This window comes from Spinacia oleracea, chromosome 3 (assembly GCF_020520425.1).
Source record: "Spinacia oleracea cultivar Varoflay chromosome 3, BTI_SOV_V1, whole genome shotgun sequence".
Taxonomy (NCBI): domain Eukaryota; kingdom Viridiplantae; phylum Streptophyta; class Magnoliopsida; order Caryophyllales; family Amaranthaceae; genus Spinacia; species Spinacia oleracea.
In genome coordinates, this window is record NC_079489.1 from 108,355,218 (window position 1) to 108,427,306 (window position 72,089).

Consider the following 72,089-nt stretch of genomic DNA (forward strand, 5'->3'; position numbering starts at 1 on the left):
AAGAAAATCAAACAAAGAAAAACTAGCTTTAAATTATGTTTTCTTGAAAAATGTTTTCTATATAAAACCATTTTCCACTGAAAGCGTTTACGCCAAACCAAATAGAGCCTAAAAGAAGATGAGATATAAAGGTTAAATTATTATATAACAATCAATATGACATATTATTGAAAAAAAGCTTAAAGATTGAATTATTAGCATCAATTTTTCTGAAAAATTATAATACGTTTGGGAAAGTAAAATTTAAATGAGTACGGAGTAGTTTTTTTTTCTAGGGAAGAGTACAGAGTAGTTTGCACCATAAGTCTAGACATATTCTCAAATTTGGACAAAATAAGTTAGGTCAAACTACGATAAAAATGACACATCTTTAATTATAAGACTTCTTTTTGAGGGAATCTTTAATTATTTATTAACACTAGATTGGATTCCATGCATGAATGAATATTTTAAAATTATTATTTGACAATTTTTGGTAAAATATCTAACTGAAATATTTCTCCTCCTAAATCTAATGCATAATTAATAAATCTTGAACGAACAAATTTAATATCTAATACGAAGTATGCATTTTCCGTTCTACTATGTAGTACAAATATTATATGCTAATTTGACTAATATATATGATATGCTTGATATGATAATTTAACTTAAATTCTAAGTAATTTTTTTTTCCTATCATTGATACACCAATACGACCCAAATATTACAAAAATTATTTTATCAATTTATTATTACCTTGTATCTATTAATTGACATATTTTTTATAATCCAATATTTATTCCATATATATATATATATATATATATATATATATATATATATAATCGGGATCTGGTGAGAACCATCCCTTAAGATGAGAACTGAGAACTAATCCTAGCCGTCTATCAATTCAATTCTACGGCTCGCGTTTCACCCGCTCAATTCAATCATTAAGGGTATTTTCGTAATTTTAGCTACTGAATGACCTTTCAACTTCCTGAGATTTTCCCTCTCCTCCCGTATTTTTTTCCTGGACTTTCTCTCTCCCCTTTTCTCATCTCTTGCGCTTTCCTTCCTGAAGTTCATCTGCTTTTGCTCGTTGATCTTCGATTCTCGTTGTCGCAAAATTTGTTCGTGTAAGTGAATTTGATTCTAATTTCTTGTCATTTTCTTTAAATAGGTTTTAAATTGAACTTTTTGCCATTTTAATTTTCGTTCTGATTTACTAGAATTAGGGATTTGCTTTTGATTTCCTTGATTTGCAATTTTGGAGATTCAATCTTCGTGGTTCTTGCAATTGCGTTCTCGTAGGTGATCCGATTCTAATGCTAATTGTTGATTTAATTTAATTAGGGTTTGTGTGCGTTTTACTTGATTTTCATTCTTATTTGCTTGAATGAGGGTTTTGCAATAGATTTCCTCGAATTGGAAAAATTTATTCGAGCTGAGTTGATTTCATTGAATCAGGTGTTGAGGTTGGTTACAATAGTGAATCTTGCTATTTCTAGATTTAAAAATCCTCGAAATAATATAAACTCCAGTAGTTTTTCTTCTGGTTCTTTATGTTCCTGGTTTGATGCTATGTTGATTGTATTTTGAGTACTAACAATGTCTGTTTGAAATTTGGGATCAAGAGGCTTGACTATTTTAGTATTAACAATGTCGTTTTTAGAGGAAAGGATATTGTGAATGGAGATGAAAGCCTGCCTTATATGCCCCTAGATGACTACAATGATCCATATTGTCGACACTCGTACAATATCCGAGCTTGTAGAATAACCACCATCTGATGTCTCTACTGCAAAATATCCATCGCCCTTTCAGTTTATCACAGGAGAGCATGGCAGATTGGCAGCCACGATGTAGATAGAAAGAGGAGAAATCTAGATCAATAAATTTATGCTATGGCAAGAGTTGATTTGCGTTGACTTCATTAAACTAGGTGTTTTTTGTTCCTGTTAGGCTTGCAGTTTATTTCTAGTCTGATGCTGTTACTTTTGCTTGACTTCTCAATTATATGGTCTGATTTGCTTACGTTTGGTGCTACTGGCCTGCTTCGTTATATTGGGTATTACAGTATTGTTCAGATTCTCATCTGCTGTTGTTGTTAAAGGTTTGATAGGCTTTAGGGTTATTGTTTAGTATATCAGTCTAGTAATAAGGTAAGTCTGCAACCCGTTTGCTACTGTTATTTATTCTATTGTTGCGTTATGTTGTTGCGTTGTTGGTCCTGCAATTCTGCTGGACATTTCAAGCAGGATATTGCTGATCAACACCCTAATGCTCAGGAGTAACATGACCATAAGTACATGTAACATTATTGATTATATCCAGAAAATGTCATGTGATGCACCTATATCGATCTTGTTACTAATTTTAAGCTGAAACACAGTTGCGGATATCATAATTCGTAAGCCATAGTGTTTTGCATTGATATAAGCCTGAATTACATCGGTGGTTTGATAATTTGTTATTTATGGGAATATGATCGATCTGTTGATGAATTCATAGGGAAACATAAGTAGTTTTGACAGGGTGGTGTCCGGAGTTGGGGAAGGAGGAACTCGGTCATAACATTAGCATAGATGGGAAGTTAGCGTTTGCTTGTCTGTTCTCAAAAGCCAACGCACCTTAAAGAATAATGTTGTGTCGCAGGGCTCAGAACGTGAAAGGTGTTGGTCTTTTATCTGTAAATACACACCAGTTGTTCTGTTCAATTTGGTTGCTGCTTTATATTCTGCAGTTAGTTGTTCTGGTTCCTTCAGTCCTCTACTCGATGATTACTTACTTTCGAATTAATTCTGTTTACTTAAACAAGTTATATATTTACATTTTAAATTGAACAAAATGCAAAGTGTATGATAGTGTTCTAACTATTCCTATTGTATGGTAAGATACCAAGATACCACTAGCCTACTAGCTCAATTGGTAGAGCATTGTCAAAATGCACAAAAGATGTGGGTTCGAATCCCACGTAGGTTTATCTTTACTTTTTGTATTCTTTTATTTACTTTTAATGTGAAAACCTTTACTTTGAATTATTTCGATTTACTTTTTTTGGTTTTTACTTTACTTTATTCAACTAGCCTACTAGCTCAAGTGGTAGAGCATCAAAAGATGTGAGTTTGAATCCCACGTAAGTTCGTGTTTACTTTTTGTATTATTTTATTTACTTTTAATTGAAAAACCCTAACTTTAACCCATATAATCCAATAACCGGTGTTTTCTAGTTTTTTATTTACATTTACTTTTTGTATTGTTTTATTTACTTTTAAGTTGAAAACCTTTACTTTGACATCCGACTATATATTTCTTTCTAATAGTTTGTTTCATATTGTAGAGAGATGGAAGTCAATGACTCTTTGCTCGATCCTTTGCCACTTTGAACTATTTGATTGTAACAAGTTTTTCAGATTTTCTGATTTACTTCAAAGATTGACAGGCAAATTGAAGAAATAGATGCTTCTTCCTTGTAAAGACAGATGGGGGGGAGGCTTCAAAGAAATCATTATTACACCACTCTATTCAATTTCTATGTTGATCATGAAACACCTTGAGCGGAAGGATGTTAGATCTAATAATCGAAGTTAGAACTTTGATTAGTCTGTTTCTAGGAGTCATTGAAAAAGTTTGCCTGTTTTGTGATGAATTTCTCTTACATGTTTATTTATGAAAACTATGCAGATGGATTGCTTCTGATATTGTTGTCTTATCACAGGAATACTTCCTTACACATGTTGATCAGTTGATGTATCCCATGTTAAGTCAGAGCTGCTATAACGAGAAGAGTTTTTTATGATTACCAGCATTGTGTACTTGTGAATACTCCAATGTAATGTTTGTGTCTGACATACTGATTTCCCAGCAACTAAAATTTCTGGGGTTATTCACAAATTTCAACCCTGAAAAAATGAGCTATGCACAATTGACAGGGTTGGATTACTATCGGACGTCACTCCAATTTTACATAAGAACAAGCTCCGTCATCCAAACAGTAATCACAACAAGAAGAAGCTCGCGGCATGGAAGTCACAGAAAGGAACAGACTCAAGGGCTAGGCCTGCTCGAATGTCAGTTGACTGTAGGATAACTACTGGTGGACACTGTAGACACCTACTTTTGTCCCCATTCCCGAAAGGGAAAGGTTCGATGATGAAAGCATAAATCTTCACTTGACAACGCATCTCCTATAAAAATAACGAATCTCAATTCCCCTTCTCGTTTCACCCGAAACCTGTTATTTATAGAAACCTGCTATTTATGGAAACCTGCTAAAAATAGTAACTGCCGTAATGGGCAGCTGTTAAAAGTGGCAAGTCATAAAAGATAGAAACCTGTCAGAATTAGGTGTTGCACTCCAACATAAATCCTAAATGAGATAGAAAACTGCGAGAATCCTATTCCTAATATGATTCGGAAATAAGAGTTACGTATTAATTAAAATCCTAACGAGCTTAGAGTTCGTAACGGGCCCAGACGCATTCCGTCATGAAATTGATGCGCACTAAAAGACTCGATTAAGTCTCAAACACTACGGATTTCAGGAATCCGAATCTGACTAAGAAAACAGCCCATACCCTATTTTCAACGCTTGGCTCTAGGCGCCGAAATCTTCGGCGCCCAGGCCTGGGCGCTGGAATTACCTGGGTACGTGTTTTTTCCTAATTCTTCGTGGATTAGAACTCTGGAATTCTATCTTTCCACAAACTCTTTCCTATAAATAGACCCTTAAGTTCGACGTGAAGGGGAACACACAACACACAATTCATATTCTGAGTATTGACTCCAACCCTTAGCCTAAGCCTCTCGCTGCGAAATTGTTCACGCGTTCTGTCGCAATCGATCCATAAATCGAACATAACGTATCCTGTCCCATAATTTGAGATTCGTTAAATAAAAAGGAGAAATAGCAAAGTCAAAGTGGTTAGTTTTCTGAGAACCGTGACGCACCTCTCAAGGGTGCGTCGTAATGTGTCCCTTTTCGATGATTTAATTGCTTTCCTCGCCCTTTTTATGAACTGTTAAACCAACTAAATCTGATTGTTCTATCACGCTTAACAAATATAATATTTTTGGGAAATTGGATTATCATGCTAGGTCCCTTAATGCTATTTAAACCAGATAATCGCGATCGATCTAGTATTATATGTTGCATATTACTAAAATCAACTCAGATTAGTTTAATAGTTAACGCATGTCCCTTTAATTATTTATGCTGAGCTAGTAAGGATATCCTACCTCTGGAGTTATCGACGAGCGAGTACTCCTCTCGGTAGTTACAGTCCCCCGAACCTTCAATCTCTACCTTGCGGGTGTATGTTGAGAGATCCCCACACCAGGGATCACAAGGGAACCTACGGTCGTCGTGGTCAAACATAATTGCACTCCCTTTATGTCACGATAACCGGGTTTTGTCAGTTTTTCTCATTGTCGTTAAAAACTGAATGGCGACTCCTATATTACTAGTCAATTGGGTGTAAACTCACAGGAAATCCAATTACACTTGATTGAATAAAAAGAATCGTCACACCCACGAAGGACGAGGTCACGCATTAGCCTCGTGCTTTTTCGACCCCCTCACAGTGGCGACTCCACTGGGGATAGTGAAGGAAATACTCGTGCTTGTAGGTAATCAAAATAGCCGAAGGGTGAAACGATCCTACCCCCCGTTTATTTCCCCATCAAGTTGGGATGACTTGAAAATCAGCATATTAATGTGAACGGGCAGAACAGCATAACGAATCTCGGCTCCCTCGGGAGTTGGGACTAAGGATACCTTTTTTCGCCAATAGGGGGGTGCATACGCCGCGCATGTTGCCCACTCGGTACTTGTGTAGGTAGTACACCTATCCCGAACCCAATCGCTCGCCCATTAGGTCCCTCTCGCCTGCATTCCCCCTTGGCTTGCACTTGCGGGTTGGCCTCTTGAGCGAAATTCGTCTGTTGAAGACACTACCTCGACCGGGGCATGTGTTGGATCTACGATAGAAGCGGTACCAAGCCAGGCGCAAATAACTACCCATAGAAGCCTATCATAAACTACATGACATGTTATTATCGCCTCATGATGAATGTTAGTTATGTGTAGCGAAATATGTGATTGTGTGTGACAAACTATCCTAGAAAACCAACGACCTTAAAAATTGCCCAAACATTCATAGACTAATTTGCCAAAGAGTTATACCGAAATACGTGTTCCGCAAACCCGAATGATCGCCACAAAAATAAGCGACGCTCGGGATGGCCTGTAACGAATCCCACAAACGCTGCAACGCGTAAAGGACGTTATTAGGCAAGCACGCAAATCGAAGTCGCATAAACAAAAGTAGACGCAAACAGAAAACGAGAACCAGCCAGGGACGCATTTTCAACGCCCCTGACTGGGCGCCAGAATTTCTCACGCCCGACGCTGGGCGCTGAAGTTGCTGCTTGGCCTTCTGGTCAGGCGCAACAGCCTCGGTGCCCGCGCGAAAGGAAAATACGTAGCACAAAAAATGTTCGTAAAAAGAATTGCTACGAGGGCGTAAGAAAAGCACTCGATTTCAAAAGCGACTCGTGAAAAAAATTAATAACTCTTTGCGTCGTCGTTAGGCCTCCTACGACGACAATGCTCGGCACTAAAAATCGAACCACTAGTAGAAAAAACCCTTATTGCAGCGGGCTTTTAGACCCCTGTTGCAGCGTACATCGTATGCTGCAACTGGGGGGCCTGCAACAAGTCTGAACTTGTTGCAGCGTACAATGTTCGCTGCAAAAAGTGATTTGTTGCAGCGGGCTTTTAGATGTACGCTGCAACAAGTGCCAAAAAATTGGCAAAATTTTAGACTTGTTGCAGCGGGCTTTTAGATGTACGCTGCAACAAGTGCCAAAAAATTGGCAAAATTTTGGACTTGTTGCAGCGTACATATATATGTACGCTGCAAAAGACTCAACTTTTTGCAGCGTACATTTATTTGTACGCTGCAACAAGTCTGAATTACTCAATTTTTTGCAGCGTACATTTATTTGTACGCTGCAACAAGTCTGAATTTTTGCCAAATTTTTTTCCCTTGTTGCAGCGTACAACATATATGTACGCTGCAAAAAAGCACTTTTGGCGGGAAAATTCTAATTTTGTTTAGGGATACCTAGAGTGCCTTGCACCAAATATAGATCGAAACCTGTCAAAACAATAATAGAATAACGCAACCTGTATAACAAATATAAAAACAACAACTGGAGTTTTGTATACTATATATCCCAAAACCAAAGTGCACATATTACATTTAAATATATGTTCCAATTTCAACATAAACATACATTTTAATATAAAATTTATTCTATAACAACTAAACCAACTCGATCAAGCGCGCTAAAGCCAATAATAAATACTTGTTGGTAAAAAACTTAGCCCATTGCTCACGAACCACATCAAATTCCTCGCATAAGGCGCAATCCTCGGAGTGTAGACCTTTACAAAAACAGAAATTTAAATTAAACATTAGATTAAATACAAATTAAATATCACATTTTAACATTCAAGAAACTAATGACAATGTCCTAATAGTCTAAAATGAGTCCTTAGGTTCTTTAGTTCAAAGTTGGGAGCGAAAATGTCATTTTAGCCTAAATATGACCTATAACGACCCAATGAGCCTATAGGTGCATAAATAGATTGGAACGAGTCTTAGATCGTTAAAATTATGCATATTAAACATGTAATAAGTTTTAAATGAGTCCTTAGGTTCTTTATTTTAAAGTTGGGAGCGAAAATGCCTTATTTTAGCCTAGATATGACCTATAACGATCAAACAAGCATTAAATGGGTATAAGTAGATTAGAATAAGTTCTAGAAACTCAAAACTAAGCTTATTAATCATATAATAATTTAAAAATGAGTCCTTCGGTTCTTAAGTTCAAAGTTGGGAGCGAAAATGTCATTTTAGCCTAAATATGACCTAAAACGACACAATGAGCCTTAAATATGCATAAATGGATTGGAACGAGTCTTATAAAGTTAAAATTATGCATATTAAACATGTATTAAGTTTAAAATGCGTGCTTAGGTTCTTTATTTTAAAGTTAGGAGCGAAAATGCCTCATTTTAGCCTAAATATGACCTATAACTATCAAACAAGCATTAAATGTGCATAAACAGATTAGAATAAGTCTTAGAAACTTAAACTAAGCATATTTATCATATAATAAGTTTAAAATGAGTCATTAGGTTCTTAAGTTCAAAGTTGGGAGCGAAAATGTCATTTTGGCCTAAATATGACCTATAACGACACAATGAGCCTTAAATGTGCATAAATGGATTGGAATAAGTCCTAGAAAGTTAAAACTAGAATATAAAACATTTAGTAGGTTTAAAATGAGTCCTTAGGTTCTTTAGTTCATAGTTGGGAGCGAAAATGTCATTTTAGCCTAAATATGACCTACAACGACCTAATGAGCCTTAAAGGTGCATAAATAGATTGGAACGAGTCTTATAAAGTTAAAATTATGCATATTAAACATGTATTAAGTTTAAAATGAGTGCTTAGGTTCTTTATTTTAAAGTTAGGAGCGAAAATGCCTCATTTTAGCCTAAATATGACCTATAACTATCAAACAAGCATTAAATGGGTATAAGTAGATTAGAATAAGTCTTAGAAACTTAAAACTAAGCATATTTATCATATAATAAGTTTAAAACGAGTCATTAGGTTCTTAAGTTCAAAGTTGGGAGCGAAAATGTCATTTTAGCCTAAATATGACCTATAACGACACAATGAGCCTTAAATGTGCATAAATGGATTGAAATGAGTCCTAGAAAGTTAAAAATAAGCATATAAAACATTTAGTAAGTTTAAAATGAGTCCTTAGGTTCTTTAGTTCAAAGTTGGGAGCGAAAATGTCATTTTAGCCTAAATATGACCTATAACGACCCAATGAGCCTATAGGTGCATAAATAGATTGGAACGAGTCTTAGATCGTTAAAATTATGCATATTAAACATGTAATAAGTTTTAAATGAGTCCTTAGGTTCTTTATTTTAAAGTTGGGGGCGAAAATGCCTTATTTTAGCCTAGATATGACCTATAACGATCAAACAATCATTAAATGGGTATAAGTAGATTAGAATAAGTCCTAGAAACTCAAAACTAAGCTTATTAATCATATAATAATTTAAAAATGAGTCCTTAGGTTCTTAAGTTCAAAGTTGGGAGCGAAAATGTCATTTTAGCCTAAATATGACCTAAAACGACACAATGAGCCTTAAATGGGCATAAATGGATTGGAATGAGTCCTAGAAAGATAAAACTAGAATATAAAACATTTAGTAGGTTTAAAATGAGTCCTTAGGTTCTTTAGTTCATAGTTGGGAGCGAAAATGTCATTTTAGCCTAAATTTGACCTACAACGACCTAATGAGCCTTAAAGGTGCATAAATAGATTGGAACGAGTCTTATAAAGTTAAAATTATGCATATTAAACATGTATTAAGTTTAAAATGAGTGCTTAGGTTCTTTATTTTAAAGTTAGGAGCGAAAATGCCTCATTTTAGCCTAAATATGACCTATAACTATCAAACAAGCATTAAATGTGCATAAATAGATTAGAATAAGTCTTAGAAACTTAAAACTAAGCATATTAATCATATAATAAGTTTAAAATGAGTCATTAGGTTCTTAAGTTCAAAGTTGGGAGCGAAAATGGCATTTTAGCCTAAATATGACCTATAACGACACAATGAGCCTTAAATATGCATAAATGGATTGGAATGAGTTCTAGAAAGTCAAAACTAAGCATATAAAACATTTAGTAAGTTTAAAATGAGTCCTTAGGTTCTTTAGTTCATAGTTTGGAGCGAAAATGTCATTTTAGCCTAAATATGTCCTATAACGACCAAACAAGCCTTAAATGTGTATAAGTAGTTAGAATAAGTCTTAGAAACTTAAAACTAAGCATATTAATCATGTAATAAGTTTAAAATAAGTCCTTAGGTTCTTTATTTTAAAGTTGGGATCGAAAATGCCTTATTTTATCCTAAATATGACCTATAACGATAAAACAAGCATTAAATGTGCATAAATAGATTAGAATAAGTCTTAGAAACTTAAAACTAAGCATATTTATCATATAATAAGTTTAAAATGAGTTATTAGGTTCTTAAGTTCAAAGTTGGGAGCGAAAATGTCATTTTAGCCTAAATATGACCTATAACGATAAAACAAGCATTAAATGTGCATAAATAGATTAGAATAAGTCTTAGAAACTTAAAACTAAGCATATTTATCATATAATAAGTTTAAAATGAGTCATTAGGTTCTTAAGTTCAAAGTTGGGAGCGAAAATGTCATTTTAGCCTAAATATGACCTATAACGACACAATGAGCCGTAAATGTGCATAAATGGATTGGAATGAGTCCTAGAAAGTTAAAAATAAGCATATAAAACATTTAGTAAGTTTAAAATGAGTCCTTAGGTTCTTTGGTTCATAGTTGGGAGCGAAAATGTCATTTTAGCCTAAATATGTCCTATAACGACCAAACAAGCCTTAAATGTGTATAAGTAGATTGGAATAAGTCTTGGAAACTTAAAACTAAACATACTAATCATGTAATAAGTTTAAAATAAGTCCTTAAGTTCTTTAGTTCAAAGTTGGGAGCGAAAATGTCATTTTATGCTAAATATGACCTATAACGACCCAATGAGCTTCAAATGTGCATAAATAGATTGGTATGAGTCTTAGAAAGTCAAAACTAAGCATATAAAACACTTAGTAAGTTTAAAATGAGTCCGTAGGTTTTTTTTTCAAAATTTGGGAGCGAAAATGCTCATTTTAGCCTAAATATGACCTATAACGACCAAACAAGCCTTAAATGTGCATAAGTAGATTGAAATGAGTTTTCGAAACTTCAAACTAAGCATATTAACCATGTAATAAGAATAAAATGAGTACTTAGGTTCTTTAGTTCAAAGTTGGGGAGCGGAAATGTCATTTTAGCTCTAAATATGACCTATAACGACCCAATTATCCTTAAATGTGCTTACATAGATTGGAATGAGTTTTAGAATGTTAAAACTATGCACATTAATCATGTAATAAGAATAAAATGAGTCCTTAGGATCTTTAGTTCAAAGTTGGGAGCGAAAATGTCGTTTTAGCTCTAAATATGATCTATAACGATCCAATGAGCCTTAAATGTGCATAAATAGATTCAAATGAGTTTTAGAAAGTTAAAGCTATGCATATTAATCATGTAATAAGAATCAAATAGTCCTTAGGTTCTTTAGTTAAAAGTAAATACGACCTATAACGAATCAATGAGAATAAAATGAGTCCTATAACGAGGATACCTTTTTTGTACTGGGGGTATTGCTGTCATTCTCTCCCTTGACCCTGTCCACGTGAGTTGTCTCGGAAATCTGATTCGTTTTGGGCTGCTTGCTCTCCCGGTCTAAAGTAGGAATTTCTGGTGGTTCGGCTCTAGGGGTTACAGAACGGCCGGATGCTATAGTAGTAGTTGGGAATGCCTTTTCAGGAGGGACAACTGGAGTATAATTAGACGGTAGAAGATCATCCCAGTTTTCAAGCAGCTCTTTATAGACTTTTCTGAGTGTGACCTCAGTGAGACCTGTTACCTTACAAATTTCTGCCTGCGTCTTGCGTCTATCTTCTAGTTGACAGGCCAGATAAATAGCAGCAGCTGATATACTTATAGGGTTCCTACGCGTACAGAAACATTTGTTTATCACAACTTCTCCAATGTGAGTTGCAAGTTCCTACTCCATAACAAACTAGTAAGTCATATGATGTAGAAATGAGTCAAAACTAGGGAAATAAATTTCTCTGGAATGAAAACTTAATAATGTGATGGTTCTCAATCACATAGCCACCAAATAAATGACGAAAATGCAACAGAGGAGCACAATTCAAGGCAATTTTGACAAGCAACAAGCTTTCCCCATTTCTGATTATAATGCAACAGCCATGAGCCAACAGATGATTTAACAGCATTAAATATTGAAATAATGAAATGTGTTACTCAAGTCCATTGAACTAGCAAGATCAATGTTGAAAATCCTTCAATTATAAGAAGCAAAAGCAGGAAAGGAGCAAATATTACAATGTAAAGATGGTATCTCAGAAGTTTTATGATTCTTCATAATTTACTCTTATTAGCATATCAGCTGGGTGAAATGCCTACCAGTTTCCAAAAGTATACATATTATATCAGCCACCGATGCGTATTAGCAAATATCAGCAGGAGTTTTCAAGTACCAGAGCGGATTTATTAAGCTGGAGAAGGTTGCAAAATCTAGGCATATGTACAGCTATAGAATTGCTATTAATTGGTTGACTGAGTTGTAGAGCTTCACCCAGGATCTTGATATACTTTCCAATCTCTTTCTGAGGGAGGTTCGCCGCTATTGAGATTTCCTGTTACATGAAATAAGATACCCATTTACAGATGCCCTTAAAATCAAGTGTTCTTTTCTATCGCATATGCAACTTATCTTAAACCAATTCCCACTCAATTACTAGCAAATACAATGAGCATTTTCAGTTTTCAAAGAGTTCAAACTCGGAAATTGTTTAATTTTGCAATTTGCACTAGTAGTTTAGGCATAAAGATGAAGCAAAGGTGGTTACGGATGAGAAAAAAGCGCAATTTGCAAATGGCTTAGCATTCGGGACACAATCTAAGCAGAACAAGAACCCCAAAAGGAACAACATACTGTTAAGAAAAAAGTCAGCGTATCGTATTCAGTTTTAGAACTCGTAGGATTTCCATTTTCATTACTAGTTTCACAGGGAGAGGTGTGAAGTTGATTAGGAAAATAAATATGGATAACATGTGCAATTTCGCAAAGACAACCGCAATCAGAAATTCATAAATGGATCGTCTTTCAGAACTTAATTAATGGAGAACAAGAACAGAAAAGGCAATTGCAAAATGTTCACTATAGTTTTATACCAAGACAAACACTTCCAAGTCCCAACCAACCCCCAACATATCACATTAATTGAAGAACTGAACTCAGAATGTAACATAACATATTTCTCCAATGAGCCCCTTATAATAATCAGTGTAATACTGACGACTCCTCAGGTAAATTAAAACAAAATTCCAGTTATCAGGGACAAGAGATAAACCTGAAGGGTACGGGGCTCCTGGGCCTCACGAATAGCCTGAACAAGGCAAGCAGTAGCAAGAGCTTCAACACTACGATTCCTCAAACAAGTAGCAGAAGAACAATCCCTAAACAACTGGAAAGCATGATCAGAAATATCACGGTCCAACCCCAAAATAGAAGCCACATCAACAATCTGAAGATTCAAACTCAAATTCAGATTCATCAATCAATTAAACAAAGAAATTAACTACATGAACCATATGCATAAGTAAATCAACTAATTAAATTTATTACAAACCACATTTACCATAATATTTAAACAAAAAATCCAACAAAGTTTTCAATAATTGCATAAATTTAACAAATCAAACAAGATTATACCTCATTTGCGCTTGTTCTTTCCTCAAAATCAATCAATGAATTTCTTTTGCAGCAGATGGGAACCCCAACTCCAATCTTCTGAAACCTCCTTGACCTGCTAACTTTGGAACGAATTTGTCAGAATATTGAGCAATTGAAACACGGGAACATCCCCATGACTTCTAGGGTTTTATTTTCCGGTATAGGTGAGAGGAGAGAGAAAAAGAAGTGTGCGTGGTCGTCTGGGTATGCCCTCACGTCCGCCGCTGAGTGTGGTGTTTGCCGGTCCGTAGAGGAGATCTGAGGGAAGAAGAAGAAGAAGGGGGAAGGTCAATTTGAGCAAGCTTTGAAAATTTTCAGATTGAAATAATTCTAAGTTCAGCTCTAGGGCGACTGACGAGGAGGCGAGAAAAGAGGACCCACCGGCGACTGGCGAGGAGGCGAGAACCACCGACGAGGAAGTTACATTGATTGCGACGCAGTAAAGCTGAGGGAAGAAGAAGGGAGTTGAGAGGTGGGAGTATGAAATTTTAGATCTAGAGTTTTTTTAATTAATTTGGTCTAAATTGAACTAAACCTGGTTGGGTTGTAGCGAAAGACTTTTACAATGTGTTATTGCAGGGGGCTTTAGGACGTACGCTGCAACAGTAACGGGCTATTGCAGGGGGCTTTTACAACGTACGCTGCAACAAACGTTTTTGCAGGGAACAATTAATTTGTACGCTGCAACAACCCTTTAAAGGGTTTGACCCGCGTTGACCAACTGCTTGTTGAAGCGTATTAATACATGTACGCTGCAACAAGGGGGCTGCAACAGGGGTTTTTTCTACTAGTGAACATGCAAACAATTATGAATGTCACACGGGCAAGTGTTTCGAAAATCCAAAGAATGACCAAAAGAAAAAAAAACTAAAAAGTGTACCAACAAAAGAAAGAGTGAAAAACCAATAGAGAGAGTTGAAGTCTAGACTAAGTAATGCTTGAAACTTTGGGAACCTAAACTTTAGCTTATCTTATGCCTAGGACTGGTCCTGCCACTTGGTGCCGATCAGGGAATCAACGGTTAGTGCGTCTCGAAGATACACCGCCAACATCAGGTTTAGTGACTCCAAGCTCCGTCCGTCGTCCCTCATTTCAAGGATCTCCGCTTCCCCAACCTCGATTCGCACCTTCAAACATGTCCATCGAAGATTTGCGAGACCAGATGGTCCAAATGACCCAACTTATGGGCCAATTGAAAATGGAAAATGAAGCTTTAGCGGCTGCGCAAGCCAAAAATGACCTCGATAACGAGAAGAGGATTGAAAAAATGGTCCTACAGCAAACCATGGGGAGCAAATACTTCTCCCTCGATCCTGAACCTTTTCCTGGCAAACTACCAGAAAAGTTCAGTTCATCTGACTTACCAAAGTTCAAGGCCACGGACAACCCCCGTGATCATCTACTGAGCTTTGTGAATGCCATGAACTTGAAAAGCGTGGACAAGTCCATGTATTTACCTGCCTTTCCTTTGTCCTTGGAACCTGTGCCACTCAAATGGTACTATCACCAGGACCCTAAGCTCTTCCCCACTTGGGAAGACTTTGTCAATGTCTTCATCAAGCAATACTCGTCGAACATGGATTTCCAAGTCACCATGCGCGAGCTGGAAGTTCTCTTCCAAAAGAAAAATGAGGGTTTCACGACCTACTTTGCTAGATGGAGGGACCAGGCGGCCCAGCTAATCAATAGGCCTCCCGAAACAGAATTGGTCCAAAAATTCATTGACAACCTGGACCCGGCTTATAGACAACACCTTAGGTACCTGGGACTTGACACTTTCAAAAGAGTTTATGATGTGGGAATAAAGATCGGGGACGACCTCGCCAAAACCATACAAAGCAAACGCACATATAAAAACAACACCTATAATCGGGGTAACACATCCCAAGCCCAAGAAGTCCATGCTGTAGAAGAGACTCCCGCCCGAAGAAGCCCTGGAAGATGGGTCCGAGACCAAAAGTTTGCCCCACTCGGGTCGACTTTGGTACAAGCCTTTGAAAGATTAACCAATCAAGGAAAGTTGAGACCTATAGGCCCCACCCGTGACCCTCCTGTCAAAAGAAAATATTGGGTCGAAGGTACTTACTGCAAATTCCATCAAGGAAATGGGCATGACACTGAAAACTGCTGGAACCTAAAGAATACCATCCAGGACATGATAGAGGATGAAGTGATACCTCTCCCTAACGTTGGCAAACCCAACAACAACAAGAGCCCACTCGGCTCTTGTCACATCTCTCTCGACCAACCAGAAAATGAGAACTTCGACCCTACGGTGTACATTACACCTCAAGGTGTACCACTCGTTGTGGTCCCTATGGATCGAATCGAGAGAGAAGTGTGCGGTGTGTGGGATGATGATGCTGAAGATATCTACCTATCTCAAGTGTCGGGCCAGGACCCCTTTACTGAAACTTGGCCCGGGTATGCTCTCATTGACACCACCACTCAAGAACCCGAAGTTGATAACCTCACCAGATCAGGAAGAATATACCAGCCTGACATTCGCCCACCTCCTATGGACGATATCCCAGTCAGACAAGCTCCTGAGAATGGACGGCACACCACCGTCGCAGAAGTCATTGAAAATCCTCTTTTGAAACAATTGAAAAGAACCAAGGCTGAAATTACCATCTGGGATCTCATGTGTACCTCAAAAGAACATCGCGAAAAGCTTATTCGCTCACTTGACCTCATCTCAGTGCCTACAGATATCACACCTGACTCATTGGTTAACCACGTCACGAGAGATGCTGGAGAAAAGGCCATAGTTTTCACTGACAAAGATTTACTCAGGGAGGGGGGTGCCCATAACAAAGCCCTCTATCTAGTAGTTGGATGCAAAGGGCAAAACATCCCCCTAGCGCTCGTAGATAACGGTTCGGCGGTTAACGTTTGCCCGTTGCGAACCGCCCATTGCCTGGGACTAGGAAGCGATGACTTCCAAACCTCCACACAAGGGGTACGAGCCTATGATAACTCTCGAAGGCCTGTGTTGGGAAAAATCAACCTTACCATATAAACCGGGCCTGTGGCACGCACCACGGAGTTTCAAATAATCGACATCAAGCCCACTTTCAACCTCCTATTGGGGCGACCTTGGCTCCATGACTTAGGAGGTGTGGCTTCTACCCTGCACCAAATGGTCAAACTTAACCATAACGAGGTGATACTATGTTGTTCCTAAGTTTTGGTTGATGACACACACATATTGCAAACTTCCTGATTATGGTTGCTAATGACTTTGGACTGGTAAATGCCCAAGTTTCTATTAGGATAGGAACTTGAATCAGATGGTGAAGTTCCTGATGTACACTTGGAACAGCCACTGGAGTTCCAGAGCTGGAAGTTGTATCTGTTCCAGTTTGAAGTCACAAGAGGAGCAACACAGTTACATATCAAGAGTTCCGAATACTCACAAGAACTATTACAGACTCATGGCCACGAGTTCCTTTGATAGACACAGAGGAACTCATCATTGTTCCTGAGCTGGAACGTCTGAAGCTTCTGAGTTGCAAGTTCCAGACAAAAGGAAGACATAAAAGTCTAGGTAGTCTACTGTACTTAGAATTTTATGTAAATATTAATTTTGCAAAAGATATATAGGGTACTCAAGGAACTTGTGATTTAATTAGGTCATTTATTTTACAGGAAGAAGTTTTTATGAAAACATGTAATTAAATAAAAATAAGTTTTTAATATAAAATAGATTTACGTTTTATGTTATTTTATCAAAACTTATTTTCCTAAAAATTTGCCACAGTTTTTGTAAACAAATAAAATCTGTTGAAGAAAATCTTTTAGGGTTTGATTGAGTCAAACCACTAACTGCCTTGTTGCTGAAACGTGGGAAGTGGTCTTCCCCTTGTTCCTCAAGTCAAGGGACGTGAAGAATAAAGCACTGGCAGTTGGCAGTTGAGGTTTTGAAGGGAACTAACCCTAGGGATAAATCTATAAAAGGGAAAGTATGTTTTCTGAAAAATTACACAAACATTCTAAGAGTTCTTGCTTTCCTAAAAACGTATTGTCAAAGATTTTCTAAAAACAGTTTGTGTCCTAGTTAATTCAAAGTTCCTAAGTGCCCTATATCCACACAAAAGCATCATTAATATCTAGAGTTATCCAAACACGAATTGTATTTTGTATTAGTGAGGATAGAGTTATCCTGTTTAGACTTAGAGTTTAAGTCTGAGAGAGAGAAGTAAAAGAGTTGTAATCAGAGTAGATTACTGTGAGGAACACAAGTTTGAGAGGAACTTGTGTTTGAGAGATTATCGTAATCGAGGTATTACTATAATAAAAGGAATTCTCTTCTTGATTAGTGTCATGAAGTTTTCACAATTATTGTTATTGTCTTTTCTATTCTCAGTTCCTTGATTGTTTCTAAGTTCCGCAAGAAACTTTACCAAAGTTCCAATTACAATTCACCCCCCCCCCCTCTTGTGCGTGTTCCTACTGGAATAACATACTAGAAATCCGCGCCCCTCCTCTCGACATCAGTTGTACTATGGTTGGAACGGCCGAAACTGCAGACGACCTTTACGGGTTTCAAATGGAAGAAGCAATCCAGTTCATTGAAGACTATGATCCAGCATTCCTAGACCCGCATGCATCCCGGGTCATCCCTAGAATGCTGCTAGCTCAAGGTTATTTCCCAGGAACCCCATTGGGCATAAGGAAAAAGGAATGCACATTCCATCCTTTACCCAACAAATCTACTCCCTTTGGCTTAGGCTATGAACCAACGGAGGAAGATATTGCAGACCGCCTGTCTAGGCTACGCCTTAACAAAGCCAAACAAACCACCCTCCTTCCCCCGTATCAAAGAACCCTTAACGGGATGTTCGTTCGGGAAGGAGAAGAACACCCATGCTGCGATTTCCCTGAACCCTTCGTTCAGGATGGCTTGCTAAAACCCGGATTTGAAATTTTCCATGACTGCCACACCTTGGATGAGGCACCCCACCTCACCAAGACTAAAACAGCTGAAATATTAGACAACCAGACTCTATGGACATTGTTTAACGAATCGAGGCCTATGGAGAACGAGACTGTGATGACTACTCTAGCTTTACAAGATGAAGGTTTCGATCCAACCCGGTTAATCTCTCCTGCATCAACACTAGAAGAGGTCGAGAACGGATGGGTGAAGACATATCAGTGGGTCAATGCAAAAGGAATGGAATTCAAGATGAGTACCGGTGAAGGACCGAAGTTTTATGAGACTAAACCCCAGGCTTGAGCCACATAGAGCACCATTAGTAAAAAGCGCCTAGTAGTTCTTTAGATTGGTAGAAAAAATAATAGAGACTTTAGATGGTCCTAAGGCCCCTTAGAATATAGGTCAGTTTTATTTCAGTGTGTTTTCCTTACTTTCCGAATCAATAAAGGCGTAATATTTCTCCTAAAAATTCTATTCTAACACTAAATAAACACCAAATGTACTTGCAAAATACAAAAATAAAGAGGCGGCCCACTCTAGGCCCAACAAACAAAGCCCACTCGGTTTTGAAATAGTGCCATGGGAACCAATTCCCGAAACCCACAAAATAAACCGCACCATCCCATTCATATCCCCAAAACATAAAGGTCAACCAGTGTCATCATAAAAATCAATCCATGCAACCTAAAGAAATCAAAAGGAAATCAAATTCAAACAATACAAAGGTTGCTCAAGAAAAAAACTCATAAAAAATAGACACCGCCCCCCGCATCAATACGCACCTCAACTCACTCAAAAGCCTACACAAAGGTCTTCATAACTTCCGCACCCTAACTCCATTTTCAAAACTGTTTCGAGTCACGAATAGAAAAAATTAATCCGGACAAAAATGCATTTCACGCTAACAGTAAAAAAAGCCTCCAAAATAGCCTCAAAATTGACTTTAAATACGAGCAAAAAAATCAAGGCACAAAAAAGAAATAAATGCAAGAACATGTGAAGCAAAGCGTCAAAAATTGACCGCCCAAGTCATTTTCAGCGCCCAGGGCTGGGCGCCGAAATCTTTGACGCCCCAGCCTGGGCGTTGAAACTCTCTGGCTGCCAAAAATTTTCTTTTCAGAAGTGCTCGTCATTTTATCCGCACACAACGGAAAAATAACGAACACTTGGGGGGTACAGTATATATCCAAATAGGCTTACCAAAAATATAGCCACACAAATTAGTCGAATTTCATTTTTACGCGACTTATGGCAAAAAACGGAAGATGAAAATAATGATAATACTTCACTCATTTGGCCGATTAAGTAATATGCTTCCACCTCAGGGCATATCTACCGAAATCCGGTATACTAGAACTTATTCTAAAGCTAGAACTACGCGCGACCTGATTCTGACAAGATACGTAGGCAATCCTTACCAAGGATTCGGTCCAATAAAAAAAAACACACATATTCTTTGTGCAAAAAGTGTTAGACATATAAAAACATAAAAAAGAGGAGAAACAAAATAAATGAAAATGAAAAATAAAAATACGCCTTTATTGAAAAAATAATAAGAAGGAAAACAAAAGTGCTAAGAATAAAAACAAACACAACTGAAATAAATAAAGGGCACCTACACCCTAGCAAGAACTACACTACTCTAGTTCTTCCGTATCATCAAATAAAGTCTTGTAAAGGGCAATGTTCGCAGGATCCACCCCCACAGTCTTCTGCGCTGCCCCAATATCAATCTCCATAAGAACCGGCTCCTGGACACTAACTTCCAAAGATGCCAAGGCTTCAGAAACATTCTCAGTTATAGCCCGCTCAGCCTCAAGGGCACAGACAATGGCGGGAGAAGGATTATTATCATCAACTAGACTAGCCACTGTTTCTACAGGCGGCTGAGCCTTCCTAACCCATACATTGTTCCGGCGACGATCTCCGCGAGAGCTTGCATTTCTTTTAACAACAGCAGGCCCCTTCATGTTAGGCATCTTTTTAGGCCTGAAACTGGAACGGGGAGGAACTTCCTTTCGCTTTCGATCAGGACGAGCTTTCACAGTCTTAATACTATAGGTACGAGGTTTGGCAGAATCAGGACCCTCATACCTAACATGAATACGAGGTATCAAAAGCTCAGCTGGCTCCCCATTTTGAGCCTCGGTCCTCACATCTTTATCATCGGAGCTCATCCACAACTTGTAGTTTTCAGAAAGACCCACAAAGCCATTTGTAGCTATGGCCCAACGCGGGAGACCATCATAATACTTAGCCCACGCTAGAACCCGTGCTTGTGAAAAGGCCGCTACCTTAGGTGGTACCGTATCAGAAAAAGGGATAGTCTGCCTTAAACCATATTGACGCATGACTCGGTAAGGGAAAATATAAATGGGACGAGATAGCCCCAACAAAGAAACATAAACCGATACATCAGAACCCCCTGTCATAGTAGTCAAACCCCACCATGGTACCACCCACTTAATAGAACAAATGCCATAAGTAAAAAAGGAGGTCCATTCGGCCTCGTCCTGGCCTTGGTGCAAGTATTTTCGGTTACCCAAGGCTATAGGGCGATAATGTTTAGGATCGGCAGGAGCTTCCAAAAGTCTAAGCCGTTCCACGAGCCAAATCTGCAAAAAGCGGGCACGATCAAAAAAATAATAAAAGAAAACGGTTCCTGGTGCGCAGTTTCAACGCCAAGGACCAGGCGCCGAAAATTCCAGCGCCCAGCCCTGGGCGCTGAAACTCATTGTGTACGCAAAAAAAAACGTGTATACGTGCGCAAGGAAAAATCGATTACTTGCAGTAATAGGGGGCTTCCCTTAAAATGTTCAGATTTGGCATCCTTCTTCAGCTCATTCGCACTCAGCAAAGTCTCGGCAACAACCAACGTCATAATAGAATAGCAACTTTCAATCTGGCTAATCAAGGGGATCAACCTTATGTCACCGAACGCGCCATTGTTATTCGACAGCAAATAGTGATTCAACAAGCAAAATACAAGGGCACGAATATTCAATTTCTGTTCGGTCATATTCTTACTTGGCCTAAAGTGATGTTTTACAAGTTTTGCCAAGTTAACCTCGTCACCTACAACAATTTCAGCAAACATGTTATCATCTAGTCCTAAGAAAGCCCCTATGGTTGTTTTACCCTCTTCAATAATGCCAGGGGTAACAGGAGCAGCATTAGTAGGATAACCAAGGATCGCAGCAAATTCATCTGGCAAAGGACATATTTCGTTGCCCCGAAAGGCAAAAACATGATGATCGGAGTCCCAAAAGCTTAGGGCAGCATGCAGAAAGTTATAATCAATATTAATTTGTTGTAAGCCTAAAAGTGCCTCTAAGTGGTATTCTTTTAACAAAGCTTTTTCTGTGGGAGTAAGGGCCCGTAGCCAACGCCTAACAATCCGTTGGAGTGAGAAAGTAGGGATCGACATGGCAAAAGCAATGAGTAATTAAAACACAGCAAAAAAGAGAGAAATAAATTGAGAGTGGTGGAAAATAGGAACGTATCTAGCCCCTATATATAGTTGAACGCATCAAGTGACATCCTGATCCCATTCGGAAACGCGTTAAGAAATCCGAAAGTCAAAATTCGCCAGGAAAGGACTTTCAGCGCCCGAAGCTGGGCGCCGAAATGTTTAACGCCTAGCCTTGGGCGCCGGAAATGCAGCCCAAGGCCCAGATTTCACAAAACGCGGAACAGGAAAGGACTTAAAACCGTGTTGCTAAACACAAGGCCCTATTGCAAGTAGGATCAAGCCCAAAGCACCTTTAGCTCCCGAATAAGCAAATATAAACATTAAAACTTGGTCGAAACTTAGACTTGTCTCAGAAAATGCTTATGTACACTTTTCAAATCAAAATAAATATCATGGTCATTCTTCGAAACACCAAAAATGTGTGTCGTTAAGTCGTTGGTTTTCCAAATAAAAAATGTTTGTGTGTCAAAGGATTAATCCGGGCCAAGCTAAAAGCAGATGTCGCCTGAAAACTGAAGTCGCACTCCACGGCTTCGCTAAAGTAGCACACTACTATAAAAGGTCGCTCGCACATACGAGCATGACCCCAAACATGATTACAAGATACGAGAAACGACCGACGAGCCCCAGTGCTTGGGGGCTCGCGAAAAAATATACTCCAACAAGGAGCGCACAATCAAAATCACATTCCCGGACTACGCCATACACCATCTCATGTTTAGATATCTCAAAAAAAAGCAGGTTCGACCTCAGAAAAAGGTCGTCATTGACACTTGTGCATGGTCATCTGATCAAAGACCAAGTAGTGGCCAAAAATCGAGCCGTAAAGACTAGCTCAAAACCACAAAAGCAGACGGTCGCAAGACAAAGGTCCGTCTAAACCCGTTGTCAACCCACGTTCAGGTTACAACTAAATCCGAGCATCCCTCGAAAGAATTCGCTTTTGCAAGAATGAATAAGAAAAGAAATTCTCAAAGAAATCACGAGAACGAATGAAATAGGGACTTGCCCACCTCAATCGGGCAAGATCGCGCCACGAACCGCGCGAGTTCCAAATAGGAAAACGAATTCAGGGACGTCCACCCTCAGCGGACAGGACTCACTCACCTTCAGCGGGCGGGGTCTGCGTCACTAGCCGCGCAGATCCTCAGTTTTCAAAAAATAGAATCTTCATAAAATAGGCTCGCCATCTTCAGCCGGCAGGGTCTACGGCGCAAACCACATAGGTCCTTATTTTCAAAAAAATAAATAAACACAAACAAATTTCAAAACAGATTCGTCCACTTCTATCGGACGAGGTGTCCGCCCTTAGCGGACAGGCTCGCCATCTTTAGCCGGCGGGGTCTGAGTCGCTAACCGCGCAGGTCCTTAGTCGCTGCAGCGATAACTCTCTTTGGTTTTCCGTTTTTCCCAAAAACGATGTGAGTAGCCTTTGGTTTTCCGTTTTTCCCAAAAATGATGTGAGTACCTTTGGTTTTCCGTTTTTTCCAAAAACGATGTGAGTAGCTTTTGGTTTTCCGTTTTTTCCAAAAAAGAGCGATGTGAGTAGTTATTGGTTTTCCGTTTTCCAAAAAAGAACGATGTGAGTAGTTTTCCCTTTTTTTCCAAAATTTAAAAGATTGGTTTTCCGTTTTTCCAAAAAAGAACGATGTGCTGGATTTTCCTTCGTTTTACGTCCCATAAAAACAAGGGGGTTTTCTCGTTTAGCTAACCCTGAAAATGAGAATCTTTAAAAAAAACATTTTTACCTCGTGATTGGGCTTGGCCAGGCCCAATAACACTTTATAGCTTTGATTTCGAAAACATCTGTAGCTACTCCCAATGACAAAGTGAGGGAGTTTCTACGCCTCTTTAGATACTTCCAATGACAAAGTGAGGGAGTATTCTATACTATCCGTTGACAAATCCCAATGACACGTGAGGGATATGTCGACATTTCAAGTGATGACCCTTAAGTCAAATGTTATCACTCGGGGGCTCGTGAGACCCTCGCAAAACAGGTCACATACACCATGGCTTGTGTGACGCACTCCGTCTAGTACTTTGACCATCGTCTTACTCCAAGACTCAGTCAAAGTGGGGGCTAACTGTAGACACCTACTTTTGTCCCCATTCTCGAAAGGGAAAGGTTCGATGATGAAAGCATAAATCTCCACTTGACAACGCATCTCCTATAAAAATAACGAATTTCAATTCCCCTTCTCGTTTCACCCGAAACCTCCTATTTATAGAAACCTGCTATTTATGGAAACCTGCTAAAAATAGTAACTGCCGTAATGGGCAGCTGTTAAAAGTGGCAAGTCATAAAAGATAGAAACTTGTCAGAATTAGGTGTTGCACTCCAACATAAATCCTAAATGAGATAGAAAACTGCGAGAATCCTATTCCTAATATGATTCGGAAATAAGAGTTACCTATTAATTAAAATCCTAACGAGCCTAGAGTTCCTAACGGGCCCAGACGCATTCCGTCATGAAATTCATGCGCACTAAAAGACTCGATTAAGTCTCAAACACTACGGATTTCAGGAATCCAAATCTGACTAAGAAAACAGCCCAGACCCTATTTTCAACGCCTGGCTCTGGGCGCCGAAATCTTCGGCGCCCAGGCCTGGGCGCTGGAATTACCTGGGTACGTGTTTTTTCCTAATTCTTCGTGGATTAGAACTCTGCAATTCTATCTTTCTACGAAATCTTTCCTATAAATAGACCCTTAAGTTCGACGTGAAGGGGAACACACAACACACAATTCATATTCTGAGTATTGACTCCAACCCTTAGCCTAAGCCTCTCGCTGCGAAATTGTTCACGCGTTCTGTCGCAATCGATCCATAAATCGAACAGAACGTATCCTGTCCCATAATTTGAGATTCGTTAAATAAAAAGGAGAAATAACAAAGTCAAAGTGGTTAGTTTTCTGAGAACCGTGACACACCTCTCAAGGGTGCGTCGTAATGTGTCCCTTTTCGATGATTTAATTGCTTTCCTCGCCCTTTTTATGAACTGTTAAACCAACTAAATCTGATTGTTCTATCACGCCTAACAAATATAATATTTTTGGGAAATTGGATTATCATGCTAGGTCCCTTAATGCTATTTAAATCAGATGATCGCGATCGATCTAGTATTATATGTTGCATATTGCTAAAATCAACTCAGATTAGTTTAATAGTTAACGCATGTCCCTTCAATTATTTATGCTGAGCTAGTAAGGATATCCTGCCTCTGGAGTTATCGACGAGCGAGTACTCCTCTCGGTAGTTACAGTCCCCCGAACCCTCAATCTCTACCTTGCGGGTGTATGTTGAGAGATCCCCACACCAGGGATCACAAGGGAACCTACGGCCGTCGTGGTCAAACATAATTGCACTCCCTTTATGTCACGATAACCGGGTTTTGTCAGTTTTTCTCATTGTCGTTAAAAACTGAATGGCGACTCCTATATTACTAGTCAATTGGGTGTAAACTCACAGGAAATCCAATTACACTTGATTGAATAAAAAGAATCGTCACACCCACGAGGGACAAGGTCACGCATTAGCCTCGTGCTTTTTCGACCCCCTCACAGACACATGTTGGATTCAGAAGGAAGATTTTCAAGTGAAGGTAGTCATAGAAGGAATTCAGATAGTGGAAGAGATGGGGATTTGGATGGTCTAAGAAGTCTTGATAATGGCGCCAGTTTTAGGGGAACAGGGACTCCAGGGAAACCATTAAGGATACCAAAAGTAGGGAAGAAACAAGGAGAAACTATAACTAGAGGTCATAAAAACTTTGAACTTATGCTCAATCTGCAGTTAGGAATCAGGTACTTTTTGCCTCTTTTTTCATCTTCGGACTAGTGAGTTTGCTTTTGAGTTTAGTTCATTTACCTTTGAGTTTAGTTTATTTACTTTTGTATTATTATGATTTACTTTTGAGTTTATATTATTTACTTCTTAGTATATACTTTTGAAATTACAATTGAAGTTTCATTGTTGTTTTATTTACTTTTAAAGGGATTTAGTTTACTATTAGAGAGATTTAGTTTACTTTTTCTCAAACTTGTAGAACTTTCCCATTTTTCCTTCCTTCACAAAGTTCGATATTCATCATGTATACAAGGTAAATCAACTCAAAGCTTAGAATCACAATTAAGATGTGAAATATGCCATTTATGGAAAAAGCTTATACGAATTCATAATTAGCTTAATGAATTTACTTCTTAGACAAATTCATTTACTTTTCTCAAATTTTGATCTACTTTTTCAATAATAGAAGAATACGATAAGACTTTTACACGTAGTAATCGTCAACCTATGTAGGATTTGAATCTACACCCATGTGCAATGGCACATTGCTCTACCATTTGAGCTAATAGGTTTCGACTTTATATTTACAAAAAAAATTAAAATCAAAGTTCCATTATCTTTTATTTTACTTTTAGAGAGATTTAATTTACTATAAGAGATATTTAGTTTACTTTTAGAGAGAATGTATGTACACAAGTGGGAAAATCATCCACCAAAAAAACCAACAACTAAAGATAACAATCCTGCCAACAAACAAGCACAAAGACCTAGCAAGAAAGCGCAAAAAAACAAACCAACGGCAAAGTCAACGAAGGTCAACAATGGCACAACTGACTGCTCACATTGACCAGATCTTTGAGCTTGACTAACAACCTACACCAACATCAGATTTATCACAACACCATAAACAAGCTGCAAACTAGCACCTGAACCCCATAGTCAGACCCAACCAAACCCAAAACCACCTGCTGAAATACCGCAACAGAATGCAGATAAAAACAATACCGCAACAGAATGCAGATAAAAACAGCATATTTAGATGGTTGCATCACTCTCAATGAATTGCGCAGGCAACATAGAAGCACAAGCAGCCAAAAAAAATACCAGCAAGACGGAAAGTCTATTCAGAAGAATACATCTGATATTGACTTGATCACCTTCACTTCAGGACTTGACTTGTCAGGCTTGTTCAACCAGAATTACAACCCTTTTGGAGGACAATGAGAAGTTCTTATCAGCTTTGTTAGAGGATGGATCAATTGTCACCATCGAGGAAGTTGCACCCGAGCTGAATGTAAAGGTGCACACGAGGAAGAAGGATGGTGTGGTGGACTTGATTGGACCAATTGGGAATTTCATAGCAAGGATGGAAATTAACCAGCTAACTGAACAACAGGTTATTGTTGTGATGAAAATAAAAGGAGGAGATTCCTGAAAATACTATTTGGAAAATTAAGCTGATGCCTAAACTTTCTTGCCTAATAACTGACCTCAACTGAACAACACAAACAAAATTTCTCTACAGCAGCTTCTAAAGCAGCTAATTCCAGTTATACACACAAATTTTCTCTAAAACAGTTTATAAATCAGCTAATTCCAGAACCAAAACTGATTATCAACTCACAATCAAATTCAAAAGTAAACAAAACATTGCTTTAAAATTACACTTAATATAATGAGAAGTAAACAAAATATCTTCAAAAGTAAACAAAAATTAGGTTAATTACCTTAGAAGTTCAGTCGCCGAAAAAGCGAAGCTCCAGCACCAGAAAATGCAATTTTCAAGCTGCAAATTCTTTAAAACAGTAGGATTAAAATGATGTTAATTTGCAAAAATTTGAGCAAAATTCGCAGATAGTTGAACAAAATTAGCAGAAATTTGAGCAAACATAGCAGAAATTTGACCTAAAAAAATAATAAAAATAACAAAATCGAAATAATGTAAAATTACCTCAAAATCTCTGTAATTCTTGGCGGGATTATCACTTAATTTTAGATTTTCATGTGTATTTTGAAGTAAATCCGTTGAGGAGAGAGATGAGTGGGTTTGAAACTCGGTGAGGAGAGAGAAATTGATTGAGGAGAGAGAGAGATCAACGTGAGGGTTGAAGAAGAGAAAGTGTCAGTTCAATCGAGAGGAAGAAAGGAACTCACAGGATCTGATCTTAGCCGTCTATTTTCTTTTAATCCAACGATTATTAGAGGTTCTCATTATAAGGAAGTTCTCGTCCTAGGAGAGGTTCTCACCAGAACCTGGTCATATATATATATATATATATATATATATATATATATATATATATATATATAAATCATTAGGAAAAAAGTAAAGTATATATATTTTTTAGAAATATGTTTTTGACGGGAAAGTTTTACATAAGAAATTGACGTATAAAGTTATACAAAGTATAATACATTGACAATTTGACCTTCACGAACTGAGGTTACTTGTATACCAACAGAGGTTGGTTAAAGGTTTCTTACTCTAACAAGGTCTCGAGTTCAAGATTTTGGGTATTGAAAAAACCTTCAACTGGGATCGAGGTACTATATAAACTCCCGCAATAAATTTATCCACTTGTAAAAGACGGTAGGAACTCATCATAGTAGAACCAAACAAAACATACAAGGTAACTTGTCACCCAAAGTAAGTTTGAAAACCATTTTGAGAGTTGGACTTTACAACATGAAGATAACAGCTAGTACTACGTATTAAATCCGAAGAGACGAAAGTAGGGTGATTCCTAAAGAAATGATAAATAAAAAAATAAAGTAAATCTATATCTTCCCCATTGTTATTACAGTGTTACACCCCGAGAATCTCGGGCAGCCTTCTGTTCATAACATCACATCTTCCTTCTCATTCTCTTTCCCTTCCCCCCACTAAACCCACGACCCCACCATGTGCTTCTTCTTCTCCTTCTCCTCCTTCTCTCCTATTCTCTCTCCTCACCTCTCTCCATTCCACCCTTCTCTTTGCTAATGGAAGAGACCACCATCACCGACCTGCACCTCCATAATCCACCGCCTATGGATGGCGAGCTGGTGGAGAATCTCCACCTTGTAATATCCGACGTCGTAAGAATCTCCGGCAACGGCGGTTTCACCGATTTGTTTAAAAAGGATTGCACTGATCTAGGCCGTCGGATTTCTTTATTATCCCATTTGGTAGAGGAGATCCGTGATTCCTCTTCTCTTTCCTTATTCTCATTATCTTCTTCCTCCTCCACATCTTCTTCTTCGTCTTGTTTCTTCGATTTGTTTATCTCTCTTCAGGATTCTAGAAGACTCCTTTTGGCTGCTTCCACCTTCGATCCCAATGAAGTAAGTTTAGATCTGATCAACCTCTTTTCATTTCATTTCTTGATTTTCTAAATTAGTGTTATTAATGTTAGGTTGTAATCTGTATTTACACTTTTTGCTATATGGATGCTTTTATTAAATTGTCAGATTTTGTTGCATTCAATGTATGGGTATCGTCAACTGCTGATTAAAATTGCCATGAAAGTGTGTTATGAATTATCCATTTCCTCCATGTTGATTGTATTACCTGAATGATGGTTATCCTTGTTCATTTAACATTTTTCGCTCTTTCGATATATCTAAGAGTCTTAGTCTTAGTTTATACTGATATGATGGTAATTCAGGTAAATGTGAATTTTGTGGAACATACTCTGATTAGTGTTGCTCGGTGAGCTATTAAAGTATATATCTTTGGGGAATCCGTAGCTAATTTATTGCTGAAATTTCAGTTCTTGTCACTGGTATTTGGTTCTAAAATAGCAAGAATGAAATCTGAACATCATTTATGTTTATTGAAGGACGGTGCCACCAAGAGAGTTGCGTTTCAGTTTCAATGTGTTACGTGGAAACTGGAGAAAGCGTTAGCAAACATTCCTTATCAACAGTTTGGTGTCTCAGAGGAGGTTCAGGAGCAGGTAAAAAATGTTGGCGTAATATTCCTTGTGTGTTCTTATGTATGTATCAAACGATTTTGGGGTTTGATGTCGTATGATTTTGTAGGTTGAATTGGTTAGAGCACAGCTGAAAAGAGCGACTGAAAGATACGGTCCTCCCAATTCTAGCAAAATAAGTCGTGCTACATCTCAGCCTCTACTTAATGAACTGGAACTGCTGCAATCAGGCAACAAAGGCTTTGATTGTTTGCATTTAGGTAATATAGGTAACATTGATCAAGAATTCAAGAGGAATGTCAAGAATGGCCTGCAAGGGAATTCGTCAACAAGTGATTCCCATGATGTCTCACAAAGAGTGGAACTTTCCTCCACGTCAGCTGCCGTTTGTGCATCTAATGGGGTTGAGGTTGAAGATGAATCTACTGGCGAATCTCAACAAGGAAGCAGTAAACCTGAAACTGTGTCCATTCCTGAAGATTTCCTCTGTCCGATTTCTCTTGAAATCATGAGAGATCCTGTTATTGTCTCTACAGGACAGGTAATTGTCCTAACTGTCATCACTAACTATACATGTTTCAGCTTCAATTGAACCAAGGTGTTTTATTAAAAAAAACACCCAAGTAGCCAAGTAGGGAGTCACTTTACAAAACCATCCATCAGTTATTAAAAGTAGGAAACCACACTTTCAGTTAACTTTATTTTCTTCCTCCTTCAACATCTTCCCACAGCACATCACAGAATGCACCCTTAGCTTTCTCAACCACAACTCATTAAATTAGTTGAATGATTACTTTCTTCATCACAATAAGCACCACATTTAGCTTAGCTTGCACAACCGGCCATTCTACCAAATTTACAATCCCTCTCAATTTGACTCTTATTTTGAGAATTCCTCTTCATATTTAATTGTTTATAAGACGATCACACATGAGATTTCAGGGCCATAGTAGCCTAATATAATTTCCAAAAGAGTCCGGAAATTGCAAAGCTTGCTGGTGAAGTTATGAGTGTACTCTCATCTAGATGGTGAAGTTTGTTTGGCTTTTGTTGCTTACCTGAATATTATGGCCTATCATTACCTAAGGATGGTTTCCTACAATTTTTTTCTTTTTGGTATTTAGGGCTCATTTTGTGAATAGTGAATTTGTAACTCATTTATGCTATATTTGGTTTGGTGGAAAACGTTTTTAGTGAAAAATGGTTTTCAAAACAAAATTCCAAAATAGTTTTGTTTCGTTCCTTACACAAAATATCATAGAAAAAAGGAAAATAGGAGTAGATGGGTAAGGAACTAAGGATTGATAGGAAGAGAAAAAAGGGAGGTTAGGAGGAAGAGTGGAAAAGTGATTCCCTTCCTTTCAAACCCTTGGGAGAGTTATTGGAAAATTGTTTAAACCCTTGTTATAACAAACAATGTAAAATGATTGAAAAGGGAATAATCACTTTCCAGGAAAACGTTTTATTCCAAACCAAACAGTTCCTTAAGGGTGAATTTTGTTTACAAAAAAATTATTACTCCATATTAAAATTGTCATGGGTTTCTTGTGCTTTCTTGGTCCCTGGAAGGAAAAGTATACTTAACTGACATACCATAGGGTTTTTATGCCTTTGTAATGAACTGAAATTTTGGTAGAAGATAAAGGAAGAAGAAGATGGATTTGATAGACAAATTGAGAATCACATAATATGTACATCAGTAAACGACATTCAAGGTTTCAAGAGGCTTATTCTCTCCCAAAACTACAACTAAAACTAAATGAGGCTTCACTGATCTCTTTTATTTTATGGATCTAATTAACTTGCTTTCTCTCCAACCTAGATTAACTATTTTGGGGAAAGAGGGTAGAGGTTTCCAGAAACCCTCCTTGTCTCTCCTCTCTAAGGGGTCTAATGAAGCCTATGAGGGTTTTTAGATTACTCTCCCCCCATCCCTCAGTCCATGTCGGACCCTTCTCAGCGTTCTCGCCAAGTCTGAGAAACATAGCCCTCGATCATACTCAATAATAATCTTAAAAAAGGAATGGGATCCCTGTTATCCCCTGCGCCCCTCTGTTCTAGCTCATCCCTGCATTTAACTTCTTTTGGACTTCTGGTTTAATTTATGATTATTTACTTACAGACGTATGAGCGCTCTTACATACAAAGATGGATTGATTCTGGTAATATGACGTGTCCAAAAACTCAGCAAAAGCTCCAACACTTAACTTTGACACCGAACTATGTTTTAAGAAGCTTGATTTATCAATGGTGTGCTAAGCACAACATTGAGCAGCCAACTGCCTTAATGACTGGTAAAATTAAGAAGAGTGATGGATCATTCGTTGATGTAAGTGGAGATATTGCAGCGATTCAGGCCATTGTGCGTAAACTGTCTAGCAGGTCAGTGGAGGACCGCAGAGGCGCAGTTACAGAAATCCGGTCCCTTTCTAAACGAAGTACAGATAACAGAATACTGATAGCAGAAGCAGGAGCTATACCTGTCCTTGTAAACCTATTAACAAATGATGATGCACTAACCCAAGAGAATGCAGTTACATCCATTCTCAACCTCTCTATTTATGAAAATAACAAGGAACTAATAATGCTTGCGGGGGCAATCCCGTCCATCGTTCAAGTCCTCCGAAATGGGAGTATGGAAGCGAGGGAGAATGCAGCGGCTACCCTTTTTAGCTTGTCGCTTGCAGATGAAAACAAAATAATAATTGGTGCTTCAGGAGCGATACCAGCATTGGTAGAACTGCTCCAAAATGGAAGTCCCAGAGGAAAGAAAGATGCTGCTACAGCACTTTTCAATTTGTGCATATATCAGGGTAATAAAGGCAGGGCTGTGAGAGCTGGTATCATTTCTCCATTGATGAAGATGCTAACAGATTCCAATGGTACAATGGTTGATGAAGCTTTGACAATACTTTCTGTTCTTGCTGGTCACCAAGAAGCTAAGATCATCATTGTTAAGGCATGCACTATACCTGTTTTGATTGATCTTTTAAGAACAGGTCTCCCAAGGAACAAGGAGAACGCTGCTGCGATTCTGCTTGCGTTGTGTAAGAGAGATATGGAGAATCTTGGGAGTTTGAGTAGGCTAGGTGCTGCCATTCCTTTAACAGAAATTACTAAGAGTGGTACTGAGAGAGCAAAAAGAAAAGCCACTTCATTATTGGAATTGTTAAGAAAGCTGCAGGAACAGCATTAGGTTGTGTTGTGTCTTTTGCAACCTCATTTTGTTCCTTTCTTTGTTGTTGTCAATTAATACAGGGTTTGAGTCGGGATGTCGAAAGTGTGAGCTCTATGCATGAGAATGAAAAGCTATTCTCTTGCTGTTGTATTTGTATTTACTCCTTTTTACTCAGGTGACGCTGTGAAGGAAATTCAATTCATCTGTTATTTTGTAATCATTTGTTATACGAAGCTATTGCTTTCATCTTTTAATCAATAATTGTAGATACATTTTTTTTACTCTTTATTATTTGCGTTCTCTGTTTAATAGAATTCGATGGTGCTTGTCTACTTACCTTTTTAATGTAAGGATTTAACTTAACTTGATTGTAATGACACTCACAGAAGCTGGCAATCTGGAGGTGTGTACTACACCATCACACACGGGTCTTGTTTACTTCACTTTATTTCAGTATCTTATTACTTATTTTAGACTGCATTAGATTAGACTAGATCAGACCAGATAAAAAAAATAAGTTCGCATCAGATAATAATAATAATAATAATAATTATTATTATTATTATTTAATATTATTTTTGTTATTGTTGGTGGTGGTGGTTTGATTGTAATCTACCGTTTAAGGCATAATAATGAAACATTCACAAAATATTCATATTCACATAACTGATTTGTCCATATTAGAACTGATCTGTACAGATCATGTACAAATGAGAATTTATATTTTAGATCAGAACCAATGCGTACAAATCATGTAAAAAACAGAACTGTTGATGTGGACGTGGATCCACACTTTAGTAGAGTTTTCAAAAACCAAGAATCTTGAAAGAAGGATGAGTTCTTGATGGTTTCTTGGTTGAATTGTTTATGAACACTCGAACGATCGAAGTATAAAACTATTTGATTGAACAGTCCTGAACTCTCAAATAGGATCTTGATTCAATTAAATCACTCCTAACTTAACTAATCAATCACAAGACTCAATTCACTCCTGAATTAAATTCAATGGTTTGTAAGTAATAACTAACAAAAGAATATAAACGGAACTATATATCCTTATTAATGACTGAAATAAAAACCTTATATAGGCATTACAAATACCTAATTATACTAGGACTAGAAAACATAAAAGAGAAACCATAACAACTACTAATATGCTTAGGACAAGTCCCTAAGTCATATATCAAATAAAACTCGATCTTAACAATACATAAATCAAAACCCAAAACAACTAGGATATGAAGAGTCCTCATGGAACTCAACTAAGCATGTTATCATATGCTAACTATCATTCCTAACAGAACTAGGAATGTCTTCCAAACCTCCATTTCTCCACTTCTCATGCATTGTCGACACTACAAGTAATACAAGTTAGAAACTCTTGTTTAGAAGCAAACAAGTTGAACCCCATAGTATCCAACACCAAGGTAACTGGTTATTCTTGCACAAATGCCTTTGAATCCACATCATTCTCCCCCTCTTCAAAAGAATTTGCCCTCAAATTCTCATCATCATAATAAGGAGAAAGATCACCAATGTTGAATGTAGCACTAACCCAACCAAAGTCATCTGGCAAATCAACCTTATATGCACTATCACCAAAGCGTTCCAATACCTTGAATGGACCATCAACCCTAGGCATCAACTTATTCTTTCTTTTTCCAGGAAACCTTTCCTTCCTTAGATGAACCAATACTAAGTCACCAGGTTGAAACACAGCTTGTTTTCGATGCTTATTAGCTCTTTCCTTGTATTGTTGATTCATATTCTCAATTTTAGCCTTCACTTGGTCACATGTCTTCTGAAAAACTTCAAGTCTCTTCTTTGAATTCACGCGAACGAGATCACCTCTAGGAAAAGATAACAAATCAATAGGCACAAAAGGATTTATACCATACACTACCTCGAATGGAGAACGAGCAGTTGTTGTAGAATGTGATCGATTGTAGGCAAATTCAGCATGACATAGCTTCACGTCCCAATCATTTTGAGTCTTACTTACCCATCCACGCAATTAAGTCCCCAAAGTCCTATTAGTCACCTCCGTCTGCCCATCTGTTTGAGGATGATGAGAAGTGCTAAAAATAACTTCGTACCAACATGCTTCCAAAGAGATTTCCAAAAATGGCTCAAAAACTTGGAATCCCTATCTGGGACTATACTCCTAGGAACACCATGTAACCTCACAATCTCTCTAAAGTACAAATCAGCCACATGTTGCGCATCATCAGTTTTGTGCATGGAAACAAAGTGAGCCATCTTTGAGAAACGATCCACCACAACCATAATAGAATCCTTTCCCCTTTGAGTTCTAGGCAATCATACTATGAAATCCATACTTACACTCTCCCAAGGCATGTTTGGAACTGGTAAAGGCGTGTACAAACCCTTATGAAAAGTACTTTTGGCTCTTTGACAACTAGCACACCTAGAAACATCCTTGATCATACACGGCCAATAGAAATGCTCCCTCAAAATATCCACGATTTTATGAGCACCAAAATGATCAGCCAACCCTCCACTATGCACCTCCCTCACGAGCAACTCCCTCATGCCACAACTAGGGATGCATTACTTATTACCTTTGAACAAAAACCCCTCTTGGACAGAGTAGTCATGACTAGGCTTCTCTAACTCCTTAGCAAACACCAGATCATCCTTATATAAAGCCTTGACGAGTTCATACCCAAGTACTCTAGCATCAACCATAGCTAACAAATAGCTCCTCCTAGACAATGCATCTGCTACCACATTACTTTTGCATCTTTGTACTTAGGGTGCGTTCTGTTCAACTTATTTGACCTGAACTTATCTGATCTGAACTTCTCTGAACTTATCTGAACGTATTGGAACTTAAATAATTAAATTAATATTAATTAAATTAATAAATTAAAATAATAATAATTATTACTATGATAATAATAATAATAATAAATAAATAAAAATAATTAAAATAACAATTAAAATAAATAAAAATAATAATAATGTTTATTATTAATAACAATAAAAAAATCATTAAAATAAATAAAATAAATAATAAAAATAAATAAAAATAAATAAAAATAAATAATAAATAATATTAATAATAAATAATAATAATAAAATAATAATAATAATAATAATAATAATAATAATAATAATAATAATAAAAACTAATAATTAATAATAATAATAATAATAATAATTAATAATATATATATAAAAATAATATTTAATAAGAATAAATAACGTTTTCAGATTTTTACGGGTACGACCGTACGGGTTGAAACGGGTTCGGATTTTAACGTGTTCGGGTTTTTATGGGTACATTTGGAAACGGGTTCAGATTTTAACGGGTTTAGGATTTAACGGGTATGAGTTGAAACAGGTTCGGGTTTTAACAGATCCTGGATTAAACGGGAACGGGTTGAAACGGTTTCGGGTATTAACGTGTACGGGTTTAAACGGGAACGAGCTGAAAAGGGGGTGGGTTTAAACGGATTTGAGAATCATATCTGTCATCTTCATGTCAGATCGGGTAAACCGGGTTTGAATGTAATGGGTCAATTTTCGCCGAATTTGGGTTCTTATCGGTTCAGGTTATTTATAATCATAATAGTAATATTTCACTAATAATAATAATGAGAATGATAATAATAAGAATAATAATAATATTAAGAAGAAGAAGAATAATAATATAAGAATAATTATTTAATTATTAATTATTAATTATTAATTATTAATTATTATTATTTATTATTATTATTATTATTATGATTATTATTATTTATTTCTTATTGTTTTTATTATTATTTATTATTAATATTTTATTATTATTTATTATTTATTATTTATTATTATTATTATTATTATACTATATTATATTTTATTATTATTATTATTATTATTATTATTATTATTATTATTTATTATTATTTTTTTTTGGCAAATAAAGTTATTTTATTACCAAAAGGAGAGGGCTAGTAAAAGAACTAGCACAGTGTTAGGCACAAGCCACCAGAACACCAAAAACAACAAGCACAAAGCTAAACACTAGCAAAAAAGGACACCTCTAACACAAACTCAGCATAGCAGCTTCTGACTGTCAGTGGCCCTACAAGCCACCCTAAACTGGATATCATGCACTAAATCAGCAGGGCTTCTGCATTGTTGGTTAAACACCATCTCATTTCTCTGAAGCCAAATGCCATAAACACTTTCAGAGAAGAACATCAACAGCAATTTATATCTATCACCAGTTCTTTTAGTAGCTTTCAATATCCAAGCAAGTTCCTGATCAAATGGAGCAGGATTTCTGTGAAACTGCAACTGTTGAAGGATCTTTCCCCACACAGCAGCAGAATATGAGCACTCAAAAAATAGGTGACCAGTAGATTCAGGCATGGTTGAGCAAAGTGGACAACTGTTAGCAGTGACAATCTTCCAAGCTAGCAGCCTATCTCTGGTGGGAAGTCTGTTCCACAGTGCAAGCCAAGTGATAAACACACTCTTAGGGGAAGCTTTATTATTACAGACCACTCTTTTCCAGGGAACTTTGTCATGAACACCAAGGAGATGTTTATACATCAATTTAATGGAGAATTTCCCTTTCTGCACAACAGCATCCCATCCACCAACATCATCAATCAGAGTGTGAGAATCCAGAATCTTCCTCAGTGACCAAGAGATTGTAGCTGGCCATTGAGTGGAAAGAGGCCTGTTTTTAATGTAATAGGTGTGAACCCATCTGCTCCACAATCTGTCTTTTTTGTGAGTTAGAGCCCAAAGCAGCTTAGACACAGCAGCTTTATTCCATAACCCCATTTCCTTAAGGTTCCACCCACCAGCACTTCTAGGAAGACAAAGAGAGTGCCATGCCACCATGGATCTTTTGGAAGGATCAGTAAGACCAGTCCAAAGGAAAATCCTACAGAAGTTCTGGATTTCCTTTAACACTTTCTTAGGTAAAATAAAGATTTGACACCAGAAAGCTTGCAAACTAAGCAAGATTGCTTGAACCAACTGAAGTCTACCAGCATAAGAGAGATGCCTAGCTGTCCAAGACTTAGCTCTAGCCACCACCTTGTCAATCAAAGTTCTGCATTGGTTATAAACCAGTTTTTTAGTAGAGAGTGGAACACCAAGATACCTAAAGGGAAATTGCCCCTCTGGAATATGAACTGCATCAAGAATAGCAGCTTTGGTAGCAGCAGAAACCCCACCAATGTAAATGTTACTCTTGTCCAAATTAGCTTCAAGACCTGAAGCTCTTGAAAAATTATTGAAAGCAGCAAAAAGCATCTCAACTGACAGAGTATCAGCTCTTGAGAACATAAGAAGATCATCAGCAAACATCAAGTGTGTGAGGGCCAACTTCTCACACTTAGGGTGGAAATTGAAATCTGGAAAATTCTGCAGCTGTTGTAAGTGTCTTGTAAGATATTCCATACCAATAGCAAAGAGAAATGGAGACATTGGATCACCCTGTCTCAAACCCTTCTTTGCTCTGAAGGGTTGTGATGGCTTCCCATTGATCAAAATGCTATAAGAAACAGTAGAGATACAGGTGAAAACCCACCTCACAAAGCACACAGGAAACCCAAGTTCCACCATAACACTTTTCAGATAAGACCACTCAATGGAATCATAAGCTTTCTTCAAATTCACCTTTATGAGACACCTTGGAGAGATGTGAGTTCTGGTATAACCTTTGATCAGCTCAGTTGCTAGGAGAATATTATCAGAGATTTGCCTGCCAGGAATAAAGCCAGATTGAGCTTCATTCACAACATCACCAATAACACTCTGCATCCTGGTTGTGAGAATCTTTGCCACTAGCTTATAGATAACAGTACAGCAAGCTATAGGCCTAAAATCCTTAACCTTAGAAGGGTTAGGAACCTTAGGGACAAGAGTAATGGAAGTACAGTTGAATTGAGGCAGCATAGTGTTAGTTCTGAAAACTTCAAGTACAGCTTTATACACATCAGCCTTAATAACATGCCAAGTTCTTTTAAAGAAAACAGCATTGAACCCATCAAGGCCAGGGGCTTTGTCATCACCAATCCCTTTAAGAGCTTGGTCAATTTCTAAAGTGGTTACCTCTCTGGATAGCCATTGTTTAGCAGGAATACTGAGAGTACTACCACTTCTCAAAGTAGGAATGTGAACTGCAGGCAAGGACTGAGCAGCTGACCCAAGCAATTTTTTATAAAAACCAACAATTTCACCCTGAATAGCATCAGCTTCAACCAATTTGTTTCCACAATCATCAAACAGAACTGTAATCATGTTTTGCCTATTCCTTTCCTTGATAGAAGAGAAGAAGAAATGGTGATTAGAGTCCCCCACTTGGAGCCATTGAATTCTTGATTTTTGCCTCAAAGCAATTTCATCCACCCTAAGCCATTTCCTCAAATTATCAGTGAAAGTTCTCTCTTGTTCAAACAACTCAGGAGAAGGAGTAGTTTGAAGAGAGGTTTGAACTATCTCTAGCTGAGATCTAGCCATTTCAATTCTCTCTTTGATGCCAGCAAACTCTTCAGAATGCAGAGCTTTCAACTTGTGCTTCACAAGGTTCAAATTAGACCACAAACTAAACATAGCAGAACCTGTTTTCCCTCTGGTACCCCAACTATTCTCTATCAGAGAAGCAAACTTACTATGATCTGCAAGGTAATTCAGGAATCTAAAAGGTTTGCCTCCCTCCATTTTATCAGGTAAACAGTTCACCAAGAGTGGAGAGTGGTCAGAAATGGAAGAGTTGAGATATTGAACAGGAACACCACTAAACTTATGGATCCAACCAGCATTACCAAGCCCCCAATCAATTCTACTAGCTGTTTTCCCATCACCAGAACCTTTATGCCATGAGAAATAGTGACCCACACTTTGTAGGGGACAAAGACCAGCAGTCAAAATGAACTCATTAAAATCTTTGGTTTCAGCAATAGAAACCTGAGAGCCATTAATCCTATCAGTGTCAGACAAGAGGGAATTAAAGTCACCAGATAAGATCCAAGGGTGAGAACCAACACTAGGGAGAATAAGCACAAGGGAGTGCCAAAGATCCTTCCTAGTTTCAATGGTATGCAAACCATAGACTGCTGTAAAGAAGAAAGAAATATCACCAGTTCTATCCCTAATCACACAGTGCAAAAACTGCTCATGAGTATGCAGAATTGACAGATCAACTTCTGATTGTTGCCAACCCAACCAGATCCTGCCTCTAGGATTCAAGCTATAATTGTTCTCCCAACTCCAGTGTCTACCAAGTTTAGAAGACAACCTAGGAAATTTAGCTATTTTTACTCTAGTTTCTAATAAAGCAATGATATTAACATTGTTAACTTGCAACAGATGCTTTACCTCAGAAGCTTTAACAGGATCATTAAAGCCTCTCACATTCCAAGTACATAAGTTAACCTTCTTCATGAGGTTCATGTGAGGTATTCTGCACAATCACACCATCACTATCCATTTCTCCAGATATCTCCTTGAATCCCAAATCACCAGAAAGCACAGTGAAAGGATTACTAGGGCTCAAATTCCTCATCCTGCTAGGTCCCCTAGTTCTCCTTGTTACAATGTTCCAATCTTGACCACTAGTTTGAACTACAGGTGGATCATGATGGGGAGTAAGGATCCCCCCTGTCTGTTGCTGTGGGGCTGAAACATGCTGCTGAGTTGGCTTAGCCACCCAAATCTTCTTTACAGCTGGTTTAGGAGCTACATTAGAGGGCTTGGTACAATCATGGCCTGCTGTATTGCACTTTTTACAATAGAGGGGTTTCCAATCATACACTACAGCCTGTTTGAACACAACTCCCCTAGCATCTTCAATCCAAACATGGTCTGGTAACACAGTAGTAATATCCATCTCAATCAAAACCCTGGCAAATGAAACTCTCTCCTGCTTTGTTGTACACTCATCAGCACACAAGGGAACCCCCAACAAACTACTGATCCTACTGAGAGAATCACTCCCCCAGCAATGCAAAGGCAAATTAGGAAATTTAACCCACAAGGGAATCACTTTGAGAACCTCCTCATAGAAGTTGAAATCTGCTGCCCATGGCTTAATGATCACTGGCTTACCATAAAAGGTGTAAGGACCCCCTGCAACAATGCGATTATTATCCTCAATGCACTCAAATCTAATGATAAAGTACCCTTCATCATGAAAAAACACTTGAGGAGTAGAAACTTCACTCCACACAGCAACCATAAATCTCCTTACAGAGGCCAAAGTTGGTGATTCTCCTACAACATACATAACTAAAGAGGCTTGCCATTTATCAGCCATAGTGGCAAGCTCAGATTGCTGCAGTTGTGCTACTTTTTTCCCATCTTTAACCAAAGGTGTCACAAATTCCAGGGGAGCTCCTTTGGAAGCAAGCTTAGCCCCAGCAAATAGATTCACCCATGGTTCCTTAACAGTTCCCCCCTCCTTAGGAACCTGTGTCGAACCACTAGGAGAAGCTTGATGCTTCAATGGTTGACCAATAACACCCACATGACCAGAGTTTCGAAAAACAGAGTCCGTACTACACTGAGGAATCAAATTCCCCTCCCCAGTGAGCCCCAACGATTGATTCAAAGCAATAATGGTGTCATGAAGAGCTTTAGGAATCATACCAGCCGAGGAGTGCACTAGATTGGAGTAAACAAGTTCTTCATTCTCAGAGTTCGTCGCGCTATTTGCAGCAGCTGGGTTCGATTTTTGGCCCCCTTCTGGAACCAAAAGAGACTCATTTCTAGGGTTAGACTGAGCGGAAACATCCTCCGAAGCTATTGGTGAAGTTACAATCAAGCTAGCCTTCTTCTTCTTCGCCATTGGTGAAGGTGGCGCACGTTAGTAAACACCCTTAACGTACACCCTCTCAGCTTGGGGGAGAAGAAAGCTTTTTAATATGAGTAGCAATTATTTATTATTATTATTATTATTATTGTTGTTGAATCTTATTGGAACTTATCGGAACTTATATGAACTTATCTTAACTTATTGACACTTATTGGAACTTATTGAAACTTATTGGAACTTATCTGAACTTATCTGAACTGAAACTTATTTTTTTAAGGTGAACAGAACGCACCCTTAGAAGAGAAAGTAAAAGATTGAAGGAACTCTACCCATTTAGTATGTCTATGGTTAAGTTTTTGTTGCCCATGAATATAATTCAAAATCTCATGATCAGAATGGAGAATAAAAGGTTTAAATAATGAGACCAATGATCAAGAGCTTGAACAATAGCATAGAATTCTCGATCATAATTAGAATAGTTAAGCTTTGGACCACTCAAATTCTCACTAAAGAATGAAACTGGCCTTTTTTCTTGCAATAGAACAACACCTATCCCAACTCCACTAGCATCACACTCCTCCTCAAACAATTTATCAATATTAGGCAAAGCAAGAACAAGAGCACTACATAGCAAGGACTTCATCTCTTCAAAAGATTTTTGCGCACCCTTAGTCCACACAAACTCTCCTTTCTTCATTAACTCAGTGATTGACGCCATAATAGAGGAGAAATTTCGAATGAATCTCCTATAGAATGAAGCTAATCCATGAAAACTTCGAACCTCATGAACCACTACAAGAATTTGTATCTTTAACGACAACCTAATTACGACGGGTCATAAATCCCGTCGCAAAAGCCTTTTGCGACGGGGCTAACAACCAAACAATGACGGGAATAACCGTCGCAAATGTCTTTTACGACGGGTTTACGACGGATTTACGACGGGATTTCTATTAACGACGGCCCCCTTTTATGACGGGTTCGCGACAGGAAATCCCGTCGTTAATCAACGATTATTGGCCTTTCGCGACGGGATTTCCCATCGTTAATAGTACAATCTCTTGTAGTGAACATTCTTTGGAAACATCCAAGTAGATATGGCCACAACCTTTTCAGGATCAACTCTAACTCCATCCCCAGCAACAATATAACCAAGAAAAGTAATGCTAGGAGACATGAACGTACATTTTTCTAATTTTCCATACAACTTTTGGTTCCTTAAGACCTCAAATAAACTTCTCAAATGTAAAAGATGGTCATCTTGAATCTTACTATACACAAGTATATCATCAAGATAAATAAAAATAACTTATTTAGGAAAGGACGTAATACCTCATTCATTAGACGCATGAATGAAATAGGAGCGTTGCAAAGGCCAAAAGGCATAACCATCCACTCATAGAGGCCTTGCTTGGTTTTGAAAGCAGTTTTCCATTCATATCCTTCCCTTATCCTCATCTGATGATAGCCACTCTGTAGATCAATTTTGGAGAAAAATGTGGCTCCATGTAACTCATCCAACATATCTTCAAGTCTAGGCATAGGGAACCTATACTTGATGGTAATGTTGTTCACTGCCCTACTATCTATGCACATCCTCCAAGTTCCATCTTTTTTTGGTACAAGTAAAGCAGGTACAACACATGGACTCATACTTTCCCTAACATGTCCCCTCTCAATGAACTCTTCAATTTGGCGGTGAAGTTCCTTTGAATCTTCAGGGTTACACCTATAAGCGGGTTTGTTAGGTAATGGGGCTCCTGGAATCAAGTCTATTGTGTGTTCAATGCCCCTCATTGGAGGTAAAACTTGGGGTAATTCATCCGGAAACATATCCCCAAATTCTTCCATTAGTCCTTGTAAAGGTGTGGATATGGGTTTTGAGATTAAGGTTTGTGAATGGCGAATGAATAAATCATAACCTATTCCCTCTTCCTCAATCTCCTTCTCCGACTCCTTTGCAGTAAAAAACATACTACTCTTAGACTCTTGTTTCTTAGGTGTGATTTGTGGAGATAAAGGATGTAATCTAAGCCTTTTACTATGCCTCGTCACAGTGTACACATTAGTATCCCTCTCATGGCTCACCTTCCTGTCAAACTGCCATGGTCTCCCTAACAATAAATGACATGCCCTCGATCATAGGTACTACATCACACCATAGTTCATCCACATAACTCCCAATTGAGAAAGCTATAAGTGCTTGTTTCTTAACCCTGATTCCGGCACTATCATCGAGCCAATTTAGTTTATAAGGTCTAGAGTGATCCCTTGTAGGAAGTTTCAGTTTACATACCATGTTTGAGGAAGCTATATGGGTGCATGATCCACTATCCACTATGACATTGCACGTATTATCTCCAATCTTGCACCTTGTGTGGAAAATATTCTCCCTTTGTTCCGCATTAGGAGCACTCTCAATGTGTAGAGTCCTCCTTACCACGCCAAGCGTTCTACCCACATCTTCAACAAAAGCATCTTCTTCCTCCTCCTCTCCATTCATCTTTTCGGGAATAAACTCATACAAAGCCTCCTCCGCGCCAACATCTCCTCATACTGCCTCAATGTAAAAGCCCTCGGCCTCTTGGTTGGACATTTAATTGTAATATGTCCCTTACCTTGGCATTTAAAACATCTCCTTCTACTATCAAACTCTTCTTTTGGTACAAACACCTTCCGCTTTTCTCCCTTCATGTCCTCAGCTCCTTAGTTTGAGAACTAGAACCTTTTCTCCCTCCTCCATACATGGAAGAAGTGGTTTTGTAAGTGTTTTGGAAAGAATTTCCTTTGTAAGAACTATTCGAACCAGCCTTGTATCCCCCACTAAAGTTAGGTTTTTGTTGTTCTTTACCTCTACTTTCGAACTTCAATGCTCGTTTGCACACATCATCAAAGTTGATATAATGAGCTATATCAACTTGGTTTTCTATATGCCTCGACAATCCCTTACTGTATCTCGCAATCTTCAAGGCCTCCTTCTCTTGCATATCACAAATCAAACAAAGTCTATCAGACTCCCTCGTGTACTCGGCCACACTCAAGTTATCTTGCATCAAAGAGGTGAGTTTAATGTATTGTTCTTGCTTATACTCTCTAGGTAGAAACATAGCCTTCAATTTCTTCTTTAAGCTCGACCAAGTGTCTATAGGTTCCTTCCCATATCGTCTCCTTTGAGCCTTGAACCCCTCAAGCCATAAAGATGCGTACTTTGTCAGTTTTATGGTTGCAAGTTTGTACCTTTTATGGTCGTTGTACCCCTTGTACTCAAATACCTTTTCTATTTGTCGAATCCATTCAAGAAGATTTTCAGGATCCGAATCCCCATTAAACTCCGTAAGGTCTAACTTCAATCCCCTATATTCATCATAGTTGCGTGTATTAACACTCCTTCCTCCTGAATCTCCATCAGAATCTCATCTCCTTCGGTCTACATATTGTTCTTCATCACTACACTCGTGACTGCATCGAGTCTAGTTTTCAGATCTTGCACCTGTCCAACCTGAACACTTAGTGCCTTAATAGCCTTCATGATTTCGGATTGCTCCTCCATGATTTCGAACTCCAAAATGTTGCTCAAAATCGGAAAAACACTCGCGCACAACCCCCTTACTTCTCTGGTTCAGAATTCCTTTAATTCGTGATTAAACTCCAAGAAATTTTCACACTACAAATTTCAGATGTTACAAGACCCCTCGAATTGGAATCCATCAAAAATTCGATCTAGAGTGCTCCCAGTAGCCAACAGAAGTCACCTATGCCAGATTCCAGCGAAACTGACACAACGTACAAGAACCACCTCGAAACTGTATCAAAAGATCTCCAAATTGTGTGAAATTTTAGGACAGCAAACTAGACACAAGGTAGTCCAGTTTAGGATCAAGAAACTCAGAAAAACTCGTTTCCTATTACTAGAACGACTCCGAACATAACTCACCAAATTCTGGGTTAATCTGGAACGAAAATAAGTACTCTTTTTCGCGTTTCTTTCTTCAAGCTCTGAACCAATTTTTTCGGATCATGTACAGATTACAAATTATCTTCTCATATCATGTCTAGATCAGAACTGATCAAGTCCAGATAAAAAAGATCACTCAGATTTTGACTAAATTAGAACTGAAATCGCCTTAAAAAGGAGTCATGCGAGGAATAAGCCTCGTGGGGTAGGGGCGTAAAAATTAACCCCTACAATTTGTGACTCTACTAGGGAGTTTCCTAATTTATAACTCTAATGTGAAATGATGAAATTCTATTTTAGGATATGAGGATAAAACTTGAAAGATTCTGTAATTTTTGGATTTGCAACACTTAACTTTGTGATCATATGCATTTAGAACTCTTCGACCTCTTCAATAAGTTTGCATGGTGATGAATCTAAAAACCAAATGGCCAACATGAGTGGTTTCTACATTTTGACTATTCTATGGTGGTTCATACCTCGTCAATCCAAAGCTCTTTGCTATAGTGTTTGATCTTGGTGTTGAGACCACCAAACCTTATTAATTATTCATGCTCTGAAAATAGAAAAAACATCTTTTCTTAAAGGGTGGTTTCTTAAAGAGACCACTTTTCGGATGGAGGTGGTCTCTTTATTATATTATAAAGACTTCTTTTCTAGAAAATGTGGTTCCTTATACTTTTTCTGTTCTTTTCAAACGACACAATTAATTAGGCAAGTTTGACAATGTAATATTTCAAACATTAATATCTTCAATTGTGGATAAGAAAAAATTATAAAAAGTGAATATTTAAAAATATTTATTGGGACAAATTATTTTTTACCACCTATAAAAATCGAAAAATTGTTTTTTACCACCTAAGAAATTAAAACTTGTATTTTACCACCTAAAAAATAATTAAAACTTATTTTTTACCACCTAAAAACAAAAAAGTAGATGCAACCTTTATGTGTGGCTATCTAATTCAATTTCTCTCCAATTTTTTACACTACCTTTATGAATTTCTTTAACTCTTTCACCATTCTCTCTTTATTTTCATTAAATTTTGTTAATTTTATTAATTAATAATGGTGAAAAATTATGTTATTCATGGAAAAAAAGAAAGCGGAGGAAAAGAAGAGAGTTAATTACATGAAATAGTGGAAGAAAAGAACATATATGAAATATTACCGTTATTGTGCCACCCCCACATAACATTTTCATCTATTTTTGCATTTTTCAGGTGGTAAAAAACAATTTTAAAACTTTTTTTAGCTGGTAAAATACAAGTTTTAGTTTTTAGGTGGTAAAAAACAAATTTTCGATTTTTTTTAGGTGGTAAAAAATAATTTATCCTATTTATTGAGACGAATCTAATAAGACCCCACACGATTATGTTTTTTCTTAAGGATAAATCACAAAAGCAAGTCAAAAGAATTTGTGTGGATAGTGTCCAAAATCTAATTGTATCCTGTAAATAAGAATGGACAAAGTATATGTTAATTAAATAATAAAAATTATACATAAATAACCACCTCTCTAATATCAAATTGTTTCTTATATTTTCTACTTCCTCCGTCCCAGAATAGTCGTTACACTTACATTTGCACAAAGTTTTAGGTGATAAGTAGTTGTTTGGTTATCAATTGTTATTTTATTGAAAAAGTAGATGTGATAGGAGTTAGTGGGGTATTTTTTTAATTGAACTAGTGTGTGGCCCGGGCGATGCCCCGGTCGCTACATTGAATAGTTAAAATTTTAGATTTTTCTTGTGCTCAATATTTGACGAAATGCATGTATACCATAAAGTGAAAAACATCAATTAAGTTTGTCAACTACAAAGACACACTACGTCATTTATCATGCAAAGTAATTTTTCAATTAGATAATCTTACAATTTGTATAATTTTTTTTTCTAGTGGAACTAAGTGCTTCAAATTAATAACACCAAATTAGATATAAGCAGCCATGCAAGGTATTTCTATAGTTGATGCTTATGAGATTCACGACATCATGTTTCTTCATAGTTGTCCTAATTCTTTATATTTTTTTTCAAAATATTCCAAAGAAAATAAAAAATCAAATAAAAATTTAGGTTGTTTAGACTTCCTGTTAACATTTATTTATAAATTAACTAGCTTTTGTGCCCGTTCAATGAACGGACAATTATATAGTAGTTGTTAAACGATACATAAAAGTGCTAATTTGTTGAGAGTTTGTGATTTTAGTGGAATGATTTATATAAAAGGTGAAATTTGAAAGTTGAAAAAAATACTCTCTCTCCATCCCAGAATACTCACACCGTTTTGACTTTTTGCACTATTCACATAATTCCCTTTGACCATATTTTATTTCTAGTATATGAAAACAGATGTTTTATTTGATTTATCTTAATATATATTTTCAAAATATTAATATTTTGTAGGTTTTTTATAATATGCAGTTTAAGATATTCGTGATCAAAGTTGTGCATTAGCAAACATGTCCAGTCAAAACGGTGTGAGTATCGCGGGACGGTTAAAGTATAAATTAGATGGTGAATTAATATCGAGCGTATGTTAAAGAGGAAGATGGGATGGAAGAGGTTATATGAAATAAATGGTGATTGAGGTTGATCGAATGAGGAAGAAGAAGTGGAAGAGGTGTTGAAGTTGTAAAATATTTTGTATAACAAAAAATAAAAGAAAACATTGAAAAAAAAAATTAGTGGAAGAAAGATGGGATGACACATGTCATCTAATAATCTATGGTCTTCCTTTTTAAATATTAGGTATAGATGAGTGAGGGTGTGGAGACCAAAAAAATATATTGCGAAGAGAGAGACAATATAATAATTGTGGGGTCATTCCTAATTTAGAAGTGTAACAACTAATCTGGGACGGACGAAAAAGGAAAGTGTAACAACTAATCTGGGACGGGGGAAGTACTTAAAAAAGCCGATGTAAGGCTTTTCTAGCTTTTGCGTAGTTTTTTATACCTACTTTACCCCTTATATTTGTTGTTTATTACCGTCATGCCAACTCAATTCATTTACTTTTTTAAAATTGGTTTTTAGAGTTGTAGAAATTAGATACACGTGTACTATTGATTTTAGCTTTTTAGTTTTCTCATATATTTCGACTTTAGCTTTACCATAGTAGTAAAATGACGGAGCCTTTGCATGTTGAAAATGGGAGCAATACATCTCACTTCTTCTTCTCGTCTTTGATCTATTACCCACTACATTAAACCAAACCAACCAGGGCTTAATAAATGATATATATAATATGAAGTAAAATAGAATGAACAAATTCGGTACTACCAGCGGAAATCCATTGACACTCCATCCGATACTCAACAGCAAATCAGCAATATCAAAAACCCCTCAAGGAGATAACAAACTTCAAGATACTAAAATCAACTTTGTACTATATAAAATCCGGGAAAAAAATTGTTCATAAAGTACAATACTTCAATCATAAATAATACAAAGAAATCAATACGACCAAAGGTCGATCAATCACCAGTAATACATTATCAAAATCCGATTCCTGGGAGCAAATGCGATAACTGCAATCGAATCACTTTTACCCACATGCAAGCACATAAATTGTTGGTAATTATAATGCAATACGGATCCGTTTAATAATGATAATGCTTGTGGGCCCGTTTCAGTGTTTGTCGTGGGTTATTGGTTTTGGAGTATTGTTTGGGAGTTGCGGTTTATACCAAATTCTTTATAAATACTCCTTTTATATTCCAAGTCAGAGACTCAGAGATACACAGAGAAACGACAAAACCCTAAACAATATTATCTCTGTCATTATCGTCCCATAGAGATCTGAGCATTTCTTGAAGTAATTTCAGTCTTCCAATCGGGGTACAGAGTTGGAAGGCAGCTGTGTTACCCTTGGGGAGCAATCGTCACTGAGAACCTTGTACCGGTGGTGGCGAAATACGCTTCTAGGGCAGGCGTAAAACCCGTCACAGCTTTTGAGATCAATTATCGAGTATTGTATTTCTTCCTTATTATTATTGTTAATTTCATGGTTACAACGCCTAATTTCCGACAATCTAGAAGCGTATTTATTTGTCTGTTGTTACCACGAATTATACGATTAACATTGCAGACTTCAGCAATTAAATTCCCTCTTATGTACATAGATGGGAATCATAATCTTGATTATGCGACATTAATTATTTTGACCATAATATGGGTGATTAAAGTTAACTGCTTTAAGTTTTTGGTGGTCACTGATTGATTGGTGGTAAGGAAGCATCATTATTTTTATATTAATTAATTAGGACGGTATACTTTAATCCTTTGTTGCGTAATTGGAATATAATTGCAGTAGGGGGTTGTGAGTTAATCTCCAGAATTATATACTTAATACTTTAGTCCATCACAATTAAGTATTGCGCATAATTTCGATTGATCGGTCTATCGATCAAAATTTTGGATACTGACTAATACTATTAAGTTGGCTAAAGTGAGATGACTAGAGTTATTGTGTATCCTCTTCTAATTGTGAATTTGGTTGAGGGAATGTTTTCAGCAGATTCTTATTACGGAGGAGAGGGAACTTCATCTAGTTTTGGTTGTTGATACTAATATATAAACTCTTTGGATTCTTAAATTTGGAGTATTATTATCAAGGTTTTGTACTTAATTCGTGAGATAAAGTTGCAGGCTTTTTTGGTCAACCATTTACTCTTGGTCGTGGAATTGATGAAATAGAATTATATTCTTATGGTCTACATACTACACTTCGTATTTGGCATTGCGTATGATAGCAAAGTTATAGTAAAAATTAGAGTAGGACTATGTATTTGGCAGTGAGAGAATCGCCTTCTTTGAGTTTGGTGAGACTCTAGGTGCGAGCCTGCAACGGGGTGAGAGTAGGCCTCAAAACTCATTGGTACAAATTTTTTGCTCTTTAGGGGTTTTCTGTTAAAGGCTAAACTGATCACAACCCACCCGCGGCAAAAAAAATAAGCCACTCTCAGGCCGTGGAGTAGGCTGCCCCATGTCGCATTTGTACGAGAATAAAAGCAAAAACCACTCTACAAGCATGGGCTAAAATCATTGGTTGAGGATGATCAAGTTCGTATGTCCGACATTTGCATTCCAATAAGTTTGTGCGGTAAAAGGGGAGTTCCTTCCTTTGATTTACTTTTGTAAAACTAAAACTTATTCGCATAATTTATTTTATGCGCCCTCTAATGCAAAAGAGGGAAATGTGAAGATTAAAGCTAAAGTTTGAAGACTAACAAGTGCATTAGTTGTGGTTTTGTGCGTTGGTCACTAACAAGGTTGTGCAGGTTCATTATACTTGGACGCATAGTTAATGTGAATACCTGTTAGCAGAGCTAGAAATAAAGATGAGGATGCTCGTATACTACTTTGGAGAGCACGAGCATTAATGATAGTGTATCCATCATGCTTGACGTCAGGGAAGTTTCTTATCTAAATTAAGCTTTATTTTGGCAAACTCTAACTTATTTACATAATATGTAGATATGTTCCCTCCTTTGATGTCTGGTACATTGTTATCTGATACTTTGTTGGTCAATGTGGGGGTGTGAGTTAGTGTTTGAGGCCAATGTGTTGTTTTACTAGAAATGGTCGAGGAGTATGTTGGAAAACAAACACTTAAGAATTGATATGAGTAGTTTTATTAAACTAATTTCATTCTACTGGCCTTATTATGTATGAGCGGGTCTAATGCATATATAATATATGTGTTCATGTATATGATTGGCTTTGATCGATTGTGTTCATATTTGTGTGAATCATATATATGTTGTTACGTCGTACACATGTTAAGATGAGACTAAAAGTCTCTATTTTCTCAATCCAATATAAAAGCCAAACTTAAACAAATGAGTCGGTAAAGGTATGTCCTAAATGCATATGAGTTTGTAGAGGAGTTTCTTGGTAACTACCAATTTCTTATTGAGTGGTCATTATATTATTACATATATGATCGTAGCATGTTGTCATTAAAATCTATGTAGAAAGAGTTTCTCATAAATTGAATATGCTAACATGCTTGAAGCTCTAATATTGTATGATTGATTTATGACTTGATTATGCTTGTGATGTAAGCATACTTTGTAGGTAATCCTGTATTGCACAGGTAGAGAGCGTGAATGTAATCTCCATAATTCACCGAAAGGTACAATGGGAAGAGGATCAAACGAATAGGTTTGAGATGCCAATTGAGTAACAAAGATGAGCCTTATATGAAGTTTATGGTCAATATCGTTGGGTTCTACAAGTCAAGATGCATACAATTAGAAAAAGACTATTGGATGATGGCTCATTGTGGGGGTAAGTAATTTTATCGCATTTCTTTATGAAGGAAATAATGCCCTTGGTCCAAGTATGCATTCTATGTTAAATCTAATAAATGCGGTTCAGTATTAATTAACAAGTTAATAATTCAGTGAGATCAAGTGAGCTGAATGCCTAGCTAGAGGCCGCTTCAGTTCAAGTGGAATTAATGATATTAATCCACAGCTTACTCTTGACTGAACCCGTAGGGTCACACAAATAGTACGTAAACGGATCAAGTATTTAATGGCATTAAATACTCCATCTATGGATATTCGGAATCGACGGATCTTGGTTTCAGTGGGAGCTGAGATCGTCACAGGCAAGAAATGAATACTCCGGAAACGATGATATTGCCGGAAACGGAAATATGGATCGTATCGGAAATATAAATATTATCCAAGTCGTAGATGTTGCCGGAAACGGAAACATGGTACGTATCGGGAAATATTATCGGAAATGGAAATATTGCCGGAATCGGAAATATTGCCGGAAACGGAAATATTGTCAGAATCGGAAATATTATCGGAATCGGAAAATAATTCCGGAAACGGAAATATTAAATATTTGTTCGAAACGGAAATTAATTCCGGAATCGAAAATATTAAATATTGTTCGTATCGGAAATATATTCCGGAATCGGGAATTTAATCGAAGCGTATCGTACGAATAAGCATCGGACGAGGCCTGCCGGACCCGAGGGCCCATCACGAAGCCAGGCCATCGCCCAGCACGAAGCCAGGCCATCGCCCAGCAAGCCAAGCGCGCCACACGAACAGCCAAGGCCACGCCAGGCCCAGCGCAAGGCCAGGCCCAGCAGGCCGTGGCAGCGCGCACAGCGCGCGCAGCGCGCGCAGCTGCGAGCAGTGGGCTGCGAGCATTGCTGCAGCTCGCGTGGGCTTGTAGCTCGCATGGGCCGTGTGGGCTGTGCGCGGGCATGGCCTGCACGCTTGCGGGTCATGCTCGCGTAAGTTTTTGTGTTCGCGTACGAAACCTAAAACGTGCAGAGTTCGGTTAATGATTAAATTCCTAATTCTATTTGATAAATTAATTAAATAAGAGTTTTATTATAATTCTAATTTAATTAATTCGTATCCTAATAGGATTCTAATTCTCTTTCCATACCCCTATAAATATGTGGCCTGGGTTCACAATTTATAACGAGTATTCAAGTATTCAAAGTGAGTTTTTGAGAGAAAAATTCAGTCACACATCTTGCTCAAAAGTGCCGAAAATTTATAGTACCTTAGGGGCGATTCTAGTTGGTCAATCTTAAGGCGGATCCGAACGTGCTGTGGACTATCTACGGAGGGACGACACTTGGATTCCTAAAGACTTGTTCTTGTTCGGTTCGGGCGCAGCTAGGGAAGGCACGCAACAAAGAGTATGCATCTAAACTATGCTATATGATTATGTGTAAATAATATGTATTCCTGGCTTAATGGTTGTTTCCGCATGATTTATGAATTGTCATATGTATCATAACCTAACAGTGGTATCACGAGCCTCTTATTATTTTCTTAATCTAAATTGCATGAACATGGTTAAATATTACAAATTTGCAAGAATTAAAAGGGGTAATTAATTTTCGTGATTGTTAATTAATTGCAAATTGCGTTTATTTAATTATACGTACGCAGTTTTTCGGCAGTTTCTTCGTTACTCATCCAAATCGAGTGATTTTTGTGTCAATTCCGCATGTAAAAGGCATTCTAAAATTTTGACAAAAATAGTGTTTTTCTGCCGAACCCATAATTCTCAAATTCGAAGCCTAACTATGACTTTTCGAAGGTTTTAGTTTTTCGAATGCAAAATTTCGTAAATTTAAGATGTTAAATTAAATATTTGCGATTCTTGTTGATAAATCTTGAATTTTTGATTGACCTACTGTATATGTTTAACAAGTTTGAATGCCTAGCCTTGTTAATTATGCAATCTAATTTGTAATTATGATTAATTTGTTGAAAATTAGAATAATTTAGAATTAATTTGATTTTCATAATTAATTATAATTTAATTAGAAACCTATGATTAAAAAAAAAAACCACCATAAAAATTGTAAATTTATGATAAATTTTAAATTTTTATGACCTAGGCTTGAATCCATAATAATCGGAAATCAATTGAATAATAAATTTTCGATTTTTCGCCCTAAAATTATGAAATTAATATTATTTATTAATTTGTCATTAATTTTAAATATAAATTTTAAATTTTTATGCGATTCGTTCATATAACTTGCACGCACAAAGCAATGGACGCTTCGTGTTACCCATAAGGGGTGTTGTATACTGCGGGCATGCGACGACGAGCAAGGGAGCTCGTCGCCCGTGCGGCACGAATGCAATGAGCAAGGGCATGGTGCACGAGCACAAGGCAGCAACCCTGCCTTGTGTCGTGGGCCACGAGCTATGGATGAATGGGCATGGGCGAAAGGCAAGGCATGGCAGTCGCGTGTGGGCAGCAAGCGAGCTGCGCCACAACGCGCACTGCCTCGCGCAAGCGCGCGCAGCCTCGCGCGCAGCGAGCGCAAGCTCGCGTGCCACGAGCGCTGCGCCCAGCGTCGATCGCGCACAGCGAGAAATTGCTCGCGCACAGCGAGCGATGGCTCGCGCACAGCGAGCGATGGCTCGCGTGCATCGAGCGCTGGAGCGCGCGCAGCAAGCGCTGGCGAGCGCACACAGCGAGCGATGACTCGCGTGCATCGAGCGCTGGCGCGCGCGCAGCGAGCACCACTTGTGCGATGGCTTGCGATGGGAAGATGCACCAGCTATGCGACGAGCGCATGGGCTGCGCGCACATGGCCAGCGATGGCTGTGTGCGTGTGGCCCATGGGCGTGCGATGCGTAGGGTGTTTGCATTACGATTAGATCGTTTTGAATGTTTAATTTGAAATTTTCAGTTTACGTAATTTTAATTAATTTTAAAATTAATAATTTAAATTATTTTCTTGGATTTTAATTTTGAATATTGTAATTATAATAAATTTTATTTATTCTAATTATTTTACTAAAATTAAAATCATGAATTAATTTAAAAACGACTGAAATCAAATTAAAATTTTTGGATTCAATTATAAATTTATATGGGCTTTAAATTTTAATTAAATTTGTATGTTTCCGGTTAGACTTGAAATACATTTTTATGTTTAAAATTAGTAAAGCATATGAATTTATTGGTTTAAGTGGGAGCGCTTTTTAGTCATAAACTCTTGATTGGGTCTACGAATCCTTAAGGTTAAAACAACTTGATTAGAATTAATAAGGACTGAATAATTGGTAGATTATTGGTGCCCTTGATTAATTGCTGCAAATGTTTACGTGATGCATAATTTGTTTTACTAACCAGCTATGTGGGCCATTCATGATAATGAATGGGTGAATGGTATATATTGTATATGTACTGTTTTGCAGGTTATGAAGTGACTAGTATGGCCCAAATAGGATAGAAAATATGGTCTGCGTACCATTAATTTGAATGTAATTGGTCTAAAGTACCAAAGTTGTTTTTCAATTCAAATATGGTCTGCGTACCATCAAATAGTTGTAATTAGTTTTAATTATAGCTTATCCTATTTGAAGAAAATGGTGCCTCCCACGGAGATTTTCGAGACGGACTTTGAAGTTAAAGCTTCAAGATGAAGTCGGGCCATACTAGATCACATTTATCTTATGCATGTTTTAAGTTATTTATTGCTTTTAAATATGTCTTAAAATGCATGGGATCAAAAGCTTGATTATGTTGCATGATTAAGGATTTTAGTTCACTTAAAATCTAACCAACATAGTAAGAGCCTTAAGTTCCAAACTTAAAAATTGAGTTAAAAGGTGCCATGCCAAAATATACACTTGCTTGGATATCCTTTACATCAATCTAGTAATAGTTTTCGCTCAGCGAGGTGTTACTTATTGGTCCTAAAGGGGCAAGGTACACAAATAATTGTGAGTACATGTTAGTTTTGGTGAAACTCAACGATATAAGTAAGGAGTCCTTTTATGTCGTGGCAAAATCGATAGGTTTACCTAATAAGTTCTTAGACGTACCTATCAACCAAGAATAGTTTCTAGACTATTAGCAAAAGGCTTTTGCTTACCTAAGATGTTTTAGGATTAAGTCGACAAACTGTGCTTAATTCTTCAATGATTTTAGGATCTTGGTGAAGGAAATAATGCCCTTGGTCCAAGTATGCATTCTATGTTAAGTCTAATAAATGCGGTTCAGTATTAATTAACAAGTTAATAATTCAGTGAGGTCAAGTGAGCTGAATGCCTAGCTAGAGGCCGCTTCAGTTCAAGTGGAATTAATGATATTAATCCACAGCTTACTCTTGACTGAACCCGTAGGGTCACACAAATAGTACGTAAACGGATCAAGTATTTAATGGCATTAAATACTCTATCTATGAATATTCGGAACCGACGGATCTTGGTTTCAGTGGGAGCTAAGATCGTCACAGGCAAGAAATGAATACTCCGGAAACGATGATATTGCCGGAAACGGAAATATGGATCGTATCGGAAATATAAATATTATCCAAGTCGTAGATGTTGCCGGAAACGGAAACATGGTACGTATCGGAAAATATTATCGGAAATGGAAATATTGCCAGAATCGGAAATATTGCCGGAAACGGAAATATTGTCAGAATCGGAAATATTACCGGAATCGGAAAATAATTCCGGAAACGGAAATATTAAATATTTGTTCGAAACGGAAATTAATTCCGGAATCGGAAATATTAAATATTGTTCGTATCGGAAATGAATTCCGGAATCGGAAAATTTAATCGGAAGCGCATCGTACGAATAAGCATCGGACGAGGCCTGCCGGACGAGGCCCAGCACGAAGCCAGGCCATCGCCCAGCAAGCCAAGCGCGCCGCACAAACAGCCACGCCAGGCCCAGCGCAAGGCCAGGCCCAGCAGGCTGCGCAGCGCGCACAGCACGCGCAGCGCGCAGCGCGCGCGGGCGCTGCGTGGGCTGCTGCTCGCGCGCACGCATGGGGCTAGGGCTCACAATTTATAACAAGTTTCAAAGTATTCAAAAGTGAGTTTTTTTGAGAGAAAATTAAAACACATATCTTGCTCATAAAAGTGCCGAAATTTTCTAGTACCTTAAGGGCGATTCTAGTTGGTCAATCTTAAGGCGGATCCGGACGTGCTGTGGACTATCTACGGAGGGACGACACTTGGAGTACTAAAGACTTGTTCTTGTTCGGTTCGGGCGCAGCTAGGGAGGGCACGCAACAAAGAGTATGCATCTAAATTATGCTATATGATTATGTGTAAATAATATGTTGTCCTGGGTTAATGGTTGTTTCCGCATGATCTATGTAATGTCATATGTATCATAACCTATCAGTGGTATCACGAGCCCCTTATTATTTTCATAATCTAAATTGCATGAACATGGTTAAATATTACAAATTTGCAAGAATTAAAAGGGGTGATTAATTTTCGTAATTGTTAATTAATTGCAAATTGCGTTTATTTAATTATACGTACGCAGTTTTTCGGCAGTTTATTCGTTACTCATCCGAATTGAGTGATTTTTGTGTCAATTCCGCATGTAAAAGGCATTCTAAAATTTTGACAAAAACAATATTTTTCTGCCGAACCCAGAATTCTCAAATTCGAAGCCTAACTATGACTTTTCGAAGGTTTTAGTTTTTCGAATGCAAAATTTCGTAAATTTAAGATGTTAAATTAAATATTTGCGATTCTTGTTGATAAATCTTGAATTTTTGATTGACCTACTGCATATGTTTAACAAGTTTGAATGCCTAGTCTTGTTAATTATGCAATCTAATTTGTAATTATGATTAATTTGTTGAAAATTAGAATAATTTAGAATTAATTTGATTTTCATAATTAATTGTAATTTAATTAGAAACCTATGATTAAAAACCACCATAAAAATTGTAAATTTATGATAAATTTTAAATTTTTATGACCTAGACTTGAATCCATAACAATCGGAAATCAATTGGATAATAAATTTTCGATTTTTTCGCCCTAAAATTATGAAATTAATATTATTTATTAATTTGTCATTAATTTTAAATATAAATTTTAAATTTTTATGCGATTCGTTCATATAACTTGCACGCACAAAGCAATGGACGCTTCGTGTTACCCTTAAGGGGTGTTGTATAATGCGGGCATGCGACGACGAGCAAGGGAGCTCGTCGCCCGTGCGGCACGAATGCAATGAGCAAGGGCGTAGTGCACGAGCACAAGGCAGCAGCCCTGCCTTGTGTCGTGTGCCACGAGCAATGGACGAATGGGCATGGGCGAAGGGCGAGCTAAGGCAGTCGCGTGTGGGCAGCAAGCGAGCTGCGCCACAACGCGCACTGCCTCGCGCAAGAGCGCGCAGCCTCGCGCGCAGCGAGCGCAAGCTCGCGTGCCACGAGCGCTGCGCCCAGCATTGCTCGCGCGCACAGCGAGCGATGTCGCGCGCCCAGCGAGCGATGTCGCGCGCCCAGCGAGCGATGTCGCGCGCCCAGCGAACGATGTCGCGCGCGCACTGCGAGCGATAGCTCGCGTGCGATGAGCGCTGGCGCGCGCAGCGAGCACCAATGCGTGCGGAGGCTTGCGATGGGGATGCAGCAGCTATGCGACGAGCACATGGGCTGCGCGCACATGGCCAGCAATGGCTGTGTGCGTGCGGCCCATGGGCGTGCAATGTGTAGGGTGTTTGCGTTACGATTAGATCGTTTTGAATGTTTAATTTGAAATTTTTCAGTTTACGTAATTTTAATTAATTTTAAAATTAATAATTTAAATTATTTTCTTGGATTTTAATTTTGAATATTGTAATTATAATAAATGTTATTTATTCTAATTATTTTACTAAAATTAAAATCATGAATTAATTTAAATAACGACTGAAATTAAATTAAACTTTTTGGATTCAATTATAAATTTATATGAGCTTTAAATTTTAATTAAATTTGTATGTTTCCGGTTAGACTAGAAATACATTTTTATGTTTAAAATTAGTAAAGCATATGAATTTATTGGTTTAAGTGGGAGCGTATTTTAGTCATAAACTCTTGATTAGGTCTACAAATCCTTAAGGTTAAAACAACTTGATTAGAATTAATAAGGACTGAATAATTGGTAGATTATTGGTGCCCTTGATTAATTGCTGCAAATATTTACGTGATGCATAATATGTTTTACTAACCAGCTAAGTGGGCCATTCATGATAATGAATGGGTGAATGGTATATATTGTATATGTACTGTTTTGCAGGTTATGAAGTGACTAGTATGGCCCAAATAGGATAGAAAATATGGTCTGCGTACCATTAATTTGAATGTAATTGGTCTAAAGTACCAAAGTTATTTTTCAATTCAAATATGGTCTGCGTACCATCAAATAGTTGTAATTAGTTATAGCTTATCCTATTTGAAGAAAATGGTGCCTCCCACGGAGATTTTCAAGACGGACTTTGAAGTTAAAGCTTCAAGATGAAGTCGGGCCATACTAGATCACAAATATCTTATGCATGTTTTAAGTTATTTATTGCTTTTAAATATGTCTTAAAATGCATGAGATCAAAAGCTTGATTATGTTGCATGATTAAGGATTTTAGTTCACTTAAAATCTAACCAACATAGTAAGAGCCTTAAGTTCCAAACTTAAAAATTGAGTTAAAAGGTGCCATGCCAAAATATACACTTGCTTGGATATCCTTTACATCAATCTAGTAATAGTTTTCGCTCAGCGAGGTGTTACTTATTGGTCCTAAAGGGGCAAGGTACACAAATAATTGTGAGTACATGTTAGTTTTGGTGAAACTCAACGATATAAGTAAGGAGTCCTTTTATGTCGTGGCAAAATCGATAGGTTTACCTAACAAGTTCTTAGACGTACCTATCAACCAAGAGTAGTTTCTAGACTATTAGCAAAAGGCTTTTGCTTACCTAAGATGTTTTAGGATTAAGTCGACAAACTGTGCTTAGTTCTTCAATGATTTTAGGGTCTTGGAATCATTTTATTCACACCTGCCGGAACAATAAAATCGAATAAAATGCTAATAACTTGTTTGAATTGCATGGTTGCTTTAATTTCAAGTTATTATTCATGATAAATGTTTAGACTTTGCATGCTTCAATGTATGTTTTAATTATTGTTTATAATTAAATATCTTGCACTGCAATAAATCCTTTTAGAAAGGTAACAGTAAATTTCCTCGATTGGTAGTGAATCCAAGAACGATTCACGGAAATGAGAGAAAATGAGCAATTTAAAATGTACGTTTCTTATATCGACTTTTATGGTTGTTTTCGAGAATCAAAATCGAATGGCAAACCGATTGGTGATTGTGAATTCAAAATGCAATGTAGTTTTGAGATCATAAAGCATTGAGTTTAATACGCTCAGCTTTACCAATGGTTAACAACCTAATATCTTTGTCCATTTAATTCTCGAATGAGTCTAGTCCCTAGACATTCGAATAGATCGATGCTTAGAGAACTTTAGAAGCTTCTGGTAAGATCATCTAGTTGAAACAAAATATTCAACATAAATTAAAATGGTAAAGAACCTTGTTGGTGACATTGGACATGTCTAACAAAGTATAAAAGTCAACACTAAAGAATTCAATTCTTAAGACTATAAGAAAGGGTACAAGAAATAGGAAAACAAAGGAACACATGAAAGGAATTTACGATTCCGTTTCTACCTATAAGTTTATGTTTAAAGAGAAGTAACCTAGCAATTAAACTTCCTTGGTATCATATACCGCTTGAGGTTCTTACTTCGATAATAACTCAAACAATGGAAGCTAGGATACACTAATGACCTACAAGTGGGAAATGAAGCATGGCAATGCTACATTAGTTGTAGGGTCATCTAGTTTGTTTTAAGTCCTTTCAAAGGCTGGAACTTAATGGCTATTTTGTTCCATAATCAGCATACCTAAATTTCTGCTTCAAACACAGAAAGACTCACATTCAGAAGAACAAAAACAATGCTTGATTGTTTTTTCATTTGAATGAAATGGTCATTTACAGAATGAGTCAATATGCTTGATTAAAACAAACAACTCTTTAAAGAACTTTACTAGGTTCAAATCAACCCCTTGATTTGAGTTCCACTAATCTTTGGCATTGTTGCTTAGACCATATCAACAAGTTAACATTCAAAAGCTCTATTTTAATGGACTTTTGAAAGTTGGTTGATTTCTAGATCAACTTAAGACAAGCAAGTCTTACTTGTTGAAAGTAACAAAAGATATGAACTATTGTTAGAACGCCTAGACGATAGAGTTCAAAGCTAAAGAAAGATTTTATGACTTTATTATTTCACATGGATTTGAGTGAATATAGGTTTATTTACTCAAATGTGATATAAGTTGAATCTGTTTGGCTAGTTCAAAGATTCAGAAGTATAAAATCCACTTGGCAAGAAATCATAAAGATCTAGGTTAGATCATGTTGATGATTACTTGAGACCAAATATGATCATCAATGATTGTGTGTTGTAATTTCACAATCTAGCTCCATAAGATATGGCATATCTAAGTTGGAATGATCGAAGTCGATTAGTACTTGATTCAATCAATGATGGATCATAAAGACTTTTCCTATAATTTCTAAAACAAAATGCTCAACTACCACCAAACTAAACCAAATTCGTCAAAGCTATTGAAAAGTAATTTCAGAATATCTTTTCATAATATATCTAAAGAGTTCTTAAACTCAGTGGGAGCTTAGTGTTTGTTATTCAACAAACTAAGGTCCAAGTATAGATATATGTTTCATTGTGATTTATTCAAATGAGACACAAGGGTATTGTTTCTACCACGAATTTTTGAGAACATAATGTTTGTTTGCTCGAAATAATGTCCTTTTGGAGATTCGTTTCCAAAATGACAAGTGGGAGAAAATAGACCTCGAAAGTTTTCGAGGCGAACAACAAACATAAACGGACATTCCGGAGGCTTTTCGAAGTGCTTCAGAAAATCCGAACTTATTCTTTAAGGACTTTAGAAGTGGCTTTAAAGAATAGATATCTCTTAGAAGACTTTACAAGTGCTTCAAGGAGAACAGAATATTCAAAGGACTTTCAAGTGGCTATTGATATTCTATTGTTTGATGTTCTATACCCAAGTAGGCATAGAATTCAAGTCACTGAAACTATGAGATTCTTCTATTAGATAGTGAAGAAACATAGAGATCAGGTCAATGAAACTATGAGATTCTTCTATTAAATAGTGAAGAAACCTACAACTTGCAGTCAAACTATTATCATGTAGATTAATGAGTTTGTGACTTGTAAGAAAGCTATGACGAAACCCAGATTCCCTAAAATGGTTAGAGGCCATATATAGACTCAAATGTTTTAAATGGTTAGAGGCCATAAAACATACTCAATCTTTTGATGACAAAATTGAAATTTTGTTGATTTGCAAGAATAGTTTCACACCTATTGGTTGCAAGTTTGTTTTAAGGATAAAAACCATCAAACATGGAATTGTGTTCACACACAAAGCTAGATTAGTTGCTAAAGGTTACAAGCAAATTCATGGCATGGATTGTGTTGAAACCTCATGCAAAATCGTAATGCTTAAGTCTATAATTCAAGCAATGATTGCATATTGGTACATATGGCAATTGGATGACAAAACGTATTCCTCAATCAAATGATGGAATACAATATGTACATGGTATGTCATAGAGTTTGTGGATCCAAATAAATGCTTAAAAAGGAAAGTTAGCTTATAAAATCTAAGTACAGATTTAAGCAAGCAATTGGGAATTGGAACTGTATTTTAGTGAAACTAATAAGTATTTTAGTTTCATAAAATATACATGATTCTTATAGATATATAAGAAGTTTAGTGGGAGTACTTAAAACTTAATTGGTCCTATGTGTATCACACACATATCTCTCTATTGTGAAATAACATTCAAATGCTAATGACTTAGATTTGAAATTATTCATCAATAATGGACCATGGCGAAACTTAGTACATACTGGGTATTAAGATCTATTTACAAAGATCTTATGTGAATAAATCTAAGTAAAGGATGTTTGAACTATGTATAAGCATTTACTAAGTTAACATCAAAGAATCTAATGAGATTCTTCACCTATATTATATGTCAAAGAATTTAGCTGGATTCAGTATCTACTGAAATTGAATGAGCTAAAGTTACATGAATAGAATTCAATTGGGAATTATTCTACAAAAGAATTTATCATGTATGATATAATATGAGGATCGCCAAAAACGTATCGTATGACTTTAGGCATGCCGAACATATACCAATCTCTATTGATCTAAGTGAAGACCAATTAGATTGAGATCAAGAAAAACTTATGGTACCTGAAAAGGTACATAGGATTACTTCTTGATTCAAGGAAATAAAGATATGCTAAATATTGATGCTACACGCATAAACACTGGCAAAGGATCAAGCAAGACCCTTTGGAGTTAACCATTGACAAGGACGAGCTAAAGAGCATCGTGTTTTGAAATGGCAACATGGATTGAAGACCATGAGTTGTTGCGTGGGAAATTAAATATGTTCTAAGATATAGCTGGAAAGTCTTCCACATATCTGTGAACTGCTTGGATAAGCAAATCCAAACAAAGCATCACTAGCAACCTAAACAGTTGAAGTAAAAGTACTTATTGCCTAAGAAGCAATAAAACAGAGTTGTTTATATTAATGAGTTCTTCATTGAACTTGGGTAGATCACCTATCTGCTGGCTTGATGGTTCTTCATTGAAAAATGCGTAGAACCACTCTTGAAGCAAGAAAAACGTCTGCTAACTTGATGGTTCTTCATTGCAAAATGAGTAAAACCACCATCGAAGTAAGAAAGACTAGATCACATAATAAAAAAACTCAAAAGATCTTATCATCATATCTCGAAGAACATTCGATGAAAAGGATATTAAGATTGGCAAAGCATGATAACTAAACCTATGCAACAAGTGAGAAGCAACACTCACGTTGTAGCACTGGAAATCAAACATAGCTTTGAATTCCATGAAATGTTTTAAAGATGGGTTAGAGGCCCATGGTTGTAAAACATTGGGGTTGAACATTTATCATATATGAAATGTGTTTTCATATTCCATTTAATCTTGGTTTAGTATTAAATGATGAGTCCCTTCAATTTGACAATATATTCAAGATAGACTGTCAGGACCAGTCCTGTGACTAAGAAATGTCTATCAAGTGAACTTGAATGTCAAAAGTTGAAAATGGTCCCTAGTCGGAGTTTTCTATAAAATTGGACGCATAGAAAACGTTAGACGACTAGAATGCAAGATGACTAGTAGTTCTGTTTCTTGAACTATGTGGACATGGCAATGTCATAATCATTTGCATAGATACTTACTTTGGGAAGACTAGTATCGGACAAGACCTATGAAACTTTACTGTAAGAGATGAAAATCTGTCATAAGTAAATTTCATTAAAATTATTAGACACTAAATCCTCAATACCTGAGTGATTTGAGATTACTTGTTTGAGAACTGGTTGCTTTGACGTTGACCAACGGTCGCACCGTAAAAGGAGGCTATAAAGGCAACGCTCAGGTAATCACCTATCAAACGAAGTCTAATCTCAAGATCGCAAGATTGGGATTGTCCTCCCATAAATCGGGATGAGATGCTTAAAAGTTGTACAAGGCCACTCGGAGAGCTAGAAACTGTGAAATGCATGGCCGTGCTCGGATGAATCATAGGCTATGATTATCTGTTTATTTGATCAGTTGAACTCTGAAACCGAGGAACACCTCTGGACGTAATAAGGATGACAACTCTTACCTTATGTTCAAGAGCAAGCATCGAGCGACAAAGGAATTAGGAAATGCACACTTGTCCCTAAGGACAAGTGGGAGACTGAAGGAAATAATGCCCTTGGTCCAAGTATGCATTCTATGTTAAGTCTAATAAATGCGGTTCAGTATTAATTAACAAGTTAATAATTCAGTGAGATCAAGTGAGCTGAATGCCTAGCTAGAGGCCGCTTCAGTTCAAGTGGAATTAATGATATTAATCCACAGCTTACTCTTGACTGAACCCGTAGGGTCACACAAATAGTACGTAAACGGATCAAGTATTTAATGGCATTAAATACTCTATCTATGAATATTCGGAACCGACGGATCTTGGTTTCAGTGGGAGCTAAGATCGTCACAGGCAAGAAATGAATACTCCGGAAACGATGATATTGCCGGAAACGGAAATATGGATCGTATCGGAAATATAAATATTATCCAAGTCGTAGATGTTGCCGGAAACGGAAACATGGTACGTATCGGAAAATATTATCGGAAATGGAAATATTGCCAGAATCGGAAATATTGCCGGAAACGGAAATATTGTCAGAATCGGAAATATTACCGGAATCGGAAAATAATTCCGGAAACGGAAATATTAAATATTTGTTCGAAACGGAAATTAATTCCGGAATCGGAAATATTAAATATTGTTCGTATCGGAAATGAATTCCGGAATCGGAAAATTTAATCGGAAGCGCATCGTACGAATAAGCATCGGACGAGGCCTGCCGGACGAGGCCCAGCACGAAGCCAGGCCATCGCCCAGCAAGCCAAGCGCGCCGCACAAACAACCACGCCAGGCCCAGCGCAAGGCCAGGCCCAGCAGGCTGCGCAGCGCGCACAGCGCGCACAGCGCGCAGCGCGCGCGGGCGCTGCGTGGGCTGCTGCTCGCGCGCACGCATGGGGCCCATCGTGGCTGCCGTGCGTGTGTGTGCAAGTGTTTGTGTTCGTGCACGTTTCCTAAAACATGCAGAGTTCGGTTAATGATTAAATTCCTAATTCTATTTGATAAATTAATTAAATTAGAGTTCTTGTAGGATTCTAGGTTTAATTAATTTGTATCTGAATAGGATTTCGATTCCCTTTCCATACCCCTATAAATATGAGGCTAGGGCTCACAATTTATAACAAGTTTCAAAGTATTCAAAAGTGAGTTTTTTTGAGAGAAAATTAAAACACACATCTTGCTCATAAAAGTGCCGAAATTTTCTAGTACCTTAAGGGCGATTCTAGTTGGTCAATCTTAAGGCGGATCCGGACGTGCTGTGGATTATCTACGGAGGGACGACACTTGGAGTCCTAAAGACTTGTTCTTGTTCGGTTCGGGCGCAGCTAGGGAGGGCACGCAACAAAGAGTATGCATCTAAATTATGCTATATGATTATGTGTAAATAATATGTTGTCCTGGGTTAATGGTTGTTTCCGCATGATCTATGTAATGTCATATGTATCATAACCTATCACTTGGAATCATTTTATTCACACCTGCCGGAACAATAAATTCGAATAAAATGCTAATAACTTGTTGAAATTGCATGATTGCTTTAATTTTCAAGTTATTACTCATGATAAATGTTTAGACTTTGCATGCTTCAATGTATGTTTTAATTATTGTTTATAATTAAATATCTTGCACTGCAGTAAATCCTTTTAGAAAGGTAACAGTAAAATTTCCTCGATTGGTAGTGAATCCAAGAACGATTCACGGAAATGAGAGAAAGTGAGCAATTTAAAATGTACGTTTCTTATAGCGACTTTTATGGTTGTTTTCGAACATCAAAGTCGAACGGCAAACCAATTGGTGGTTGTGAATTCAAAATACACTGTAGTTTTGAGATCATAAAGCATTGAGTTTAATACGCTCAGCTTTACCAATGGTTAACAACCTAATATCTTTGTCCATTTAATTCTCGAATGAGTCTAGTCCCTAGACATTCGAATAGATCGATGCTTAGAGAACTTTAGAACTTCTGGTAAGATCATCTAGTTGAAACTTAATATTCAACATAAATTAAATGGTAAGAACCTTGTTGGGGTGACATTGGACATGTCTAACAAAGTATAAAAGTCAACACTAAAGAATTCAATTCTTAAGACTATAAGAAAGGGTACAAGAAATAGGAAAACGAGGAACAAATGAAAGGAATTTACGATTCCGTTTCTACCTATAAGTTTATGTTTAAAGAGAAGTGACCTAGCAATCAAAATTCCTTGGTATCATATACCGCTTGAGGTTCTTACTTCGGTAATAACTCAAACAATGGAAGCTAGGATACACTAATGACCTACAACTGGGAAATGAAGCATGTCATTGCTACATTAATTGTAGGGTCATCTAAGTTTGTTTTAAGTCCTTTCAAAGGCTGGAACTTAATGGCTATTTTGTTCCATAATCAGCATACCTAAATTTCTGCTTCAAACACAGAAAGACTCATATTCAAGAAAAACAAAAACAATGTTTGTTTGTTTATTTGAATGAAATGGTCAATTACAGGTTGAGTCAATATGCTTGATTAAAACAAACAACTCTTTAAAGAACTTTACTAGGTTCAAATCAACCCCTTGATTTGAGTTCCACTAATCTTTGGCATTGTTGCTTAGACCATATCAACAAGTTTACATTCAAAAGCTCTATTTTAATGGACTTTTGAAAGTTGGTTGATTTCTAGATCAACTTAAGACAAGCTAGTCGTACTTGTTGAAAGTAACAAAAGATATGAACTATTGTTAGAACGCCTAGACGATAGAGTTCAAAGCTAAAGAAAGATTTTATGACTTTATTATTTCACATGGATTTGAGTGAATATAGGTTTATTGACTCAAATGTGATATAAGTTGAATCTGTTTGGGTAGTTCCAAGATTCAGAAGTATAAAATCCACTTGGCAAGAAATCATAAAGATCTAGGTTAGATCATGTTGATGATTACTTGAGACCAAATATGATCATCAATGATTGTGTGTTGTAATTTCACAATCTAGGTCCATAAGATATGGCATATCGTAGTTGGAATAATCGAAGTCAATTAGTACTTGATTCGATCAATGATGAATCATAAAGACTTTTCCTATAATTTCTAAAACAAAATGCTCAACTACCACCAAACTAAACTAAATTCGTCAAAGCTATAGAAAAAGAAATTTCAGAATATCTTTTCGATAATATATATCTAGAGAGTTGCTAAATTCAGTGGGAGCTTAGTGTTTGTTATTCAACAAACTAAGGCCCAAGTATAGATATATGTTTCATTGTGATTTATTCAAATGAGACACAAGGGTATTGTTTCTACCACGAATTTTTGAGAACATAATGTTTGTTTGCTCGAAATGATGTCCTTTTGGAGATTCGTTTCCAAAATGACAAGTGGGAGAAAATAGACCTCGAAAGTCTTCGAGGCGAACAACAAACATAAACGGACAATCTGGAGGCTTTTCGAAGTTCTTTAGAAAATCCGAACACGTATTCTTTAAGGACTTTAGAAGTGGCTTTTTAAGAATAGACATCTCTTAGAAGACTTTACGAGTGCTTCAAGGAGAACAGAATATTCAAAGGACTTTCAAGTGGCTATTGATATTCTATTTGTTTGATGTTCTATACCATAGTAGGCATAGAGTTCAAGTCAATGGAACTATGAAATTCTTCTATTAGATAGTAAAGAAACATAGAGTTCTGGTCAATGAAACTATGATATTCTTCTATTAGATAGTGAAGAAACCTACAACTTGCAGTCAAACTATTATCATGTAAATTAATGAGTTTGTGACCTGTAAGAAAGCTATGACGAAACCCAAATTCCCTAAAATGGTTAGAGGCCATATATAGACTCAAATGTTTTAAATGGTTAGAGGCCATAAAGCGTACTCAATGTTTTGATGACAAAATTGAAATTTTGTTGATTTGCAAGAATAGTTTCACACCTATTGGTTGCAAGTTTGTTTTAAGGATAAAAACCATCAAACATGGAATTGTGTTCACACACAAAGCTAGATTAGTTGCTAAAGGTTACAAGCAAATTCATGGCATGGATTGTGTTGAAACCTCATGCAAAATCGTAATGCTTAAGTCTATAATTCAAGCAATGATTGCATATTGGTACATATGGCAATTGGATGACAAAACGTATTCCTCAATCAAATGTTGGAATATAATATGTACATGGTATGTCATAGAATTTGTGGATCCAAATAAATGCTTGAAAAGGAAAGCTAGCTTATAAAATCTAAGTACAAATTTAATCAAGCAATTGGGAATTGGAACTGTATTTTAAGTGAAGCTAATAAGCATTTTAGTTTCATAAAATATACATGATTCTTATAGATGTATAAGAAGTTTAGTGGGAGTACACAAAAACTTATTTGGTCCTATGTGTATCACACACATATCTCTCTATTGTGAAATAACATTCAAATGCTAATGACTTAGATTTGAAATTATTCATCAATAATGGACCATGGCGAAACTTAGTACATACTGGGTATTAAGATCTATTTACAAAGATCTTATGATATTGTTTTAGATTAAGTAATGGCATTTACTAAATCAAACACGAAAGTCTCCATTGGAGATATTCGACCCATGTGAATAAATCTAAGTAAAGGATGTTTGAACTATGTATAAGCATTTACTAAGTTAAACATCAAAGAGTCTAAATGAGATTCTTAACCTATATTATATGTCAAAGAATTTAGCTGAATTTAGTATCTACTGAAACTAGATAAGCTAAAGTTACATGAATAGAATTCAATTGGGAATTATTCTGCAAAAGAATTTATCATGTATGATATAATATGAGGATCGCCAAAAACGTATCGTATGACTTTGGGCATGACGAACATATACCAATCTCTATTGATCTAAGTGAAGATCAACTAGATTGAGATCAAGAATACTTATGGTACTTGAAAAGGTACATAGGAATAGTTCTTGATTCAAGGAAATAAAGATATGCTAAATATTGATGCTACACGCATAAACACTGGCAAAGGATCAAGCAAGACCCTTTGGAGTTAACCATTGATAAGGACGAGCTATAGAGCATCGTGTTTTGAAAATGGCAACATGGGTTGGAGACCATGAGTTGTTGCGTGGGAAATTAAAATAATAATTTCTATGTTCTAAGATATAGTTGGAGAATCTTCCACATATCTATGAACTGCCTGGATAGGTAAATCCAAACAAAGCATCACTAGCAACCTATACAGTTGAAGTAAAAGTAATTATTGCCTAAGAAGCAATAAAACAGGGTTGTTTAAAGTTCTTCACTGAACTTGGGTAGATCACCTATCTGCTGGCTTGATGGTTCTTCATTGAAAAATGCGTAGAACCACTCTTGAAGCAAGAAAAACGTCTGCTAACTTGATGGTTCTTCATTGCAAAATGAGTAAAACCACCATCGAAGTAAGAAAGACTAGATCACATAATAAACAAACTCGAAAAGATCTTATCATCATATCTCGAAGAACATTCGATGAAAAGGATATTAAGATTGGCAAAGCATGATAACTAAACCTATGCAACAAGTGAGAAGCAACACTCACGTTGTAGCACTGGAAATCAAGCATAGCTTTGAATTCCATGAATTGTTTTAGAAGATGGGTTTGAGGCCCATGGTTATAAAACATTGGGGTTGAACCTTTATCATATATGAAATGTATTTTCATATTCCATTTAATCTTGGTTTAGTATTAAATGATGAGTCCCTTCAAATTTGACGATATATTCAAGATAGACTGTCAGGACCAGTCCTGTGACTAAGAAATGTCTATCAAGTGAACTTGAATGTCAAAGGTTGAAAATGGTCCCTAGTCGGAGTTTTCTATAAAATTGGACGCATAGAAAACGTTAGACGATTTGAATGCAAGATGACTAGTAGTTATGTTTCTTGAACTATGTGGACATGGCAATGTCATAATCATTTGCATAGATACTTACTTTGGGAAGACTAGTATCGGACAAGACCTATGAAACTTTACTGTAAGAGATGAAAATCTGTCATAAGTAAATTTCATTAAAATTATTAGACACTAAATCCTCAATACCTGAGTGATTTGAGATTACTTGTTTGAGAACTGGTTACTTTGACGTTGACCAACCGTCGCACCGTAAAAGGAGGCTATAAAGGCAACGCTCAGGTAATCACCTATCAAACGAAGTCTAATCTCAAGATCACAAGATTGGGATTGTCCTCCCATAAATCAGGATGAGATGCTTAAAAGTTGTACAAGGCCACTCGGAGAGCTAGAAACTGTGAAATGCATGGCCGTGCTCGGATGAATCATAGGCTATGATTATCTGTTTATTTGATCAGTTGAACTCTGAAACCGAGGAACACCTCTGGACATAATAAGGATGACAACTCTTACGTTATGTTCAAGAGCAAGCATCGAGAGACAAAGGAATTAGGAAATGCACACTTGTCCCTAAGGACAAGTGGGAGACTGAAGGAAATAATGCCCTTGGTCCAAGTATGCATTCTATGTTAAATCTAATAAATGCGGTTCAGTATTAATTAACAAGTTAATAATTCAGTGAGATCAAGTGAGCTGAATGCCTAGCTAGAGGCCGCTTCAGTTCAAGTGGAATTAATGATATTAATCCACAGCTTACTCTTGACTGAACCCGTAGGGTCACACAAATAGTACGTAAACGGATCAAGTATTTAATGGCATTAAATACTCCATCTATGGATATTCGGAATCGACGGATCTTGGTTTCAGTGGGAGCTGAGATCGTCACAGGCAAGAAATGAATACTCCGGAAACGATGATATTGCCGGAAACGGAAATATGGATCGTATCGGAAATATAAATATTATCCAAGTCGTAGATGTTGCCGGAAACGGAAACATGGTACGTATCGGGAAATATTATCGGAAATGGAAATATTGCCGGAATCGGAAATATTGTCGGAAACGGAAATATTGTCAGAATCGGAAATATTATCGGAATCGGAAAATAATTCCGGAAACGGAAATATTAAATATTTGTTCGAAACGGAAATTGATTCCGGAATCAAAAATATTAAATATTGTTCGTATCGGAAATATATTCCGGAATCGGGAATTTAATCGGAAGCGTATCGTACGAATAAGCATCGGACGAGGCCTGCCGGACGAGGGCCCAGCACGAAGCCAGGCCATCGCCCAGCAAGCCAAGCGCGCCACACGAACAGCCAAGGCCACGCCAGACCCAGCGCAAGGCCAGGCCCAGCAGGCCGTGGCAGCGCGCACAGCGCGCGCAGCGCGCGCAGCTGCGAGCAGTGGGCTGCGAGCATTGCTGCAGCTCGCGTGGGCTTGTAGCTAGCATGGGCCGTGCGGCCGTGTGGGCTGTGCGCGGGCATGGCCTGCACGCTTGCGGGTCATGCTCGCGTAAGTGTTTGTGTTCGCGTACGAAACCTAAAACGTGCAGAGTTCGGTTAATGATTAAATTCCTAATTCTATTTGATAAATTAATTAAATAA

The 72,089-nt window shown here is 37.3% G+C and overlaps 2 protein-coding genes across 3 annotated transcripts; one reads left to right on the forward strand and one right to left on the reverse strand.

Annotated features, from left to right (window-relative positions):
• Positions 1–7,185: 7,185 nt before the first annotated feature.
• Positions 7,186–14,229, reverse strand: LOC130470460 (plant-specific TFIIB-related protein 1-like). 2 transcript variants are annotated; one of them, XM_056840643.1, is made up of 6 exons: positions 13,873–14,229; positions 13,471–13,749; positions 13,109–13,214; positions 12,233–12,391; positions 11,308–11,733; positions 7,186–7,432 (listed from the first exon to the last, which is right to left on the reverse strand). In XM_056840643.1, the coding sequence occupies exons 2-6, from the start codon at positions 13,473–13,475 to the stop codon at positions 7,334–7,336; spliced, it is 795 nt and encodes a 264-aa protein (XP_056696621.1). In that variant the 5' UTR covers positions 13,476–13,749; positions 13,873–14,229; the 3' UTR covers positions 7,186–7,333. The 2 variants fall into 2 exon arrangements, with proteins under 2 accessions (XP_056696621.1, XP_056696620.1); XM_056840642.1 differs by having other exon boundaries at positions 13,471–14,229.
• A 14,268-nt stretch (positions 14,230–28,497) lies between these two features.
• Positions 28,498–33,075, forward strand: LOC110788424 (U-box domain-containing protein 11). Its single transcript, XM_021993063.2, has 4 exons — positions 28,498–29,019; positions 29,517–29,633; positions 29,719–30,150; positions 31,732–33,075. Exons 1-4 carry the CDS (start codon positions 28,678–28,680, stop codon positions 32,803–32,805), a joined length of 1,965 nt encoding a protein of 654 aa, XP_021848755.2. The 5' UTR covers positions 28,498–28,677; the 3' UTR covers positions 32,806–33,075.
• Positions 33,076–72,089: the final 39,014 nt, after the last annotated feature.

Coding starts and splice junctions, on each gene's coding strand:
- LOC110788424 (XM_021993063.2), top strand. CDS start 28,678: ATGGAAGAGACCACCATCACCGACCTGCACCTCCATAATCCACCGCCT. Junction 29,020..29,516: donor CCACCTTCGATCCCAATGAA/GTAAGTTTAGAT, acceptor TGTTTATTGAAG/GACGGTGCCACCAAGAGAGT. Junction 30,151..31,731: donor TTATTGTCTCTACAGGACAG/GTAATTGTCCTA, acceptor ATTTACTTACAG/ACGTATGAGCGCTCTTACAT.
- LOC130470460 (XM_056840643.1), bottom strand. Junction 11,734..12,232: donor AGCTTAATAAATCCGCTCTG/GTACTTGAAAAC, acceptor GTTATGGAGTAG/GAACTTGCAACTCACATTGG. Junction 7,433..11,307: donor ATACCCCCAGTACAAAAAAG/GTATCCTCGTTA, acceptor GTTTTTGTAAAG/GTCTACACTCCGAGGATTGC.